The 72,089-nt window shown below is 35.1% G+C and overlaps 1 protein-coding gene across 1 annotated transcript; it reads right to left on the bottom strand.

Moving 5' to 3' along the window:
- Positions 1-30,562: 30,562 nt before the first annotated feature.
- LOC139492677 (mucin-16-like) lies at positions 30,563-66,307 on the bottom strand. The gene is made up of 3 exons (XM_071280860.1): positions 46,906-66,307; positions 38,678-46,854; positions 30,563-34,698 (listed from the first exon to the last, which is right to left on the bottom strand). The coding sequence occupies exons 1-3, from the start codon at positions 66,305-66,307 to the stop codon at positions 30,748-30,750; spliced, it is 31,530 nt and encodes a 10,509-aa protein (XP_071136961.1). The 3' UTR covers positions 30,563-30,747.
- Positions 66,308-72,089: the final 5,782 nt, after the last annotated feature.

Raw genomic sequence — 72,089 nt, 5'->3', positions numbered from 1 at the left:
ACGTCTTTTCGAGTGGTATTAAAAATATAATATTTGAAACGGTTATATCTGGTCAAAATTTAATTTAAGTTCAGTATTCAGTTGCTTGTACAAATATGAATACAAGTATGATATTAGGAAAATAGGAAATTAACAAACAAAACAGAAAGAACATGCACGTCGAGAGAGACTGACAGGAACCCCGGAACTGTGAGTAGGCTAAGGTTCCCCTAGGTGTGACGCTTGTCGACAGATTGTTGTAGGAATGCCATTAGTTGGTTATCATGGTATAACCCTCGGTGTACAAACAGTTGCTGGGAGAGATATTCTGCGGAATGAGTGGATAAATTGAGGTTAAAAGTAGGACCTTGGTATGGTGTCAGCTAGTGTTAACGTGGACCGTTCTGATTGTGTTTTGATTTACTCAGTACAAACTTGTAAACTCATGCGAGGACGCATGAAATCGGAGGCGTGGGTAGTGCTACGAATTTACTGTTAAGAATATAATAATAGTTCTACAGTTATATATTTTCCGATATCTCTATTAGTTTCCCATATCATCTTTTATCGTTGAAAACTGTATCTAAAATCATCCCTTTATCCTTGGTTGCTATCAGACGCTTTACCTGTACAGTTGTTGCTAGGGTGCTCTCTTCGAGGTCCGCGTTAGAAGTATAATAGTGGGTAGCTATTCAGTGTAAATTGTCATTCTTATCAGAGACGTTGATGGAAGAAGACTAAAAGGTAGGACCGTTAATATTTGAAGACGAGTAGCAGGATTTGTCAAACAAAGTGGAGTGTTTGAAACCTGTTGAGAAAATATAAATAGTTTCGGTTCCGTAGAAGTTGTATAAACAGGGTTAGTGCTAAGTTTTTGCGTTCCACATCTCTCACTATTGCAGTGAGTGTTTGCTGTTAAACCATACCATAGTGCTACCCTGTTCCAACAGTTATATAAATATATTTTAATAAAGTTTCATACGTCGAAAGTTTACAACAGTTTGAATAATTTCCATACATTCGTTTTATTCAGGTTTCAGCCCGTTTGATACATTTCGGTTTCAAACTAGTTCCAAACATTTCGGTTTCAGACCAGTTCCAAACATTTAGGTCTCAGACTAGTTCCAAACATTTAGGTTTCAAACTAGTTCCAAACATTTCGGTTTCAGACCAGTTCCAAACATTTAGGTCTCAGACTAGTTCCAAACATTTAGGTTTCAGACTAGTTCCAAACATTTAGGTTTCAGACCAGTTCCAAACATTTATGTTTCAGACCAGTTGCAAACATTCAGGTTTCAGACAATAGTTCCAAACCGTCAGACCAGTTTCATACATTTAGGTTTCAGACCCGTTCCATACATTTATGTTTCAGACCAGTTTCATACATTTATGTTTCAAACCAGTTCGATACATTTAGGTTTCAGACTATAGTTTCAAACAGTTGGTTTTCAACAGTATTAGACTGAAAGTGTTTTAAACTGTTTTCAATTCAACAAGTTCGGGTTAGGTTGATAGGTGTTGAAATTCGTTTTATGTAGTATAGTATTTGTTTCATATTTGATAGTGATAGTGTAAACTTTTTATTGACTTTAGAACTTTTGAATTGCTTTTCAAATCCCAGAAAACTGGTACGAACCCGAGGATAAAAATATCTAAACGTCTCCGCCCGGTTACACGTTACACTATGATTGCGTTGGATAAAAACCGCAATTTTTATACGTGTGCATGTAAAACAAATTTCGTTGTAGAAGGGTCTAAATACAGCACAAACAACATTTCCCAAAAGACCAAAAAATTGTATATTTAAACAAATCGCATTTGACTAACAGGTCGAACAACTGATGTTCTATAACCCTGCTGACTGCCATTGGCGATTGCCAAATAAAATTGATCACAAGATGTAACAAAATGGATCTTAAAATATATATATATATATATATATATATATATTTATACGTTTGTTCCGTTTCATTTGTCATTAAAAGTATGTACGCAATAGGCCTTTTGTAGTTTATGTTTCCCTTTTTAGCTCACCTGGTCCGAAGGGCCAAGTGTATGGAACGCCATGACTGCCTTATGTTAATGATCAGCATTATATGCAGTGCTCACACCATTATATTAAGTGCTCACAACATTATATTAAGTGCTCACAACATTATATGCAGTGCTCACACCATTATATTAAGTGCTCACAACATAATATTAAGTGCTCACACCATTATATGCAGTGCTCACACCATTATATTAAGTGCTCACAACATTATATTAAGTGCTCACAACATTATATGCAGTGCTCACACCATTATATCAAGTGCTCACAACATTATATTAAGGGCTCATAACATTATATTAAGTGCTCACACCATTATATGCAGTGCTCACATCATTATATTAAGTGCTCACAACATTATATTAAGTGCTCACAACATTATAGTATGTGCTCACAACATTATATTAAGTGCTCCCAACATTATATGCAGTGGTCAAAGCATTATATGAAGTGGTCAAAACATTATATGCAGTGGTCACAACATTATATGAAGTGATCACAACATTATATGAAGTGCTCACAACATTATACGTTTTTTGTTGTATGATGAGATTGTTGTATGATGAGATTGATGTATGATGAGATCATTCGGTAAACATCGTTTTTTAGCGGAAATTACCGAATCCATAATTTGTAAATTACGGTACTGCCCAGCAAACAAATTTAAACAGTTATTAAAGTCATGTGATCATAAGGCAGTATACGATATTTAAAACTGATTGAAATAAGTAAGGAAAAGATGAAACTAAGAAGTGAATGATTAAAGTAGTTCTGTTCGTCGTAAGAAATACGAATGGCAAAATGTAAGTGAAATAATAAAAAGCTTATTTAATGAAATATCGAAGGGAAATTTGTATGACATATTCCTCGAGCTCATTTCCTACTGAATAACTTTAGCAAGGTGCCACTTTATAGTCCGCACTCAGTTTAAAAAAAGCTTAATTACATTTTAAATAAAACAGTCAGCTTTCTATAACACATAAGCGTTATATTACGCTAGCTTATATATATGTCATGATTGAGTCATTTTTGGCATCCATTTTCAGAATTTGTTATTTCACATGAATAAGTATCTAACAGATATGGAAAATGCAGTTTAAAGCATTTCATTGTAGGTGTTTAACATAACTTTAGGCAGCAACCATTTAATTTTTTTTTGGGGGGGGGGGGGGGGGGTAGGGGGGCTATTGATTTTTATTTTTTTCGCGACAAGTCGAAAATATTTTTTTTCAATTTTAGCATTACATATATTAGCAGCTAGGGGTGAATCAACCAAATTTTTTTTCTCAGAATCAAAAACAAATTATTTTTTTCTCCAAAAACTGGAAACACACTTTTTTTCAAAAAAATCCATAAATTTTACCCTTTCAAGACCCAGTTTAACATTATTTTCATTTAAAGTTATCATCTCTTATGAAAATTGAGTTTGTGGGGATGAAAAACGTTTACTACGTTTGTTCGTCATTTTGCACGGTTAATATATATAAAAAAAAAGTGGTATGCTTGATAATGAAACAACTTTCCACAAGAGACAAAATGACATCACAGAAATTAACAACTAAACGGCCACAGTACGGCCTTCAACAATGAGCAAAGCCCATACTGCATAGGCCCCAAAATGATAAACGTAAAACATTCCTAATTTATGTACAAACAAACGATCGAAAAACTAACATGTATATAACACATTAACAAACGACAACCACTGAAATAAAGGCACCTCCTGACTTGGGACAGCCACATATACAGAATGTGCGGCGGGTTTTAACATGTTAGCGGGATACCAACCCTCCGTCTAACCTGGGACAGTGGCGTAACAGAACAACATAAGAACGAACTATGAAAATCAGTTGTAAAAGGCTTAACTCATCAGATGGGTACAAATATAAATCCATCTACCAGAAAATAGAGTAGACGTGGGCGGGTACTTCTATATCCCAACAACAAAAAGACACTATAAGTACTGATCTGAGAGTACTCGCAATTACTGACAGCTAGTTCAAAGCCACTAACAACTAATAAAAAAACATGCATCTAAGTTTTGCATTTAGGTAAAGATTGAAACAAACTGTGAGTAAAATAGAATGATTTACTATTATTGGATAGTAATGATTGTCCATGAAAAAGGAGTCATTTTCAATTTTCTTCAACTTTGTACTTGTTTGGATGTATAAATATTTTGATATGAGCGTCACTGGTGAGTCTTATGTAGACGAAACAAGCATTTGGCGTACTAAATTATAATCCTGGTACCTTTGATAACTACTTGACCTAAATTAATTCTGGTTAAGGTACATTAAGATACAAAATATAATCAACTACAAGTCATAGAAGAATAATATCTTTTAGATCGCACTTCTTTGATAACAATGGACCTCGAAAAAAGATTCAAATTTGTGTTTAGGTCCAGATGATAGCAACAACACAAAAAAGAGGAATGCTATTTGTTGCTGAGCACTTCTTTGATTTTATTTAAAGTCCACACAATTTGTTTTGTAACGGAAGCACAAAAAAAAGATACTTATTATTATGTCAATATATAATTGTAATATAATTATATTAATGGAGAACTTCTGGTATTGTTTTACTGTGAATTCTTCTCGTTGTTGTGATTGGCGTTCTAATTCTTCTCACATATAAGCTTGTCTATAGTCTGAGGATTTCTGTTATTTTTGCTACCAATTTTTTTCCATATCCCATGTTAGGATCAATCTCAAAGGTTGAAAATTTCATAACTGAATATTTTTTTCGTTATCTGGAAAGTTACTTTTGACGGCGGATCTTGATTGTTTCTGTGGGGCTTCTTTCTCATGGATAGGGATCACTCACGGGGAAAAAAATGGAAAATTGTCGAAACTAATTTGACTTTTATGTATAGCATAAAATCGAGAATGGAAATGGGGAATCTATTAAAGAGACCACAACCAGACTCCTTAGAAAAAACAACGGCAGAAGGTCACCAACAGTTCTTCAATGTAAAGAGAAATTCCCGAACCCGGAGGCGTCCTTCAGCTGGCCCATAAACGAATATATATTAGTTCAGTGATAATGAACGCCATACTAATTTCCAAATTGTACACAAGAAACTAAAATTATAATTATAATATTAAGAAAAACAAAGACCAGAGGCTCCTGACTTGGGACAGGCGCAAAAATGCGGCGTAGTCCGAATTATATTCTTAAAAGAATTTAAATTCACAAACTAGTTATTTTGCACCAAACATTAATAACTGTTTAAATTTGTTTGCTGGGAATTACCGTAATTTACAAATTATGGATTCGGTAATTTCCGCAAAAAAAACGATGTTTACCGAATGATCTCATCATACATCAATCTCATCATACAACAATCTCATCATACAACAAAAAACGTATAATGTTGTGAGCACTTCATATAATGGTGTGAGCACTTAATATAATGTTGTGAGCCCTTAATATAATGTTGTGAGCACTTAATATAATGGTGTGAGCACTGCATATAATGTTGTGAGCACTTAATATAATGTTGTGAGCACTTAATATAATGGTGTGAGCACTGCATATAATGGTGTGAGCACTTAATATAATGTTGTGAGCACTTAATATAATGTTGTGAGCACTTAATATAATGGTGTGAGCACTGCATATAATGCTGATCATTAACATAAGGCAGTCATGGCGTTCCATACAAGTAAGCTTTTCTCACCACTTGGTGTCCGTCGTCTGTCGTCCGTCGTCCGTCGTCCGTCGTCGTCGTTAACATTTTACATTTTGAACTTCTTCTAGAGAACCACTGAATGGAATGAAACCAAACATGACATGAATGTTCCTTATAAGGTGCTGACCAAGTGTTGTTACTTTGTAGCCGATCCATCATCCAAGATGGCCGCCAGCGGGGAACTTAGTTTAACATTGGACCCTACGAGAAATGCATACAAATGACTTCTTTTAGATAACCATTAAAGAAATGAAACCAAACATGGCATGAATGTTCCTTATGAGGCGCTGACCAAGTGTTGTTACTTTTTAGCCGATCAATCATCCAAGATGGCCGCCAGCGGTGGACTTAGTTTAACATAGGACCCTATGGAAAATGCATACAATGACTTCTTTTAGAGAACCGTTGAATAGAATGAAACCAAACATGGCATGAATATTCCTTATGAGGTGTTAACCAAGTGTTGTTACTTTGTATCCGATCCATCACCCAAGATGGCCGTCAGCGGGGACTTAGTTTAACATAGGACACTATGGGAAATGCATACAAATGACTTATTTTAGAGAACCAATGAATGGAATGAAACCAAACATGGCATGAATATTCCTTATGAGGTGCTGACCAAATGTTGTTACTTTGTAGCTCATCCATCATCCAAGATGGCCGTCAGCGGGGGACTTAGTTTAACATATGATCCTATGGGAAGTACATACAATTCACTTCTTTTAGTATACCATTGAATGGAATGAAACAAAACATAGCATGAATGTTCCTAATGAGTTGCTGACTAAGTGTTGTTACTTTGTCATCCATCAAACATCCAAGATGGCCGCCAGTGGGGGGGGGGGGGGGGCTTAGTTTAACATAGGACCCTATGGGATATACATTCAAATTTCTTCTTTTAAAGAACCACTGAATGGAATGAAATCAAACAATGCATTAATGTTTCTTATGAGATGCTGACCAAGTGTTGTTACTTTGTAGCCGATCCATCATCTAAGACGGCCACCAGCGGGGGGTTTAGTTTAACATAGGACCCTAGGGGAAATGCATACAAAAGTCTTGTTTTAGAGAACCACTGAATGGAATAAAACCCTACATAGCATAAATGTTCCTAATGAGGTGCTGACATGTTTTGTAACTATGTAGCCAAATCTTATCTTTTTTTTTATATGATTTCAAAAACCCAAGTAGAGTCAGGTGAGCGATACAGTCTCTTGAGAGCCTATAGTTTCAATTGTAGACTATTCTTTACTGAGTAGTAAGGACTGCCTCCTATGCGATGGGAATAAACACCAATTTATGATGAAAAATAACTAATGATACCAACAGAATTTAACTTATGGAAATAATAAATGTAATAAAAATATTTTAAACATAAATTTTGAAAATTCATGGTGTAGACTAAGATTTTGTATGTATCTACCTGTTCCCAAGTCAGGAACCTGTAATTCAGTGGTTGTCGTCTGGTGATGTGTTACTTATTTGTTTTCCGTCCTTTTTTCTACATACATTATGCCGTTAGTTTTCTCGTTTGAATTGATTAACATTTATCTCGTCATTTCGGGGCCTTTTTAGCTGACTATGCCACGGCCGACACTCGGCTAACCGAGAGATTGGTCGGTTAATCTATATTGAGTGTGCGGCTATATGGGCGATTGGTCTGTTAATCGGGTTGGTTATACGTCTGTTAAGAGTAAAACGCTTAATTTAATGTTAAACTCTATTAAATATACAGATTTTTGGCATGTTATCAGAACCAAATCAAAAAAAGAAAAGTGTCTGACAAAATGATATCTATCATAGAACATTTTTCACTTGTAAAAACATTTCTTAGTCTGCGCAGTTTTCAGTGAAACTAAAAGGCGTCACGCAAGTATGTAGTATTTATGCTTATACACATAGCAGTTTTTTTAATAAAAGGCGAAACAAACAAATTTAGATATCATTTAAAGGATAAAAAATAGTACTGTGGTTCTAAAAAATAAATTGACATTAGTAAATATTTCATAATTGTAAAATAACGTAAATAATATCACGTTTTAGTGAAAATTGTGGGAATAAAGTCTGTTAATGGGTTGGACAAATGAAATTGTGTCAGTTAAGAGTTATTTAGCCACGACAATAATTTTGCTATCTTTATATTTTTCCCTTGAAAAATTTAAGAATGAGATGTTCCTGAGTAAACAAAAATTACAATATGGTGCCACAGTATCCTAGAAAGAGCATTTTTATTTTGACTTTCTTTGCATTTTATTGAAGGGTGTGTCACTTTAATATAGCGTGATACGGATTGGCCTCTGGAATATGTATGACATTTTTATTGACGTTTTCAATCAGCCTTAATTTGTGTGTCTATCCGATTGAAAGTGTCTATCTAATACAACACAGGGTACATATAACTTGTTCTCGTTCACATATGAACATGATATTTGTCACTGGACGTTAAATCCTAATTCGTCAGCATCATCCAAATTGCTCTTTTCTTCTATTACTTAATCATATGTTGTTTACAAATCACTCTAAAGAAGTAAACGGAAAGGAGCTAATGCAGCTACATTTGGTTATTTTAAGTTTGAATTAATTTTATTCCGTTTAGTTCCTTTCTACAGAAGTGCAGAGGAGAACTACAGTTGTCTAAGGTGGCCGGTGAAGTCCATTTCGCGTTTTCCCCTTTCATATTCTATAGGACGAAATCTCGAAGTCGAAAACGCGAAAAAGCGAAGTCGAAAACGAGAAATCGGTTTCGCGTTTTCGCGTTTTCGCAATATAGAATATATAAGGCGAAAACGCTAAAGCGCTAAAACGCAAAATGGCATTAACCTGCCACCATAGTTGTCCGCATGTAAACGTCTAGAATTTGTCACCAATATAAGTACATCGCAATCTGTTACTGTTTTAACAGCCATCGGTGTTCCATGTGTGTATTCTTAAACAAGTATTATTTTTCTCTCGTTTTTAGCAATGTATCACTCTCTTCTGTTCTTATATATTATTCTATATTCTGCATTTCCATCCAGATTCTCGTGTATACCACGAGGGTCCGGATTGGGGGTATTGTTTATTTCTGTACTCTTTAAATTGTTATGTCATTTTTTTCTACATTTTATTTATCTTACTCATTATTCTTTCTTTATTTTTCATATTTTGTCATCCCAATATATTTTATTTATTTCTCCGAGAGTATCACAAGCCCAGTAGTCAGCACTTTTTGTGCTGACACGAATTGTCATTGATATGGTTATATTTATAACTTTACTGTTTACAAAATATTGATTTTTTTTAAATACTAAGGCTTTTCTACCTCAGGCATGGATTACCTTAGCTGTATTTGGCAAAAACTTTTAGGAATTTTGGTCCTCAATGCTCTTCAACGTCGTACTTTATTTGGCCTTTTAAACTTTTTTGGATTCGAGCGTCACTGATGAGTCTTTTGTAGACGAAACGCGCGTCTGGCGTATATATTAAATTTAGTCCTGGTATAGATTATAATGAGTTTATTTACTTACTGATGTTCAGTTACATTATGACGTATATCTCTGATTTATATACTGGTTACCAATGTAGATGACACATTTGTGTCATTTATAACAATTAAACAGAATCAACATGATATATGCGATCATTCTTGGATGAAATTAATATTACTTTAATATTACCCTTTTGAAACCATTTTTATCAATTTTCAATTTCATGTGTTGTTTCCTTATATGTTATGTTTCATTGCTCATGTGTTGTTTTCGTATATTTTAGCCGCTCGTCTTGAGCCTACTCATTTGATCCGATAACACCCGAAATAGCAATAAATTCATAACTCTTAACAGACCAATTAACTTTCGTGTAGATTTTTCACACAATGATATCAATATGGTTAACAAACATAATGCATTTCTTTTTTCGATGTTCAAAATATTGAATGCAAGTAAATTTAACCAATGTGTAATTTTGTGTACAACATGTTCTTGGATTAATTTGCACTTCTCATAAGTGCAAATTGGAACCACACTTTTTTTTGTCGTAGAATCATCAAATTTGGCAATAATGTACCTCTGGGGATAAATAACACAATACAAAAAAAATAATTGGTGTGGCTCGCCCGGTTCGGCAACTGGAGTGAAAATAGTGACAAAATCCTGTAGGATATTTTTTTCTCCCATAGGATTTTTAAAAATCCTACAGGATTTTGAGAAATCCTATAGGATAAAGTCATAATCCCATAGGATATTTTTTATATCCTACAGGATATTTAAATCCTAAGGGATTTATAATCCCTTAGGAGAATAAAAATATCCTATAGGATATAGTTTCGCCCTTAGGATTAAAAAAATCCCTTAGGAAAAATAAAAGCATTTCCTATAGGATATTTTTTATCCTACAGGATATTAGTCTAATAAAATAATCCCATGGGATTAAAAATATCCGATAGGATTAATAAATATCCTAAGGGATTTCATAACAGAAAAAATATCCTGTGGGATAAAAAAGAATCCTAAGGGTAATAAATAAATCCTAAGGGTAATAAATAAATCCTAAGGGAGATTAAAAATCCTATGGGAGATCAAAGCAACTCATAAGAGAGAAAAAAAATCCTATGGGAGAAAGAAATATCCTTTAGGAGAAATAAATATCCTATAGGAGAAACAAATATCCTATGGGAGAATGAAATATCTTAGAGAAAAATCTATTTGTGAACTCAACCAAAGAACAGAAAATAGTTTTATATGTTTTTGTAGTAGGTAAGGATATTATTTTATTGGAGCAGACCAAATATTCCCAGATATTATTGTTTAAGAATTGTTAATTTTTCTACCAATGACACAAATTACCGATAAGTGTACTTCAAACATGGAGCTTGCATTGAGTTACTGCTACTGGTCCGTTTGTTATTTTATGTTTATTATTGCCATTTGCGTAGTTTCTTCTATTACCTATTTCTACATTTGACTCTGGCTTCCTTTAAATCGAGTTTTCTCTTGTTTAATGCATTGTGGTTGTTTATTCCTCATTTGCTAAAGGAATAGGGGCCGGTTGAGATATCAAAAGTCATGAGTATACATCCATCGCCTGTCTCAAAGCAGAAACCTTTATCCTTTGGTAATCTCATGTGCTTTTTTTCAATTTAAGTTCAAAAGTGCATTTTAGCGTTTAGTGTAGCAACCATTTCTCTGAACTATTATTCATTATTGTTTAGTGACCAAAAGAGGCCCGCCTCTATGTGCGGAATTTTCTTTCTGCATAGAGGACTCATCATTTTGAACTCATCAGGGTTCCTGTACTCAACCGACTTGATGGGTACTGAGACATGACTGTGACACCATCTGAACAAAAACTGTGAAGAAAATCAGAAGCAATTTTAAAACAACACATGGTGTTGGGGCTAAGAATACCACCAGCTTTTCATTGAAAGTAATGACAAGACAGAAACATGCGTCCAACGGGTGTATCCAATACACTACAATTACTTAAACAACTTTGAAAATCGTACATAAGTGTTTTTTATTTTTTTTATTTAGTATAGCTTGCTTTCCGTGAAGATATTTTTATTGTGGAGATGCCTGGATAGATTTGCCAGTAACCATACTTCTTCTATTGTGTCCTCAATATGCATGTAGTATTTGCAACTGAACATTTACATTAACTTTCACCAATAAATTCTTCAACAAAATTTGATAATATCTGAAATTTTATGGAACTAAACACTAGATGTAACTAAAGACAGTATTGTTCACCTAGGTCTATGTGCATCTCTGACAACAGACACATCAACACGTTAGGCTAGAATATCACGGTACGTCTAAACACTGCTAAGGACTCCTTAGTGCACTAAGGACTATACAATGCCACTAAGGACTAGAAGGAGTGCTGTTGTGTGTATTATTTTTACATATTATGTTAGAGATTGATATTTCATGCATAAATTTCAAATTTTATAGAAAAATAATCATAAATAAACAAGATATTCAACATTATTTAGGCACGTGCCCGTTTTTCTTTGATATGCCGAAAATCAATGAACCGTTTGAAACGTGCCAAATGACAAAACAATTCATTAAACAATCATAATCTTTTTATTTAAGGTAATAAACAATTGTATCTAAAAAAATGTATGCTTAATATTTATAATTAAATGTGTTGTTCTTATGAAAAATGATTACAGAACAAATAATTTTGTTTTTGTTTCACTTCTTTCCCGACAGTTATTTGCCACAGGTGCACGACTAATAAGTTAGAGTGTGGTCAGCTTGTTATGTAAGAGATATGAAGACAAAATAAATATATATATTGATAAGTGTTTTGTTTTTATTTTAATTTCGACAAAGATGCGTGTATATATACAAATGGTTTCACTAAAACAATGCGATGGAATTGAGAGAGAGAAAATTATGTGTCGCTCTTGGGGTTTATCCAAACCACTAGTTTTCAACCAGCTTGATATTTGTTTACAAAGGCTTCATACGGTACTTATTTGTTTGTATATTTCGACATTTTATTATTCTTCTAAAAGTAAAAGAAGTTAAAAAAAAAATCATTTCCCGATTTTAAGTCTTCATTTTCAAATATATAAAAGAGACAAATGTTTTTAAAATGTTCCACAGTTTTTAGTACAGTATTCACGATTTTTTTTTCAATATGTGTAAATTTAGAGCTAAAGATATAATTCTGACAGAGAAAGAGAATGCTTCGTATGAATGCCTTGAAAATATGCCTTTACCACATGATGTGTAAATAATTATTTTTTGTAATGCAATATAATCAGAATATTTAAACCTAAATATATCACGCGAAAAAAAGAAAAAGCCGACAGAAATATTTTCAACTATAATTTCTTTAAATCTACTTTTCTTAAAGAAGAACAAGTATCACAGGCACTTGTCTCAGAAAAGGTATATAGGAATTTTTTTTCTGAGACAAATGCCTGTGGCAAGTATGTCAGAAGGAAATCAAATTTGTATTGTTTTTAACAAATTGTCTGCTTAACATATCGTACGAAATAATTTATGAAATAATGACTATGTGCTATGCGCTTTACTCACTGTTGAAGGCCCGAAATATATTACTCAAACGGGTCATATATGAACTTAGTGTGTTACATGTAGTAAAAATGCATTATCTTATTGGTTTCGTTTTGTCCAGTTATACATTTCTTAAAATGTCTTCATATATGAAAATAAATTTTGAACAGTGCACCATAAGAAACAAACTAAAGTGTTCCAGCTCAAAACCAGTCTATTGTTCAAACGCATGTCCGTCGTCGCCTGTCACCACATTAAAGCACGCTTGCAAGAAAAAAATAAACAGAATAGAGATACGGGTACAAAACACATTATAGATAATGGGTCCGACCACCTGAACAATAAAATTGGTTCAAGAGACAAAGAACGCTACGAAATATTAGATTAATTTTTCAGTACTACCGGGCTTATCACAGCCCAATAACAAGATGAATTTAATGAAAACGCAACAAGCATCTGCCGGTTATCCAAACTTCAACACGTACTTTAAAAAAAATATATATAAATGTGAATTAAATATCTATAAAAATTTGTATTTCAGTCACTTATTAATATGAACATCAAATAAAAATCCGACATTAGATATATTTCTCTGGTGACAAATTTATTATTTACAAGAAATATACACTTGAGAAAATACTTCTTCATTCAGATTTTTTTGTTAATAAAATTTCAACAACAATTCATTTATTAGTATCCAACTTTACCAAAAGGATTCCCGTGTAATCAATTAATATGTAATTTGACACGTGTCAAACGGTTCATGGATTTTCGGCATATCAAAGAAAAACAGGCACGTGTCTAAATAATGTTGAATATCTCCTTAATTTAATATTATTTTTCTATAAAATTTGAAAGAGGTAGGGCCAATATGCCGAGGATTTTTTTCACAGAAGGGCCAATTTCAAAAAGTGCCAACAGAGTAAAATTTCCTATAAAAACCAAAAATAAAAATGCTTTTTGATCAATATCTCGATTTACATATAGTATGATATGTGTGATAAATAGTTAATTTAACCCTAAAAAAGAATGAAAGTCCAATATCCGGATTTTCGGGTGTTTTTATGTGGAAAAAACAGGGAATCCACAAAGAAGGACATTTCAAACCAAAGAAAAGTTATGCTTTTTTATGACTGTTGTTATTCATACTACTTTTTACTTCAAAAATGAAATTGGTTTAGTGTGTCCTTATTACATAAAAAACAACTTTTTAAAGAAAAAATTGTAACATCGATAAATTGTACCAATATAGTTTCTAAATAAGAGTCATAATGATAAGAATCGCCGTAGTTCCACCAGTAGAGCACAGAACTACTAATAAATGACGGTTTTGAAGAAAGGGTTCGAACCTCGCTCAGAACTTTTGCATTTTTTTGTGTTGTTATATTAAATTTTAAAGTTTCTATCATATTTTTTCGGTTGTTTGCTTGATTCATAAAGTCATTTTGGTTCATTTTGACTATTCAGTTAGTGTACTAGTAAATAATTTTACGTGTATCAAAGAAAAAACAATGTATCGCTTATTGTGTGCAATCCTATGACTGTCCATACTCTTGAATTACTTTCTATTCATGTGTTTACGTTATGACATATATCCAAGGGACAACTGCCGTCAAACTGATGTAGGTGCCTGTACATAACCAATAACACGAGAATTAATTCTACAGAAATTAAGCCTACATGTTGCGGGTGTAATATACACATAACTTAAAATAAGGCCATTGTATACAATTTTCATAACAACAAAATCACAAACTGTAAAGATACTAGTACTGAAATTTTTACCACCGTCTATACACGGGTACATAACTCATCAGAAAAATAAAACAACATAACAGAACAAATCAATTACACTACAAATCGTGATTGTAGGTAAAACATGAAGAAGCTGTTGCATCTGTATCACAACAAAGGGCCGATTTGTTAAAATTACAGAAAAGGCAATACAACATGAAGTAGTAACACATGGTGATCTATGACCAACTGATGTAAGATGTTCTGCGGTTAAAATATATACATGCACATGTATTTTCTTGTCTAATCTTATAGACGATAAAACCTTAAAAGACCAGGACAAATACTTTGTAATAGATATACATATTCAGAATGAGAAAATCACGATTTGAATTAGTTCGATATCATTTGGCTCCTTGAGAAGTTACATGGTATGGCACCTTGCATAAAGGATTTTAATAAAAAAATAAAATCAATATTAAAAAATCAATAGTCATGGCCTTGTTTTTGTAGGAATACCTGTTCAAGGTATGAAAATAAATGATGTGACGTATTTTTATGTACTATAAATAGCATCTATCGGGCTATTTAAAACATAATTTGTCCCTACCTCTTTATGCATTAAATATCAATTTCTACCGTAATATGAAAAGAAATTGCATGTAACAGCTCTCCATCTAGTTCTTAGTGGCATGTTATCAATCCTTAGTGCACTAAGGACTCCTTAGCAGTGTTTAGACACACCCAGAATATCATTCGTAACTAAAACTTTAAAAAAAAATCATTATTGCTGATAATTTCAGAGATTAAAAGGACAAATCATTTTGCTTTTGTTTTATTTCTCTTCCTATAAATATTTTCGTGTGCATGGCTTTGATGGGCGCCAACTCTTAAATTAGAATATGGTGAGCTTGTTAAAATGTTTATACATGTATTAAAAAGTTTTATCAAGAAAATGTTATAGAAATGTCGACAATAACAAACTGAGATATTCTATGCTGAAAATAGATATAAATATAATTAGTGGTATGAGTGCTAATATTACAGTTGATCTCCATTTCCAAGTTGTGGTCCCTTACGCGGAATTTTGTTGAAATTTGAAGACTATTACAAATTTAATAGGTCAAAGAATAGCCTTCAACATTTGAGGCTTTTTATAGCCAAGGCTGCGTTTAGTTTAAACATATTTTATTTAAAAATTGAATAGGTCAAAGAACAGCCTTCAACACGGATCCTTGGAAATTAGAAAATTTGCAATTAGAGGCCGCAAGAATAGTAACAGGTCTACTAATATTTACAAAACCTGAAACTTTATATTCTGAGGTTGCCTGGGAATCTCTTTTTGAAAGAATAAGGATGTAGTCGTAATTGCGTGTCGATATCTTGTCAATCGTACTGTTGTTTTATTCGACTAACTAACTTTATACGGAAAATTTTAGCATTTTTTTTAAATTACCATGGTCTGTTGTTTTTAAACTGGTAATATTGGAATTAAGTAAAGAGTCAAAGTTGAAATCATGAATAAGTGTTCCGTGAAAATTGTTTTCGAAAATATAATTTGTTCATAATTCTTTAAAGTAATAAACTTTTTTCAAATAAATTCTGATCTTCCCTCATCTGATCACCAGCATGGCTTAAGGTATTACTTCCAAAGGTATTGTAAGGGGTGTGAGGTGACACTTCCAGGTATTCAAGCGATTTCCTGTCGGACTTGCAAGTTCATGCATCGTTTCACTTCTGCAGGTAATATTCAGTGTACACGGCCGATAACTTATAACTTTCCATTTTGAACTATCAGATGTATAATATACAACTCTGTCTTACTTGTCATAACTAAACTCATACGCTTGTTTATAAATAACATTTCTGGTGTAAAATAAAAATATAAATAATACCCAAAAAATAAGATTTGATGAAATTACAATCTATTTAAATATTTTTTCCAAGGTTGACTTTGGGAAAATGTAATATATACTCGATGTCAATAGTGAAGGACAGATTGGAACATACCAGAAATATTGATTTAAAAAAATGTACGCACTTGTCGATGATTCGTCTATACGACTGGGTAGAAAGTTACGGAACTATAGCGCAATTTAAAATATATACATGTATACATTAAACATAAGAAAAAAACATATATTTTGAATAAATTGGGGTAAAAGTTTGGTAAATAGACTAGTCCACGTATGCCAACAGTATGTAATCATCGAATGTCGATAGACTATTGTATACCAAAAGAAGAAGACGAAGAAGAAGAAGAGAACCAATTTGATTTAGATACAGGTTGATGTTTAACTTGCTTTGGTTCATCGAAGTTGTGGACATAGTAAAATCACAGATTTATATTGACGTTACGCACGGTATTGGTGCCACTTAGCGTTACACGACGTTCCTAATAAAACAACGATTTTGACGTTGTTCCAAAAAATGTACGCACTTGTCGACGATTCGTTTATACGACTGGGTAGAAAGTTACGGAACAAAACTGAAAAATACGGAACAAGACGGAACAAGACTGAAAGTTATGGAACAAGACGGAACAAGACTGAAAAAGTTTCAAACGTTGACCTTATATTTTACTCATGTGAAAATGCCGCTTAAAGTACAGAGAATTTCGATGTTGCTTCTTTATATGTTTTTATTTTTTTCAAGCGGGTGCAAATGCAAAATTCCATTTAATTAAAATAATTTTTAATATTTGAAAAGAATTGTCTGCAACAGTAACACAAAATAACAATTTGATGTCTTGAAAAATGATTTAAATATATAAAAAAAGATGTGGTATGATTGCCAATGAGACCACATTTCACAAGAGACCAAATTGTCACAAAAATAAACAACTATAGGTCACTGTACGGCCTTCAACAATGAGCAAAGTCCATACCGCATAGTCTGTTTTACAAGGCCCCGAAATGACACTGTAAAACAATTCAGTCGAGAAAACTAACTGCCTCATTCATGTTACAAAATGAACGAAAAAGTCTGTTTTGTATATTTTTTTTTTTTTTTTTTTATCTTCGAAATGTTTTAAAACTTTCAAATGTGAGGCTCTTATTTTATCAACACTTTAATTCTTGGACTATTATACTAACGTTAATATAATAGTCCCAGAATTTTTTTTTTTTTTTTTCTTAAACAGTGACTTATATATTGTAGGCAAATAATTAAGAAAATTCAGGTTATCAAGGAATTTTCACATTTTGTACATAAATCAGGCCGTTAGTTTTCTAGCTCGTTTGAATTGTTTTTACATTTATCATTTCGGGTCTTTTATAAATGACTACAAGGTTAGGGTTTTGCTCATTGTTGATTGCATATAGAAATAAGATTGTTATGTATGCCACTGGACGAACACTAATTGTGAATATTTTGATGGGAAACTATTGAGTATCAAAGTTCCAAATTAATTTCGGGATTTATTTTCTTTCTCGATATTCAATAACAGAAAAAAAAATTGCTTGTCCGCTAAAAAGGGATTTTCTTGTTAAACATCGTTAAAAAGATGTGTGTCTAAGGTGAACGCCACAAGAACCCCGTAATACTAGTACGAGAGTATAGCATGTAAACATTCCTTCTTAATGATATGGTTGTTTCGGAAATCTTTTCGTACAACTCATGTCGGCGCTAACATGTCCTTTAGTAGTTATTTTCTTTTCCAAAAGTCCAATTTCACGTTTCCGCATTTTCGTGCATTACTTTTCCGAAATAAGTAGCGGCGTTTTTACGTTTCCGCAAATTGGAATTACTTTTCCAGAAAAAGAAATTACTATTCCGGAAAAAATTTAATTAAGGTATACCTGTTGATTGAAATAATAAAAAATAAATATTTATTAAGTTAAAGGTCATCATAACAAAGTCTACAGTAGTACATATACATTCACCGTTTACTAGTTTTGTATTTTGGTCAAGAAAGAAGTCCATCTTTTCCTTTTCATATTTCTGAACGTTTTTTTTTTAAAGTTAGAGTTATCATCTTTATGCAAAATTGAATGATTTCGTATACTAGTAGTATTACGTTTTCTGTGTCTCTTAGATTTTTTAAGAATACATTTTCGCATGCTTAAACATGATAAAGAAAGCACGTCAACTGTTGGACTCGTGAAAATATTTTTCAACTTTTTAAAGCTTCATCTGTGTGATCGAAATTGTCGAAAGATTCATATGACAATTTTAATAAAAAGTGATGCAAGTACAAAGGACCAGACGATATGATATAATTGGCACTAGGGAATGAATTATAGAAGTAAACTATTTCAAAATAAATAATTCAATATTTTATAGATTCAGATTCAGATTCAATATTTTATTATAGTCTCACCACATACAAACATAAAATGAGATTCACATACATAGATTTAAAATATTAAAACATTTGCATTGCATGTACCAATCTTAAAAAGATAACATCTTTAAGAATTACAAAATTTAATGTTTTATCGACACATGCCACGTTCAATATTGATTGCAATCTGTGTAATCGATTGAAATTCATGATCATTCAACCATGGACCGCTAATCACGCACGTGTGTACAAACAGTTTGACTGTGAATATGTTTTTTCGGCGACTGTTTTTTCGTCATGTGTTTGGTATTTCAATTGGTTTATAAAACAAATTATGGATATCAATAGGTCAATCGGTGGAAAAAATATTCCATTTATCATAAAAAGCTTTACAAGTTCCAAGAAATGGTTTGACACGAAATAAAGATATGTATCTGCTTTTAAGCTATTCTATAAAATATATATATTATAACGTTACTTAAAACTGCGAGAAAAAAAACTGAACCATTTGTCGATAAAAAACGGACGAACTAAATTGTAAAAAATATATATTATCTTTAAAATTTTTTAGTATATTTATTCTAGTTTATAAATCAAAGGTTGATCACCAGCAGTATGTGTGCCCAGAGACATATATACACAGTCACAACTCTAAGGGACTAATTACCGAAAAATCGGACACACATAATTTCACTGTGTAATTAAGGAGCAAACTATTGCAAAGATATGCGGTAAAGAAAAGTTTCTTGTAATAACAATTGATCATTACCAGATTTGAATTTTTAAATTATATGAAATGCAGAAAAAAATATTTTTCTCAATAAATACATAAAAATGAATATAACGATTTCAAGTATTTAAAAAAAAAAAGAAATTATAAGATGATCTGAAATAATTTATTTTCCCTTTGCTTTTCTTGATTATCTATCGAGGTTTTTCATCCCTGACTTGATTACATGTTCTAATATTTATCGACGAGAATCTCATCCCGGGCCGCGATCTTTCACGGGATTTCACGGAGTTGCCAATCTCTGTGTATATATGTCTCTGGTGTGCCTTACTAGTTTATAATGTCGTGGACTGTGATGTATGCTGCCACCTTCGAGACGTATTTGCTACCGGTTCATTAAAAAAGAGGGTCAGGATGGGGTCGATGAATAGTGAATAATGGGTTAAAAGTGTCGAATAAAGGAAAATAAATAATGACTACAGAAACATAGAAAAAAAGATAAGGAATAGAGAATGACGAAGTGCTTATATATATAAAGAACACAGAAAAAGACTGAACAATTATAGAATTAAGGACCCCCGTACAGGTCCTCATACAATTGACACATCTTATTTTCACACCTAGCAGTTTCTTGGTATATACACATAGTGGTCAGTGTACATCTGCAATGTTCAATTAGGTGTGAAATTTTAATCTGGTAATTGAGATTAAATATAAAAGATGAATATAATGATTATTTCATTATAGTGTCGCACATTGGTCTTACAGTTAAAACAAAGATCGATAGCCAGCCTTCATAAAATTACGAGACACTAAATTTACAATAAAATTAATTAAAATATATACAATTATGAATTAGTTACAACAAGGATTTGTATAGTTACACACACATCTTTATCAATGAAATCCAGGATTTGTTTAGTAAATCTTTGATGAAATTAAAATAATATCCACATTTGATATAAGCAGAGACATATAATACATATGTATTATATGTCCCTGATATAAGTAACAAAATAAACGAATAAAATCTTTATTAAAATGCTAATATTCTGATGATGGATATTATAATAAAATTGACAATTGAAATTATCTTTGCAAAAGAAAATAAAGGTATATAAACTTGGGATTTTATTTGAAACACATCACAGTAACCTTTATGTAAGAAACAAATATGCACAAAGAAAGACAAAAATAATACTGAAGATATATTGTTTGTAAATCATAATTTCATAAAAACTTTTTTCTTCTAATAAAAAAACTATTTATTGTACGAGCTAAAAACTTTTGTTTGTATTTACAGTTCATATGAGCAATACATCTTTTCTCTGTGTTCATTCTGTCAAAGTTAATATGTTCACGTGATGTTTTAAAAAGTTCATATCGGAAGTCTGTATATAAAAGACAGACCATTAAAACATGTATTTCGTTTTCCACACAGTTCGAACTAAAAAATTTACAAAGTCTATCATTAAATGGTATCTGCGGTATGGAATATCGTTCCGTCTTAACGGCTAGAAAAGTTATGATTTCGCAGAAAAAAATATGAAGATGTTAAATAAAATTATTTAAACCTTTCTAACAGACTTTTTTCCCAACGTGTACACTTTGATTACATTTTTGTGACTTTCGTCCTACTTATAAAAACATGTGCGACTTTTCCCTCAGCATACATGTAAATCATGGGATTCGTAGAAATACTACAAAGGACCTCCTTAGTGCACTAAGAACAAAATTGTACACTAATGTCCTGATGGAAAGATACTATCACAACGGATATGGCATCTAGAAAAAGACTTTGTAAAAAATCATAAAATCAAATTTTATAATTATGTCATTTTTAATTAGAAAGTTATCTAATATTTTCTCGACACGTGCTTCAATCGGTTGATTGCCACCTTTAGTGTAATCAGTAGAAATTCATGTTCGCTCAACCCTGTCCCGTTTATAATCCGCTTGTATATACCGATTTTAACATGTATATGGTATTTCAAATTGTTCTCTTGGTTTGTTTCTGCCGTGTTTATTCTGTCTGGTAATTTTTTTACTTCTAAGGTAATAGCGTCTTCTCAAATATTTTCAGTTTTTGGAAACGTTTATCCTTTTTTTTTATTTTAAAAATACAAATAATTGTAAACACTTCACGGAAAGGTGAGGTTTAATACTTGGTTGCTTAACGTCCAGTGGCCTATACTTCACTTTTTTTTCTGATGTCAGAAACCATGCCTCACCGCAAGGTTTTTAAAAGGATAGAACACAGGCAAATGCAAAAAGATTCTAATGACTATCTTTGCTGCCTAGGTCTCTATATAATGATTTATGTTTTATGGGATACTAAACTCCTGTTCTACAAAAACAAATATATTCAGTTTAAGTGAGGTTTTAGTCTGATCTAAGTTCTGATGTGATTTACCGAGAATGTTTCACTTATTTATAAGAGGCAGTACCAAACATGTTTATCTTTAACATGTGGTCAGGTTAAATACATATAGGGTTAAACACTTTCCTCGAGATGTTTAGGAGAGGAACATATTTAGGGTACGAACTTGTTTACAAATGCATTACAAGTATAGATATGTGTAATTTGATGTTCAGGCCCCGGCTAAACACATTTTTAGACTGTAAATATGACTTATTTATTTCTTACAGCTACTTCAATTTCAACGTTTGTGGATAGGTGTTTCATTGACAGCCATACCACATCTCCTTTTGCTTAGTTTTGTTGTATATATATTTTTTTCATTTTCCTTGTCTTTTAAAAAATATTCCATTATAAATTTTATTTGATGCCGAAAATAAGAATACGAAGAGTTATTTGTTAAATGCTATAACTAAGCGAAGTAAAACAACTATTAATAATTGTGTATAAGAGCATCATATATATTTATAAAAAAAAATCAAATACAAGCAGACATACCATTTGTGACACCAATTTCATTTATTTCCAAATCTTAAAATCTTATATTTTCACAGTTGTCCAGTTCTTTAGCGTCTCTTAATAATGACAGAACGGGCTTTAGAGTCATATGATTAAGTTAACTAAATTATTTAGTTCTCCCATGCACATTGTGAATTATATTTCTTACATCACTGCTTATTACATTATACAATAAAATGGTATTCATCTTCAATTGTTGAATAAAGATGAATTGTTAAAAAAAAGCATTGACATCAGTTTTAAAGTTATCGTTCATAGAAGACAGTTATGATTTATATTCTCTTTTAAAAACGTAATATAGTATTTACCCCTTGGAGTTTTTCTATATTACTTCTGTAATCGAATTTGAAGAACCCCACGGACGCCACATACTCTCATATGTCTCTCAAGGTATAATGATAGTCTGTAAACTTTAGTGTTGTAAATAAGGAAATGAAATCGCAAAAGCTTTGTTTCTCACCTTGTATCTCAAAATTGGCTTCTTTAAATAAACAAAGAAGCTTACATAGCAATTTCCTTAGAAACAAAATAAAACAAAGGCAAAGTAAACACAAAAATTTTGAATTGTGGTTCCATTTTGCAGGCTTTCCCTGAATCGTTTATTCCTTCTATAGTTCCTGAGTGGAAATAATCTGATACAAAACATTGCAGTGTCAACTCTATATCTAAATTTGAGAAAGAATTGAAAACAAAAACCAATATCTTTTGGTAGGAAATTAAATATTAATTTTTAACACAATTGCGATGCTCCGCTTTATTCTAAAACTATGAAATTTTTCCAGCTTATATTACAAATGACCTGTTTTGCAAATGTGTGTCAGATATTGTGGATCGGTACGTCTAAATAACAACACAGGACTTCCTGTACGAATAGGGACATAAAAAGTATACCCATAGATATAGGAAGATGTGGTGTGAGTGTGAGATATAGGAAGATGTGGTATAGATATGCATTCGGCACTTTATTTATTTCAAAAAATATTCGTGTATTGAAAAATTTGTGTAAATTAATTAGAAATATCAATATAGACGTATGTTCTCCAGGTTGATCCCCAATCTCTCATTCTTGTTGCTCGTTTTGTGCAAACTTGTCATGCGCAAAATCTGTATGTTATTATATGTAAAAATATCGTTCCTTGTACCATTAAACTTGGTTTTATAAGAAATAAAGAATCTTGATAGAAAATTTAATTTTTGATCTTATACTTTTTGTTTTGATAAAATCAATTCAATATTTGAGAAGCTATTTACAAAAAACGTTAAATACACTTTTCGTTTTGTTTCAACTTTATAATGAAACTCGTCCTCAATTTCACCTAATTTTACATAAAGTATATATAATAAATAAAATGTTCTCTTTAACTATTTTGCCATCTACCAATTTCAATAGACATTTTTTTAATTGTGTTCAAAGTTCTAAATCTACAAAAGAATAACTATTTTTGTAACATTCAATACCAAAGAAAGCTTCGCAAGTTAAACTGTTTTTTGGCATAATTGTTTTTATTCCCCCTTTTCTGAAACTCCTGATAGAATAGAACATCACAAAACAGCTTACACATGCACATTTGTTTAAAAAAATATTTTTCGCCATTAAAACTCATTCTTGTCCCGCATGACATTTCCTGAACGAGTGAAAATCTGAAATAATTATTTTATTAAGCTTATATCTTTATTGCGGTAGCCTATTATTGAAAAAGGGTATAATTTTAAATTTCATGAAGTAAGATTCATACCACCAGAGACATTCAATATACTAGTAAACAAAAGAAACGACACAAGGCAATAAAATAAAATTAGACACAAAAGCTTTGCTCATTGTGGGAAGCCGTAAGGTGAACTACATGTATAGTTGTTAATTTCTATGTCATTCGTCTCTTTGGCAATCATACCACATCTTCTTTTTTTTTATATAAATTTGCGTTCATCAGCTTCATGTGGACCTTGGTGGAAAGCAATAGTTTGAAGTTGTCTCATTCACAATCGAACCACATCTACTTTTTATTCTGTCCAAAACCGGGAATGATAGCTGCAATAGGCAGCGATTAAAAAACAACAGCATAAAACATCGTAGTGGCCATCTTAGTCTGTTAACTAATTTTCACGTTGGTAGGAATAGGGGGGGGGGGGGGGCTTTACTTTTTCAGCAAGGTTAAGTCGAAAGTCGAGCTGATGAAGTCAAGAGTGGACAATATTTCTGTGCTCAAGTCTACCCTTTGGGTTCGAAAAAAGGGATTAAGAGTAAATATTGATGAGACAACAACCCAACAACACAGACAATCAACATATTGAAAGTTTTTTTACAGTCTTTTGTTTTTTTTTATTTATTATAGAGAGATCCCTATACACCTTATCAAGCCAAACAAAAACGTTCCATGTATAAATAAAGTAAGGAGCTAATTTCATATTACCTGCCATTTAAAATATCACAAAAGGCACATACATATTTTGTGAAAAGTTTAACCATACCATTTTTATAATATCAATTCGTGGAAATCAAACCAAGTACATGAAATAAAAAGCAGTACAAGGAAAATACTTCTCTATTTATTAACGATTTAGTAGATATATAATGAACGTTGAATATGCCTTATATCCAGACCTGTCCAGAGACAAATTCAAGTTCCAAATGTTATACTGAATATGAACCCTGTTCTAGACTGATAGTGTCGAGAAAGATTTTTAACGTGCTAGTTCACAAGGTAACACTCCGCATTTGGACATCATTTAGCCACTCGAGCATACCAGTCTTTTTTTACAGATATATCATGTAAGGGAGGAGAGGTGTAATTAAATTATTAATTCCACTTGCTTAGCGGAGGAACAGCAATTTTAAATGTTGACGTATTTGGATTGACCAGGCCGGGATTTGAACCCACGATTTCCCGCACTAAGTGCAAAAACATAACCAAGAGAAATCTGAAATATATTATCATACCAAACAAACTAAAGTGCTATAAATAATCCAATCTAAAAGAACTCTCCCTTTTATTTTTTTATTTAAGCCATCAAAATGCATTTAACCAGTTGATATTATTAAAAACTGTACTTGAAAAACGATGGTCGATTTAAGCATAGATTTCATGCACGGAAGACTTCTGCACATTTGGTACTCTTGCACAATTAATTGAGGCAGCTCTGTTTTTTATTCAATATATCCTCATTTTGCATTACCATTCCAAGTTCCATGTCCATTCTCTCAGTCGACCTTTTATATTTGCTATGAAAAGCCTACCTATTGTGTTCTCGTTATGAACATACATGTAATATTTGCCACAGGACGTAAAACAAACAACATTTATTAAACAGACTCATTAATAATTAATATCATGAAAACCATATACGAAGGCAAGATTTGCACAATCCTATAAAGTAATATTTCCATGTATCCGTTTCGATAATTATTGAAACTATAACGACCCTTTTCAGGGTTGCGTTCAATATCGTAGCAGCTACGTAGTGCGACGTAAATTTATGACTATTGAACGAGAAGCTAGCTTAGCTGCTATTAATATCTATGTAGCAGCTAGGCTAGCCACCCGTTCAAAAGTCATAAATCTACATAGCCCTATATAGCCGATAAGATATTGAACACAACCCAAGGACGTGTTCAATATCGTAGCAGCTACGAAGTGCTACGTAGATTTTGACTATTGAATGTGTAGCTATATACTAGTTGTTACATAAATATTGATAGCAGCTACGTAGCTGCTACGATATTGAACCCAACCCTGGGACGCGTTCAATATCGTAGCAGCTACGTAGTGCTACGTAGATATTGACTATTGAACGTGTAGCTATAGACTAGTTATTTCTTAGATTTTCATAGCAGCTACATAGTCGCTACGTAGCTGCTACGATATTGAACTGATCCCTGGTATCAATATCTATGAGGCAGCTAGGCTAAATACAAAGGTTGAGTTCAATATCGTAGTAGCTACGTAGTGATCAATATCTATGTAGCAACAATTGTTAACGTTTGTAAGATACCAACAAAACTGACGAATCCATCTTAGATGACAAAACGTATCAAAATTTAATCCTATGGGAGAAAAAATAATCCTATAGGACAAAGTTAATCCTAAGGGAAAACAAAATATCTTACAGGACAAAATTTATCCTAAGGGAGAGAAAAAAATCCGGTAGGAGAAAAAAAATCCCATAGGAGAAAAAACATCCCACAGGACAAAATAAATCCCTTAGGAGAAAAAAATATCCTAAGGGACATTAGTTTCTGTCAAAAAGTCTTTCATGATAATCCTATAGGATAAAAAAAATCCTATCGGATTTAACACTTTTTTTGAAAATCCTACAGGATTTTAAATCCCATAGGATATTAATTTAATCCCATAGGAGATAAATTTTCCTATAGGATAAATAAATCCGATAGGATTTATATATCCCATAGGATATTTAAAATATCCTACGGGATTATGACTTTATCCTATAGGATATCTCAAAATCCTGTAGGATTTTTAAAAATCCTATGGGAGAAAAAAATATCCTACAGGATTTTGTCACTGTTTTCGCTCCAGTTGCCGAACCGGGCGAGCCATATCAAATTTATTTTTGTATTGTGTTATTTATCCCCAGAGGTACATTATTGCCAAATTTGATGATTCTACGACAAAAAAAAGTGTGGTTCCAATTTGCACTTATGAGAAGTGCAAATTAATCCAAGAACATGTTGTACATTTTATGTGTGTAAAATGTGTATAAATTTATTGATGAGTAACCCGCCTTTTCATTTTATAGATCGTACATCGAAGCTAGAAAAACAATAATTACACCACTGAATTCAGTACATTGAATTGTTTTGTTAGACATGAATACTTTTTATGATGAAAATATATTTAGAAAGTTATACAATGAAACATGCTGAACTTTCAATGATTTTCTCGATAACACCTGATTAACAGACTTTAGCCAACCCGATTAACAGACCAACCGCCGATATAGCCGCATACTCAATATAGATTAACCGACCAATCTCTCGGTTAGCCGAGTGTCGGCCGTGTATGCGTTATGGGCTTTGTTTATTGTTGAAAGCCGTACGATGACCTGTTAATTTCTTTGTCATTTGGTCTCTTGTGGAGAGTTGTCCCATTACACATCATACCACAACTTTTTTTTGTAAGATGTTGACAATGAAATGAATGGACTTTCAACAGCAAAATTATGTTCCTTTTATACGTTTTCATAATGTAAAATATATTATGAGCAACTAGAAGATCAACTTTATGGTAAGCTTGTGCCAAGTTTGTAATATCTGATAGCTGTACATAAAAATATGACTACCACCACTACTGACATTGACTACAAATCACATAATAAATTAGAGCAACTGATCATGAAATGAATTTCTAATATGTTTGAAGTTCTATGAAACCTTGTTTGTCCATGTACAGAAATGAAATAAACTAAATTATTTCATAATACTTGTTTATTCAGTCAAATGTGCCCCACAGTTTGCGTTCTAGTTAGAAATAACATTTGTAATCATTTAAAAGAACATTTATGAAACAGCATTAGAAATTATAAAGTAAATAAAAGAAAGACTGCAGAAAGTTTCTCCGTGCTTGATATGTATGCTCTTCTGTATTTTTAAATTATGGTGGTTTGTTCTTGAGATAACGTCTTTTATGTACATGTGTGCCACATCATTCTTTCAATTTTAAGCCAGTGTATATGTTCCAGACCATATGAGTATTTGGACCGTACGCGTACGGTCCGGACCGTATACGTATACTCGTACGGTCCGACCATACGCGTACGGTCGGACCGTATGAGTATACGCGTATGGTCCAGTACGAGCTAACAAGCTAACTATATATGTTATTAGATCATATGGGTTAAATCTAAACAAATTAACATTAATCACAGTCTTTATTTTTAGGTTTACTAATTAATATTATTACAATTACACGGATAAAATGAAAAAATGAACAATTGAAATTAAATATTTGTTTAATTGTATATATCTTGATCCTTATTTTGGTACTCTCAACCAATGTTACACTTGCTACCACAAGTAACGTACTAATATTTTTTACATTTACATGTTTGCAGTTCGTGTATGTTCCTTAGCATTTGCATTTTTCGTAAAGTTGCTAAATATTCTAAAACAATTGTCCTCCCACATTATATTTACTTCCAATATTTTCAATTTTAGTGTTCATAATTCAAGTATTTTACTGAGTGATCGACATGCTAAATACAAGAGATTAACAGATTCAATTAGCGTGAATTTTTTAAATCAATAAAATATAAAAGTGTTTTTTTTCAATTACAGTTAAACTTTTTTTATATCAATTTGAGAATTAAGTAATATATTGATCTGTTATATGCATCTTATTAACTTTGCCAACTTCTTAATATAAGTCAGACCGTACGCGTACGGTCCGACCGTATGAGTATTTTGAAAAAGTACGCATACGGATCAGACCGTACGCGTACGGTCCAAATACTCATACGGTCTGGAACATATATACTAAACTGTTAATAAGACGTACACGACCTATTCTTGGTCCTCATTGCTATCCATGTTAAATGTTTCACTTCAAAACATTTTATGGAAGTAGAATCAATATACTTGTGTTTATACATCAAACCGTACAGCACTGATTACCGGAACTTTTGATACACCACACCAGGATCTTCATATCTGAGAAACAGGTTAAATATGACCTCTGTTTTAGAATTAATTTATACATTTTTTATGTTCAAAATTATCAGGCAATTGTGTGTTTGACAAGGAACACCAGTCCTTCGCCTTTCATCTTATACCTGTTTTAAAGATGTACTACTTTCCAGTATGTTCGTTTTTTTATCGATTACACAGGCAAAATTAGCTCACATGAATTTCACATCAATCTCACGTGAAATTCACATGAAAAATTTCACGTGAGATTCACCTCAATCGAGCTTATACATGAAACTCACGTGAAAATTTTCATGTGAATTTCACGTGAATTGAGATTCACATTATTCTGATGTGAAATTTTTCACATGAATTTCACGTGAAATTTACAACAAAAAAACTTGATATTTTTCATGATTTTAATTAAATTTGAAAATTTATATGTTATTTGAATTACTCTATTTTAAAAATTCATGTGAATTTCACCTGAAAATTTTTACGTGATTTTCATGTGAAATTCACATGAGTTTCACATGAGAATCACGTGAAACTCACAAAAATTGTTTTCACGTGAGTTTCACGTATAAGTTCGTTTGAGGTGAAATTGATGTGAATTTCACATGAATTTAAATTCACGTGAAATTGATGTGAGTGAAATTTGCCTGTGTAAGTGTTGTTACATCTTATTTTTTTGCAGAGAATTCCACTCAACCTAGTGCTAGGATCACCTTAAACTTGCAGTGAGATGAGAGTTTTTTGGCTCCATGTTGGAGGCATCACTATGACTTTGAGATGAAGAACAGCATAACAAGCGCTGTTCCTTTGTTTGCTGTTTGTTTTCTGTGCATATACTCATTTTTAGTCATATAATTTGTTTTTTCTAATAAAGTGTTCTTAAAAAACATATTAGAAAGCTAAAGATTCCCGGAGTATACTCTTATATCATTTTATCTCACATAAGTATATATATATACATATATATGCAAATGTAACTCTAAGGCAAATTTAAATGGTATGAAAAAGTCAGATTCATATATCTAGACCTATCATTTTCAGATCTTTGAACATTTTTACTATATCCATGTAACGAAATCAGAACGACCAATACTTGCAACTAAAATATCAATAATTTGTATGTTTACAAATTACACATTTTTAACCTTAAGATTACATTGATGGCGACTTCAGAAATTGAATCAACTTTTAAATACATCATTTAAGTGTTGTCGAGCAGGATCTGCATATCTTTCCAGAGCACAGGAAATTTCCTCGTGATTCAGTGGGGTTCGTTTTGCTCCATCTTTTTTTCTAGTTTGTGTTTTGTGTACTATTGTTTGTCGTTTCGTCGGTTTTTTTTTTGGTTTTTGTTTTGCCTTGGAATTGTTAGTTTCTTTTCAATTTATAATTTGGAATATCTCTTTGGTATCTTTCGCCTCTCTTAAAGAAAAGAATCTGTATTCTATCATTGGAATAATATATCGACTTATATTCCTGAGTCATTATCAAAATTATTTTTAATTAATTTTATAAAAATCGTATGTTTTGGAACAATCATAGGTAATCTTAATGAAATATCATTACAGATTTCAAAACAATCTACAATCAAGCGCATATAACTACGTAAATCAACATACGAAACAAATGTAACTAGTTTATTTGTACTGAAAGTACATAGCTTAATTTATAATATAATTAATTTCTTTTTCTTCTTCTTCTTCTTTAAAGTTTTCGTTGTTTTCTTCTTTGTTGTTTCTTTGTGTAAGTCCTCACGTTGTCTGCTGGTAATGTTCGACGGAATTTTAGGCAGGACTACAACTTCTATACCTCTACGCCTTTGTAGAAGGACCTTTTCGGTCGTTTTTCGTTTTTTTACCCTTACTTCCTTTTCCGGAATCTTACTTTTCTTTTCAGGTTTCGACAAGGATTTTGGTTTTTTTACAACTTTTATTATTTGGCTTATGTTTCCATTCATTTCTTGCACATTTTCTTTATTAATTTTTCTATCATTCTCCACACTTTTCATTAATTCTTGAAACTGTTCCTTTTGTTGGTAATAAAGTCTCCTGTCGATCTGCCGTTGTTCGTCCACATTTTTCCTTTCGTTATCTCTTTGTTTATCCTGGAAATTTCTGTCCCACTCAATGGTTTGTTTTAGTTCTTCAAATCTTGTTCTCATTTTATCAATATCCTCGCGCTGATTTTCTTGATATTTTCTGCCTTTTGCTAATTCTTCCTTTAATAACTGAAATTCTTCTCGTTGTTTTTCATGGATAGTTTTCTGATTATCTCTTTGCTCAACACGATACAATATATCTTCTTCTCTTTGTCTTTCATAAAGCTTTCGATCTCTTGTAAAAACTTCATTCAGTTCTTGAAACTGGGTTTTCACTACGTAGGTGTCATCACACAATTTTTCTATTAGTTTTCTATCATTTTGTTTACTTTCATCTTTACTCAGCCTCGTCTCCCGTCTATGTCTTTCTCGTAGCTGTCTTTCATCATCGATCACTTGTTTCAAATCCAAAACATCTTTGTTGTTTTTCTTTATCAACCTTGTGGTTTCTTCTTGCTGTTTACCTTGAATTCTTTTGTCATTTTCAACTGTTAATCTCAATATTTGCATCTCTTCAATTTGGTTTTCCCGTAGTTGGTTTCCCTGTTTCCGTAACTCCTCTTTTGATTTTCTATCTTCCTCTCTATGTTTTTCTTTAATTTTTTTCTTGTGCTCTCTTTGCTCTAATTTAAATAGTGATTTTTCATCATGCTGTTTTTCTTGTCGTTTTCTGTCTTTGTCCATTGTATGTTTCAATTCATAAAAATGGTTGTCTATTCTTTCGACGTAATCATATACAACTAGTCCGTTGTCTGCGGTTATCTCCCCTTGCTTAATAGCACCAAGTGGTCTCTTATCTAGTCTGTTTACCAATTCAGATGTTTCTTGACACACATCAAGTACTGCTGCTATTCTGCCTGTTAAACTTTTTCTTGTTTCGGTATGTAGTTCCATACTGACATTTTTCAGTTCTTGTTGCGAGCGACGATAATCTTCATACTGATTTTCAATAACTCTTTTTTCACTCTGTCGTAATTCTGTATAGTATTTTCGATCATTCTCTCTTTGTTCTTCGTGGAAATTTCTATCAACCAGCAACGCATTTTCTAGTTGATTGTTTCCTTTTTCCATTTGCCCTAGCATTTCTTGTATAGATTGTGCTTGTGTCTCTTGATATTTATTGCTAACATTCATTTTTTCTTTTATTTCTTTAAATTTATTTAGTTCTATTCCATGCAAGGTTTCTTGTCTGTCATTTAGATCTTTCAAATGTTGAATATTATCACCTATATTGACATTCAACTTTTGTAATGTGTTTTGTAGTTGCTCTTGAATTCTGTTACCATCATGAAGTTGTTGGTCTTTTATTCTGCGATCAATACTTTGATCCAGACCCTCAAATTGGCTACTCAAGCTACCAGGAATATTATTGGAAATATAAGCTTGTTGTTTCGAATCGTCTGGACCGGTTGTATTGACTTGTAATGCCGCATAACGTTCAAATGTTTTTTCTAACTCTTTCAAGTTATTATGATATGATTTCTGAACTTCCACTTGTTGTTCTTGAAATTTTGTATTTCTGTCAAGTTTTTCCTTCAGATTTAAGTAATCTTGACGTTGTTCTGCTCTTAACTCTCTGTCATTTTCTAATATTGTAACCAACCTTTGTGTTTCCATTTGCTGTTTTTCGTTATGTATTTTCTCAGCCTCTCTTCTATCATCTTGGAGAAGCATATCTTTTTCAATCATCTCTTTTAGTATATTAAAATGATGTCTTATGATCTGCCCTTGATTTCCATCGTCGCAGTCGACCTGCTTGTCAATACTATGTTCTGTGGTCGGTGCTACATTCTGTTTATCACAGGCTGTTAAGATAGATACAAGCTTGTGTTTTATACCATTCATATTTTCATTCAGTGCTTTTCTGTCATCCTCCCTTTGTTCTTCCCTTAGTTTCATATCAATTTCTATTGTATTTTTGAGAACTTCTAAGTCCTTTATTTGTTTGTTTTGTGATTCACTATTATTTGACAAAAATTCTTTCAACTGATCTACGTGACTAAGGGTATCGACAAATTCATCCGTATGTTCTCCTGGTTTGGCGTCCTTGAGAACTTTGTTTGCCTGATAGTTTACTACTGCTTTCTTAAGTTCGTGGAATTCTTGTTCCTGGCTTTTCTGGTATTGGTCGAACAATTTGCGATGTTCTTCATGCATTTTGATATCACTTTCAATAGCTGTCTTAATTGCTTTCATTTTGTCTTTCCATTCGCTGTTATCTTTTTCTTTTTCTTCACCCAACTCCTTATTTACACTTCTATCATTATCCATCAGTTGTCGTAATTCTCTAAATTCTTGAATTTGACATTCATGTGATAGTTTGTCATCTTTTATTAACTGTTCAAACTCGTTCATATGTTCCTTGATTTGATTAATGTATTTGAGAGGGTAATGATCATCTCCCGCTTCTGTGTGGTGATTTTGAATATCTTTCATTCTAATGTCTACTATATTCTTTAAATCCTGGAACTCCTTAAGCTGAATATCATGGGCTTTTCTGTTATTATCTCCCTCCGCTTCATGAATTTTAATGCTGCCCTCTACTGCTTGTCGCAGTTGTCGCAGTTCGTTTCGTTGTTGGTCATGATAATTTCTATCATCATCAACGGTTTTTGCATAAGAAACTCTTTCTTCTGCAAGACTACTTTTATTAAAGTTGTTAGTTTCTATGTATTGTTTGTGTCTTACACTCATGTCGTTTTCTATAACTTCTTTCAATTCATTAAATTGTGTTTTCATTTCATTAATAAGTATAGTCCTGTCTTCAGCGCTCTGATTGTTGTCTTGGTTATTTTGCTTTTGGTCTCGAAGTTTTTCATAGTGTTTTCCTTTATTCTGAAGGGTTTGCTTTAAATCAATTAAATGTTGATGACTTGTAGCGTGAAGTGTTTTATCAGATTCGTGATAAGTTTTGAACAATTCATTAGATTCTTTAATTCTGTTATCTAATTCTTCATATGCACTCCTTTGCTGTTCATCATATTTTCTAACATCTTCTTGTGAATTTTGACTTTTTTCTTTTTTTACCTTTTCTTTGTTTATCTCATGAATATCTTTACTCGTCTTTTCCATCATTCCATTGTCTAATGTCTGAGTATCATTAATAACCGCATTGTTATATGTGTTGTCCTGTGGCATTTTACTTTCATTCTCAATATGTACTCTTAATTCGTGAAACTGAACCAATACAAGATCTGTGTTTTCACTTACTTGAGATAAATTATTAGTCAAAACTATTATTTCTGTTTCTAGCCTTTTAACCTGATGTTTTATTTCTTTTTCTTCTTCTGTAATCTTTTTGTTGTCCAATTTCATTTCATTAAAATCTTTTTGTAACTGAATGATCTTTTCCTGTTTTCTTTCTATTTGTGTTCGTAACACTGCTTGCTCATCTCGCAAATCTTCAATTTGCGAAATGCATATATTTTTTTCGTCCTCTATAGCCCTCATAATATTGTTGGTAGTCGTTGTGGCATTTTCTTTTCCTTCTTCCTCGATCATCGTTAAGTTATTTAACTCCTGTAATATGAAAAACAAATATTTTGTTCAATTATCATCTGCATTGTTAACGAAAATCTTTATTCAATTGATAAATAGAACACTTGTGGGGACAGGTGCAGTGCAGAATATATTTATTTCTATTGTTTTTTTGCTTTTGTTTTCTTTTTATCTTTGGTTTTACATGGAGTGTGGTTAAAGAAAGGGTGTCTTTTGTTAAGCCAACGGATTTTGTTTGATGTTGTTAGAGCAGCCGGAACATCATTTTAGAGCCAATTGCTTTTAAAATTTATATTCAACGTCATTACATTTTGTATACTGTTATTTCCTGCCATATACACTTGCACGTTATGCTTTTTCACATAACACGACGGAATGTTTCCAAATGTCGTTACCTCAATCCCGCCTTCCCGTCCTCTTTTACTCGAATTAGACCTCCGCAGGATTGTTTTTACATGAGCAACGCGATGGATGTCAATTGCGGAGGAGGATTTACTAACTCTCCTTGATGACCTTATATAACCTACAGCTGTTCGTATTGTTCATTTTAACTCTTTGTAAGCTTCAGAATAAAATAAATTTCAAAGTGAAAAATGTGAGCTTTTTGTACATTAATGAAGAAATCACATACTCTATGTCCTTTCGTATGGACAAACAATTTCAAAGTTATCAACGAACTAACGAATAGCCTATGGAAATATCGGAATATCGTTTTATGATGGTGGACAAGCCAATCTAATTAACGCAGTTTTCGTATCACACTCCATGTAGTGTGAAACGAGAAATATCTCTACGGTTCACAACAAAAAGATACATATAAATTATCGATCGTTTCTTAAACGCGATAGTGCATCTTAGCTACAATCTTATCGAAGGACCACAGCCCTCAGATGAAATGAAACTGAGATCATCTTGTGATTTACACAATGTTTTCCAGTTCGCCCTTGATGTATTTTGTTACTCGAATGATCAAAATATCATTGATTTTTGCACTTGTGGACAAGTAACACCGCGACATATGACCAGCGTTGTTTAAACATGCATGTTTTATAACGCAACTGTATATTTTCTAATTAAATGAATGAAGGAAGTTTGTATTTGATTTAACTCTTTCTTTTTAAAGAGACATTCATAGAAAGGGCAGTCTTTGGTGTTAATTACGTATGTTTTACTTATGATGTCAAAGTTAACTGGACGAGTCTGATCAGACGAAATAAAGGCAACAGCAATATACCGCTGTTCGAAATTAATAAATCGATTGAGAAAATAACAAATCCGGGTTACAAACTAAAAAAAAATCACTTTCTTTTGTGACCAAGCCGAAAAAAGTCAACAAAATATGGATAGGAGGGAAGTTGGGAGTAATATTAAAAAAAAATCATATATATTATTCTTCAAGTATAAAATCATTTTATTTCGTATATGACAAGCAAAACAATAAAAAGTGTTATTACAGCATTCAAAAAATCGTCGCACAATTTATGATTGTTTGAAATATTTATTTCTGCCATAATAAAACAAAATCTATTTTATGCTGCAGACAAATATCACAATTAATATGTATATATACATCCTTCCTGTGTCAAAATTATACAATTACTATAAAACTTTCTTTGTCTTCAGTTAGTAAATATTGTTTAAATTATGTCCAATATTGTTCTTTTTATAAAATCCATTAAACTGTCACACTTGCCGGGTTATTTTCATGTCCGACATATTTGTTAAGTGTCTAATGAAATACAATCGTCATTTGTGATCATTTTTAACCGGATTTTTGTGACAAAAATATCGGTAATTGATTTGGGGATGTACGGCGGGCGGCCGGGCGGGCGGGAGGGCGGCAATCAAATGTTGTCCGTGCATTAACTCATGAACCGTTCAACCAAAGCTTTTAAAATTTTAATATGTTGTTACTGACAACTAAATGAAGGTCAAGTTTAATAATGGCGATTTTGACTTTTACCGTTCAGGAGTTATGGTTCTTGAAAGATTGAAAAATGGAGTTTCCAGTCGTGTCCGTGCATTTACGCATGAACTGTTCTACCAAAGCTTCACAAATTTTAATATACTGTTACTGATGACAAAATGGAGGTCAAGTTCAATAATGACGATTTTGACTTTTACCTTTCAGGAGTTATGGTTCTTGAAAGATTGAAAAATGGTGTTTCCAGTTGTGTCCGTGCATTTTCTCATAAACCATTCAATCAAAGCTTTTGAAATTTTTATATGTTGTTACTGATGACAAAATAGAGATAAGTTCAATAATGACGATTTTAACTTTTACCGTTCAGGAGTTATGGTTCTTGAAAGATCGTAAAATGGTGTTTCCATTCACGTTGTTGCATTTACTAATGAACCATTCAATCTAAGCTTTTCAAATTTTAATATGTTGATATTGACTACAAAATGGAGGTCAAATTTGATATTGACGATTTTCACTTTCAGCATTCATCAGTAATGGTTCTTGTGATATTGCCAGGACACAAATAAATGTTAATAAATCCGGTTTGCTGTCGTTGTGACAGGCTCTTGTTACAATCTCAATCTCAAAATGTATTTAAACATCATGTAGAAGTTTCAAGGGAAAATATTTGAAAGAAAATAAATGCGATCTTTTTGTTTGTGTCTAGTCAAAATGTCAAAAACGCCGTTTTTTATTTTTTTTATTTTTTAGTTATAAGTCATTTAAAACATTTTTGGATAGGGAGTTTTTTTTATTGTTTTTGTTGTAGTGTTTTGTGGATTGGTCAGTCTTTTGCTTCGTAAAATGTTTTGCCATGCAATTGTCAGTTTCTATTTGACTAATACGTTTTGAATGACCCCCTTGTTCTCATCTTTTTGATCGTCATCAGCAGCATTTTTTTGACATTATTATTATTTTTTTCTAATGCATATATAATTCCGTGTTCAGCGACATTGCATGAAAATCCACTCATAAAGTTTTTAATTAGATACCTTTTCTGTATACTTAGTAGCTGTTTAAATGTCCGTAACAACATGATTAAACATTTGACATGTTATAAATAAAGGCAACAGTAGTATACCGCTGTTCAAAACTCATAAATCCATGGACAAAAAACAAAATCGGGATAACAAACTAAAACCGAGGGAAACGCATTAAATATAAGAGGAGAACAACGACATAACACTAAAATGTAACACATATAGACAAAATCCCACGAGAAAAACAAATATAACATATATATATAACATCAAAACCAAATACATGAATTTGGGATAGACAAGTACCGTGACACGTCTTATCGCAATGTGAATTTACACTCAAAAATAAGAGAAAACAAACGACACAACGTTATAATGTAATACACACAGAAACGAACTATAATATAACAATGACCATATTCCTGACTTGGTACAGGGCATTTTTAAAGGAAAAAATGGTGGGTTGAACCTGGTTTTGTGGCATGCCAAACCTCGCACTTTTATGGCCATGTGAAATATAACATCAAAATGACAACACAGGACTACAATATAAATAAATTGGAGAACACAATAGACAAAGAATCACACGAACAACAGCCAACAAAAGGCAACAAGTTCACAATTTTAATACGCCAGAAGTGTATTTTGTCCACACAAGACCTATGTGTGACGCACAGATACAAAAGTTTGAAAGCCGAAACGAGTACAAAGTTGAACAGCATCGAGGACCAAAAGATCAAAAAGGTTGTGCCAAAAACGGCAAGGGTTTTCCGTTAAGTTACCAGAAAATCCCTATAATTTAGAGTAATTTATACTTTTGCAAACAGTAAATTTAATAAAATGAATATTCAAAAGATGTACATGATAAAGCTGAAGTATTAACTAATTACAGGAAACAACTGAAATACATTTACATAACCAGACATTTGAAACACAAAGTAGACACATCCGAATACGTATAAACCTCTACGCCAAGTGACGTCCTATTTGAAACTGAAAAATGACGAAAAAATGACGTCATTAGAATTAGTAAAACAGAGCATCAAAAAATGTTTACCTCTATCTGGTCATCTCCATTTGTTGTTTCGGTAATTGATGTTCTTATATTGGCTGCTGTCGGAGGTCTTCTATGTGTTTCTAAATGTTCAGGTTCGTCTACTACCTCTGTAACCATTTCTTTGTTTTCCATGATCGGCCTTTGAGTTTTATTCATTTTGGGTGGATCAGAAGATACTTCAGTTTCTTTCAATACTTCTTTATTGGTGAGCCCATTTAAAACTTTAGTGTTCTCAGCGCCATTTTGTAGGGTTGATGCGTTTCTAGGACTTTTACTTAATGTTTTGTCAGAAGATGATTGTCTTCTAGCTCCTTTAATTTCAAATTCGTAATTTAAATTACTAGTTTTAGTGTCGTCCGGACTAATTATCTTTGATATTTTATTGGTATCAGCTGTTAGACTTGATATATTAATGACAGGTGACAACTTCCCTGCAAATTTGAAATCTCCAGCATCAGTCTGTCCATTTATTTCTTTAGTAGTCTTACTCGCACTTGTTGGTCTAGATGCATTTCTTGACCCTGATGTTGGTCTTGATGTTGTAATTTTATCCGATGATGATTGTCTTTTAGTTCCCTTATCTTCCAATTCGTTATTTACGTCACTGGGTTTCGTGTCGGTTGGACTATTTGTCCTTGATATTGTATTGGATGCAGCTGTTGGTCTTGATACATTATTGACAGGTGACAATTTACCTTCAGATGAAAAATCTCCAGATATCTCAATCTTGGTTTCGATTGCTGTAGCTACCCTAGATGCTTCTGTTCCTGAAGAAGGTCTAGAATGTGAACCAATGGACGGCAATGTTGTCTCAGTCACATTTTCGTTAGCTGGATCAGATTGGTCTTTTGTCTTGTCTTCATTCATTTTATTCATAGTTTCAGATGCTTTTGATGTATCTGTTTCATCTGCTGTTTTGTCGTTGGTACTCGAAGGTCTTAATAATTCCTTTGATTTTGATGTTGGCCTAGATACGTTTTCGTTGTTCACTACTATTGGACCTTCTGCTTCACTAGTCATAATACCGTCCTCTATTTGTTTGGTTGTCTTGTTTGCACTAATGGTCCTTGATGTTTTATCTATCCCTGAAAAAGGTCTTGATTTGCAGTCAGGAGGTGTTTGACGACCTGTAAATACTTCATCATTAGCCTGTCCATTTATTTCGTTAGTGGTCTTACTCGCACTTGTTGGTCTGGATACGTTTCTTGACCCTGATGGTGGTCTAGATGCTGTAAGTTTATCCGATGATGACTGTCTTTTAGTTTCCTTATCTTCCAATTTGTTATTTAAGTCACTTGGTTTCGTGTCGGTTGGACTATTTGTCCTTGATATTGTATTGGCTTCAGCTGTTGGACTTGATACATTATTGACAGGTGACAATTTTCCTGCAGATGATGAACCTCCAGCTATCTCATCTTTGGTTTCGATTGCAGTAGCTACCCTAGATGCTTCTGTTCCTGAAGAAGGTCTGGAATGTGAACCAATGGACGGCAATGTTGTCTCAGTCACGTTTTCATTTGCTGGATCAGATTTGTCTTTTGTCTTGTCTTCATTCATTTTATTCATAGTTTCAGATGCTTTTGATGTATCTGTTTCGTCTGCAGGAAGAAGATCTGCTGTTTTGTCATTGGTACTCGAAGGTCTTGATGATTCCTTTGATTTTGATGTTGGCCTAGATACGTTTTCGTTGTTCACTACTATTGGACCTTCTACTTCACTACCCATAATATCGTCCTCTATTTGTTTGGTTATCTTGTTTGCACTAGTGGGCCTTGATGTTTTATCTATCCCTGACGAAGGTCTTGCATTGCAGTCAGGAGGTGTTTGAGTACCTGTAAATACTTCATCATCAGCCTGTCCATTTATTTCTTTAGTGGTATTACTCGCACTTGTTGATCTGGATGCGTTTCTTGACCCCGATGGTGGTCTAGATGTTGTAAGTTTATCCGATGATGATTGTCTTTTAGTTTCCTTATCTTCCGATTCGTTATTTAAGTCACTGGGTATTGTTTCGGTTGGACTTTTTGTCCTTGATATTGTATTGGCTTCAGCTGTCGGACTTGATACATTATTGACAGGTGACAATTTCCCTGCACTTGAGGAATCTCCAGGTATCTCATCTTTGGTTTCGATTGCAGTAGCTACCCTAGATGCTTCTGTTCCTGAAGAAGGTCTAGAATGTGACCCAAATGACGGCAATGTTGTGTTAGTCATATTTTCGTTTGCTGGATCAGATTGGTCTTTTGTCTTGTCTTCATTCATTTTATTCATAGTTTCAGATGCTTTTGATGTATCTGTTTCATCTGAAGGAAGAAGATCTGCTGTTTTGTCATTGGTACTCGAAGGTCTTGATGATTCCTTTGATTTTGATATTGGCCTAGATACGTTTTCGTTGTTCACTACTATTGGACCTTCTGCTTTACTAGTCATAATATCGTCCTCTATTTGTTTGGTTGTCTTGTTTGCACTAGTGGGCCTTGATGTTTTATCTATCCCTGACGAAGGTCTTGATTTGCGGTCAGGAGGCGTTCGAGTACCTGTAAATACTTCATCATCAGCCTGTCCATTTATTTCTTTAGTGGTCTTACTCGCACTTGTTGGTCTGGATGCGTTTCTTGACCCTGATGCTGGTCTAGATGTTGTAAGTTTATCCGATGATGATTGTCTTTTAGTTTCCTTATTTTCCAATTCGTTATTTGAGTCACTGGGTTTCGTGTCGGTTTGACTATTTGTCCTTGATATTGTATTGGCTTCAGCTGTTAGACTTGAAACATTATTGACAGGTGACAATTTCCCTGCAGATGAGGAATCTCCAGGTATCTCATCTTTGGTTTCGATTGCGGTAGCTAATCTAGATGCTTCTGTTCCTGAAGAAGGTCTAGAATTTGAACCAATAGACGGCAATGTTGTTTCAGTCACGTTTTCGGTTGCTGGATCAGATTGGTCTTTTGTCTTGTCTTCATTCATTTTATTCATAGTTTCAGATGCTTTTGATGTATCTGTTTCGTCTGCAGGAAGAAGATCTGCTGTTTTGTCATTGATACTCAAAGGTTTTGATGATACCTTTGATTTTGATGTTGGCCTAGATACGTTTTCGTTGTTCACTACTATTGATCCTTCTGCTTCACTAGTCATAATATCGTCTTCTATTTCTTTGGTTGTCTTGTTTGCACTAGTGGGCCTTGATGTTTTATCTATCCCTGACGAAGGTATTGATTTGCGGTCAGGAGGTGTTCGAGTACCTGTAAATACTTCATCATCAGCCTGTCCATTTATTTCTTTAGTGGTCTTACTCGCACTTGTTGGTCTGGATGCGTTTCCTGGCCCTGATGCTGGTCTAGATGTTGTAAGTTTATCCGATGATGATTGTCTTTTAGTTTCCTTATCTTCCAATTCGTAATTTGAGTCACTGGGTTTCGTGTCGGTTGGACTATTTGTCCTTGATATTGTATTGGCTTCAGCTGTTGGATTTGATACATTATTGACAGGTGACAATTTCCCTGCATATGAGAAATCTCCAGGTATCTCATCTTTGGTTTCGATTGCGGTAGCTATCGTAGATGCTTCTGTTCCTGAAGAAGGTCTAGAATTTGAACTAATGGACGGCAATGTTGTCTCTGTCACGTTTTTGTTTGCTTGATCAGATTGGTCTTTTGTCTTGTCTTCATTCATTTTATTCATAGTTTCAGATGCTTTTGATGTATCTGTTTCGTCTGCAGGAAGAAGATCTGCTGTTGTGTCATTGGTACTCGAAGGTCTTGATGATTCCTGTGATTTTGATGTTGGCCTAGATACGTTTTCGTTGTTCACCTCTATTGGACCTTCTGCTTCACTAGTCATAATATCGTCCTCTATTTGTTTGGTTGTCTTGTTTGCACTAGTGGGCCTTGATATTTTATCTATCTCTGACGAAGGTCTTGATTTGCGGTCAGGAGGTGTTCGAGTTCCTGTAAATACTTCATCATCAGCCTGTCCATTTATTTCTTTAGTGGTCTTACTCGCACTTGTTGGTCTGGATGCGTTTCTTGACCCTGATGCTGGTCTAGATGTTGTAAGTTTATCCGATGATGATTGTCTTTTAGTTTCCTTATTTTCCAATTCGTTATTTAAGTCACTGGGTTTCGTGTCGGTTGGACTATTTGTCCTTGATATTGTATTGGCTTCATCTGTTGGACTTGCTACATTATTGACAGGTGACAATTTCCCTGCAGATGAGGAATCTCCAGGTATCTCATCTTTGGTTTCGATTGCGGTAGCTACCCTAGATGCATCTGTTCCTGAAGAAGGTCTAGAATGGGAACCAATGGACGGCAATGTTGTCTCAGTCACGTTTTCGTTTTCTGGATCAGATTGGTCTTTTGTCTTGTCTTCATTCATTTTATTCATAGTTTCAGATGCTTTTGATGTATCTGTTTCATCTGCAGGAAGAAGATCTGCTGCTTTGTCATTGGTACTCGAAGGTCTTGATGATTCCTTTGATTTTGATGTTGGACTAGATACGTTTTCGTTGTTCACTACTATTGATCCTTCTGCTTCACTAGTCATAATATCGTCTTCTATTTCTTTGGTTGTCTTTATTGCACTAGTGGGCCTTGATGTTTTATCTTTCCCTGAGGAAGGTCTTGATTTGCGATCAGGAGGTGTTCGAGTACCTGTAAATACTTCATCATCAGCCTGTCCATTTATTTCTTTAGTGGTCTTACTCGCACTTGTTGGTCTGGATGCGTTTCTTGACCCTGATGCTGGTCTAGATGTTGTAAGTTTATCCGATGATGATTGTCTTTTAGTTTCCTTATCTTCCAATTCGTTATTTAAGTCACTGGGTATTGTGTCGGTTGGACTTTTTGTCATTGATATTGTATTGGCTTCAGCTGTTGGACTTGATACATTATTGACAGATGACAATTTCCCTGCAGATGAGGAATCTCCAGGTATCTCATCTTTGGTTTCGATTCCGGTAGCTACCATAGATGCTTCTGTTCCTGAAGAAGGTCTAGAATGTGAACCAATGGACGGCAATGTTGTCTCAGTCACGTTTTCGTTTGCTTGATCAGATTGGTCTTTTGTCTTGTCTTCATTCATTTTATTAATAATTTCAGATGCTTTTGATGTTTCTATTTCGTCTGCAGGAAGAAGATCTGCTGTTTTGTCATTGATACTCGAAGGTCTTGATGATACCTTTGATTTTGATGTTGGCCTAGATACGTTTTCGTTGTTCACTACTATTGGACCTTCTGCTTCACTAGTCATAATATCGTCCTCTATTTCTTTGGTTGTCTTGTTTGCACTAGTGGGCCTTGATGTTTTATCTTTCCCTGACGAAGGTCTTGATTTGCGGTCAGGAGGTGTTCGAGTACCTGTAAATACTTCATCATCAGCCTGTCCATTTATTTCTTTAGTGGTCTTACTCGCACTTGTTGGTCTGGATGCGTTTCTTGACCCTGATGGTGGTCTAGATGTTGTAAGTTTAACCGATGATGATTGTCTTTTAGTTTCCTTATCTTCCAATTCGTTATTTAAGTCACTGGGTATTGTGTCGGTTGGACTTTTTGTCCTTGATATTGTATTGGCTTCAGCTGTCGGACTTGATACATTATTGACAGGTGACAATTTCCCTGCACTTGAGGAATCTCCAGGTATCTCATCTTTCGTTTCGATTCCGGTAGCTACCAAAGATGCTTCTGTTCCTGAAGAAGGTCTAGAATGTGAACCAATGGACGGCAATGTTGTCTCAGTCACGTCTTCGTTTGCTGGATCAGATTGGTCTTTTGTCTTGTCTTCATTCATTTTATTCATAGTTTCAGATGCTTTTGATGTATCTGTTTCGTCTGCAGGAAGAAGATCTGCTGTTTTGTCATTGGTACTCGAAGGTCTTGATGATTCCTTTGATTTTGATGTTGGCCTAGATACGTTTTCGTTGTTCACTACTATTGGACCTTCTGCTTTACTAGTCATAATATTGTCCTCTATTTGTTTGGTTGTCTTGTTTGCACTAGTGGGCCTTGATGTTTTATCTATCCCTGAGGATGTTCTTGATTTGTTGTCAGGAGGTGTTCGAGTACCTGTAAATACTTCATCATCAGCCTGTCCATTTATTTCTTTAGTGGTCTTACTCGCATTTGTTGGTCTGGATGCGTTTCTTGACCCTGATGCTGGTCTAGATGTTGTAAGTTTAACCGATGATGATTGTCTTTTAGTTTCCTTATCTTCCAATTCGTTATTTAAGTCACTGGGTATTGTGTCGGTTGGACTTTTTGTCCTTGATATTGTATTGGCTTCAGCTGTCGGACTTGATACATTATTGACAGGTGACAATTTCCCTGCACTTGAGGAATCTCCAGGTATCTCATCTTTGGTTTCGATTCCGGTAGCTACCATAGATGCTTCTGTTCCTGAAGAAGGTCTAGAATGTGAACCAATGGACGGCAATGTTGTCTCAGTCACGTTTTCGTTTGCTTGATCAGATTGGTCTTTTGTCTTGTCTTCATTCATTTTATTAATAATTTCAGATGCTTTTGATGTTTCTGTGTCGTCTGCAGGAAGAAGATCTGCTGTTTTGTCATTGATACTCGAAGGTCTTGATGATACCTTTGATTTTGATGTTGGCCTAGATACGTTTTCGTTGTTCACTACTATTGGACCTTCTGTTTCACTAGTCATAATATCTTCCTCTATTTGTTTGGTTGTCTTGTTTGCACTAGTGGGCCTTGATGTTTTATCTTTCCCTGAGGAAGGTCTTGATTTGCGGTCAGGAGGTGTTCGAGTACCTGTTAATACTTCATCATCAGCCTGTCCATTTATTTCTTTAGTGGTCTTACTCGCACTTGTTGGTCTGGATGCGTTTCTTGACCCTGATGCTGGTCTAGATGTTGTAAGTTTATCCGATGATGATTGTCTTTTAGTTTCCTTATCTTCCAATTCGTTATTTAAGTCACTGGGTATTGTGTCGGTTGGACTTTTTGTCCTTGATATTGTATTGGTTTCAGCTGTTGGACTTAATACATTATTGACAGGTGACAATTTCCCTGTAGATGAGGAATCTCCAGGTATCTCATCTTTGGTTTCGATTCCGGTAGCTACCATAGATGCTTCTGTTCCTGAAGAAGGTCTAGAATGTGAATCAATGGACGGCAATGTTGTTTCAGTCACGTTTTCGTTTGCTGGATCAGATTGGTCTTTTGTCTTGTCTTCATTCATTTTATTCATAGTTTCAGATGCTTTTGATGTATCTGTTTCGTCTGCAGGAAGAAGATCTGCTGTTTTGTCATTGGTACTCGAAGGTCTTGATGATTCCTTTGATTTTAATGTTGGCTTAGAAACGTTTTCGTTGTTCACTACTATTGAACCTTCTGCTTTACTAGTCATAATATCGTCCTTTATTTGTTTGGTTGTCTTGTTTGCACTAGTGGGCCTTGATGTTTTATCTATCCCTGAGGAAGGTCTTGATTTGCTGTCAGAAGGTGTTCGAGTACCTGTAAATACTTCATCATCAGCCTGTCCATTTATTTCTTTAGTGGTCTTACTCGCACTTGTTGGTCTGGATGCGTTTCTTGACCCTGATAGTGGTCTAGATGTTGTAAGTTTATCCGATGATGATTGTCTTTTAGTTTCCTTATCTTCCAATTCGTTATTTGAGTCACTGGGTTTAGTGTCGGTTGGACTATTTGTCCTTGATATTGTATTGGCTTCAGCTGTTGGACTTGATACATTATTGACAGGTGACAATTTCCCTGCAGATGAGGAATCTTCAGGTATCTCATCTTTGGTTTCGATTGCGGTAGCTACCGTAGATGCTTCTGTTCCTGAAGAAGGTCTAGAATGTGAACTAATGGACGGCAATGTTGTCTTAGTCACGTTTTCGTTTGCTGGATCAGATTGGTCTTTTGTCTTGTCTTCATTCATTTTATTCATAGTTTCAGATGCTTTTGATGTATCTGTTTCGTTTGCAGGAAGAAGATCTGCTGTTTTGTCATTGGTACTCGAAGGTCTTGATGATTCCTTTGATTTTGATGTTGGCCTAAATACGTTTTCGTTGTTCACTACTATTGGACCTTCTGCTTCACTAGTCATAATATCTTCCTCTATTTGTTTGGTTGTCTTGTTTGCACTAGTGGGCCTTGATGTTTTATCTTTCCCTGACGAAGGTCTTGATTTGCGGTCAGGAGGTGTTCGAGTACCTGTAAATACTTCATCATCAGCCTGTCCATTTATTTTTTTAGTGGTCTTACTCGCACTTGTTGGTCTGGATGCGTTTCTTGACCCTGATGCTGGTCTAGATGTTGTAAGTTTATCCGATGATGATTGTCTTTTAGTTTCCTTATCTTCCAATTCGTTATTTAAGTCACTGGGTATTGTGTCGGTTGGACTTTTTGTCCTTGATATTGTATTGGTTTCAGCTGTTGGACTTGATACATTATTGACAGGTGACAATTTCCCTGCAGATGAGGAATCTCCAGGTATCTCATCTTTGGTTTCGATTCCGGTAGCTACAATAGATGCTTCTGTTCCTGAAGAAGGTCTAGAATGTGAATCAATGGACGGCAATGTTGTTTCAGTCACGTTTTCGTTTGCTGGATCAGATTGGTCTTTCGTCTTGTCTTCATTCATTTTATTCATAGTTTCAGATGCTTTTGATGTATCTGTTTCGTCTGCAGGAAGAAGATCTGCTGTTTTGTCATTGGTACTCGAAGGTCTTGATGATTCCTTTGATTTTGATGTTTGCCTAGATACGTTTTCGTTGTTCACTACTATTGGACCTTCTGCTTTACTAGTCATAATATCTTCCTCTATTTGTTTGGTTGTCTTGTTTGCCCTAGTGGGCCTTGATGTTTTATCTTTCCATGAGGAAGGTCTTGATTTGCGGTCAGGAGGTGTTCGAGTACCTGTAAATACTTCATCATCAGCCTGTCCATTTATTTCTTTAGTGGTCTTACTCGCACTTGTTGGTCTGGATGCGTTTCTTGACCCTGATGCTGGTCTAGATGTTGTAAGTTTATCCGATGATGATTGTCTTTTAGTTTCCTTATCTTCCAATTCGTTATTTGAGTCACTGGGTTTCGTGTCGGTTGGACTATTTGTCCTTGATATTGTATTGGCTTCAGCTGTTGGACTTGATACATTATTGACAGGTGACAATATTCCTGCAGATGAGGAATCTCCAGGTATCTCATCTTTGGTTTCGATTCCGGTAGCTACCATAGATGCTTCTGTTCCAGAAGAAGGTCTAGAATGTGAACCAATGGACGGCAATGTTGTCTCAGTCACGTTTTCGTTTGCTGGATGAGATTGGTCTTTTGTCTTGTCTTCATTCATTTTATAAATAATTTCAGATGCTTTTGATGTTTCTGTGTCGTCTGCAGGAAGAAGATCTGCTGTTTTGTCATTTATACTCGAAGGTCTTGATGATACCTTTGATTTTGATGTTGGCCTAGATACGTTTTCGTTGTTCACTACTATTGTACCTTCTGCTTCACTAGTCATAATATCGTCCTCTATTTGTTTGGTTGTCTTGTTTGCACTAGTGGGCCTTGATGTTTTATCTATCCCTGAGGAAGGTCTTGATTTGCTGTCAGGAGGTGTTCGAGTACCTGTAAATACTTCATCATCAACCTGTCCATTTATTTCTTTAGTGGTCTTACTCGCACTTGTTGGTCTGGATGCGTTTCTTGACCCTGATGGTGGTTTAGATGTTGTAAGTTTATCCGATGATGATTGTCTTTTAGTTTCCTTATCTTCCAATTCGTTATTTGAGTCACTGGGTTTCGTGTCGGTTGGACTATTTGTCCTTGATATTGTATTGGCTTCAGCTGTTGGACTTGATACATTATTGACAGGTGACAATTTCCCTGCAGATGAGGAATCTCCAGGTATCTCATCTTTGGTTTCGATTCCGGTAGCTACCGTAGATGCTTCTGTTCCTGAAGAAGGTCTAGAATGTGAACTAATGGACGGCAATGTTGTCTTAGTCACGTTTTCGTTTGCTGGATCAGATTGGTCTTTTGTCTTGTCTTCATTCATTTTATTCATAGTTTCAGATGCTTTTGATGTATCTGTTTCGTTTGCAGGAAGAAGATCTGCTGTTTTGTCATTGGTACTCGAAGGTCTTGATGATGCCTTTGATTTTGATGTTGGCCTAGATACGTTTTCGTTGTTCACTACTATTGGACCTTCTGTTTCACTAGTCATAATATCTTCCTCTATTTGTTTGGTTGTCTTGTTTGCACTAGTGGGCCTTGATGTTTTATCTTTCCCTGAGGAAGGTCTTGATTTGCGGTCAGGAGGTGTTCGAGTACCTGTAAATACTTCATCATCAGCCTGTCCATTTATTTCTTTAGTGGTCTTACTCGCACTTGTTGGTCTGGATGCGTTTCTTGACCCTGATGCTGGTCTAGATGTTGTAAGTTTATCCGATGATGATTGTCTTTTAGTTTCCTTATCTTCCAATTCGTTATTTAAGTCACTGGGTATTGTGTCGGTTGGACTTTTTGTCCTTGATATTGTATTGGTTTCAGCTGTTGGACTTGATACATTATTGACAGGTGACAATTTCCCTGCAGATGAGGAATCTCCTGGTATCTCATCTTTGGTTTCGATTCCGGTAGCTACCATAGATGCTTCTGTTCCTGAAGAAGGTCTAGAATGTGAATCAATGGACGGCAATGTTGTTTCAGTCACGTTTTCGTTTGCTGGATCAGATTGGTCTTTTGTCTTGTCTTCATTCATTTTATTCATAGTTTCAGATGCTTTTGATGTATCTGTTTCGTCTGCAGGAAGAAGATCTGCTGTTTTGTCATTGGTACTCGAAGGTCTTGATGATTCCTTTGATTTTAATGTTGGCTTAGATACGTTTTCGTTGTTCACTACTATTGAACCTTCTGCTTTACTAGTCATAATATCGTCCTTTATTTGTTTGGTTGTCTTGTTTGCACTAGTGGGCCTTGATGTTTTATCTATCCCTGAGGAAGGTCTTGATTTGCTGTCAGAAGGTGTTCGAGTACCTGTAAATACTTCATCATCAGCCTGTCCATTTATTTCTTTAGTGGTCTTACTCGCACTTGTTGGTCTGGATGCGTTTCTTGACCCTGATGCTGGTCTAGATGTTGTAAGTTTATCCGATGATGATTGTCTTTTAGTTTCCTTATCTTCCAATTCGTTATTTGAGTCACTGGGTTTCGTGTCGGTTGGACTATTTGTCCTTGATATTGTATTGGCTTCAGCTGTTGGACTTGATACATTATTGACAGGTGACAATTTCCCTGCAGATGAGGAATCTCCAGGTATCTCATCTTTGGTTTCGATTGCGGTAGCTACCGTAGATGCTTCTGTTCCTAAAGAAGGTCTAGAATGTGAACTAATGGACGGCAATGTTGTCTCAGTCACGTTTTCGTTTGCTGGATCAGATTGGTCTTTTGTCTTGTCTTCATTCATTTTATTCATAGTTTCAGATGCTTTTGATGTATCTGTTTCGTTTGCAGGAAGAAGATCTGCTGTTTTGTCATTGGTACTCGAAGGTCTTGATGATTCCTTTGATTTTGATGTTGGCCTAGATACGTTTTCGTTGTTCACTACTATTGGACCTTCTGCTTCACTAGTCATAATATCTTCCTCTATTTGTTTGGTTGTCTTGTTTGCACTAGTGGGCCTTGATGTTTTATCTTTCCCTGAGGAAGGTCTTGATTTGCGGTCAGGAGGTGTTCGAGTACCTGTAAATACTTCATCATCAGCCTGTCCATTTATTTTTTTAGTGGTCTTACTCGCACTTGTTGGTCTGGATGCGTTTCTTGACCCTGATGCTGGTCTAGATGTTGTAAGTTTATCCGATGATGATTGTCTTTTAGTTTCCTTATCTTCCGATTCGTTATTTAAGTAACTGGGTATTGTGTCGGTTGGACTTTTTGTCCTTGATATTGTATTGGTTTCAGCTGTTGGACTTGATACATTATTGACAGGTGACAATTTCCCTGCAGATGAGGAATCTCCAGGTATCTCATCTTTGGTTTCGATTCCGGTAGCTACCATAGATGCTTCTGTTCCTGAAGAAGGTCTAGAATGTGAATCAATGGACGGCAATGTTGTTTCAGTCACGTTTTCGTTTGCTGGATCAGATTGGTCTTTTGTCTTGTCTTCATTCATTTTATTCATAGTTTCAGATGCTTTTGATGTATCTGTTTCGTCTGCAAGAAGAAGATCTGCTGTTTTGTCATTGGTACTCGAAGGTCTTGATGATTCCTTTGATTTTGATGTTGGCCTAGATACGTTTTCGTTGTTCACTACTATTGGACCTTCTGCTTTACTAGTCATAATATCTTCCTCTATTTGTTTGGTTGTCTTGTTTGCACTAGTGGGCCTTGATGTTTTATCTTTCCCTGAGGAAGGTCTTGATTTGCGGTCAGGAGGTGTTCGAGTACCTGTAAATACTTCATCATCAGCCTGTCCATTTATTTCTTTAGTGGTCTTACTCGCACTTGTTGGTCTGGATGCGTTTCTTGACCCTGATGCTGGTCTAGATGTTGTAAGTTTATCCGATGATGATTGTCTTTTAGTTTCCTTATCTTCCAATTCGTTATTTGAGTCACTGGGTTTCGTGTCGGTTGGACTATTTGTCCTTGATATTGTATTGGCTTCAGCTGTTGGACTTGATACATTATTGACAGGTGACAATATTCCTGCAGATGAGGAATCTCCAGGTATCTCATCTTTGGTTTCGATTCCGGTAGCTACCATAGATGCTTCTGTTCCTGAAGAAGGTCTAGAATGTGAACCAATGGACGGCAATGTTGTCTCAGTCACGTTTTCGTTTGCTGGATCAGATTGGTCTTTTGTCTTGTCTTCATTCATTTTATAAATAATTTCAGATCCTTTTGATGTTTCTGTGTCGTCTGCAGGAAGAAGATCTGCTGTTTTGTCATTTATACTCGAAGGTCTTGATGATACCTTTGATTTTGATGTTGGCTTAGATACGTTTTCGTTGTTCACTACTATTGTACCTTCTGCTTCACTAGTCATAATATCGTCCTCTATTTGTTTGGTTGTCTTGTTTGCACTAGTGGGCCTTGATGTTTTATCTATCCCTGAGGAAGGTCTTGATTTGCTGTCAGGAGGTGTTCGAGTACCTGTAAATACTTCATCATCAACCTGTCCATTTATTTCTTTAGTGGTCTTACTCGCACTTGTTGGTCTGGATGCGTTTCTTGACCCTGATGCTTGTCTAGAGGTTGTAAGTTTATCCGATGATGATTGTCTTTTAGTTTCCTTATCTTCCAATTCGTTATTTGAGTCACTGGGTTTCGTGTCGGTTGGACTATTTGTCCTTGATATTGTATTAGCTTTAGCTGTTGGACTTGATACATTATTGACAGGTGACAATTTCAATGCAGATGAGGAATCTCCAGGTATCTCATCTTTGGTTTCGATTGCAGCAGCTACCGTAGATGCTTCTGTTCCTGAAGAAGGTCTAGAATGTGAATCAATGGACGGCAATGTTGTCTCAGTCACGTTTTCGGTTGCTGGATCAGATTGGTCTTTTGTCTTGTCTTCATTCATTTTATTCATAGTTTCAGATGCTTTTGATGTATCTGTTTCGTCTGCAGGAAGAAAATCTGCTGTTTTGTCATTGGTACTCGAAGGTCTTGATGATTCCTTTGATTTTGATGTTGGCCTAGATACGTTTTCGTTGTTCACTACTATTGGACCTTCTGCTTTACTAGTCATAATATCTTCCTCTATTTGTTTGGTTGTCTTGTTTGCACTAGTGGGCCTTGATGTTTTATCTTTCCCTGAGGAAGGTCTTGATTTACGGTCAGGAGGTGTTCGAGTACCTGTAAATACTTCATCATCAGCCTGTCCATTTATTTCTTTAGTGGTCTTACTCGCACTTGTTGGTCTGGATGCGTTTTTTGACCCTGATGCTGGTCTAGATGTTGTAAGTTTATCCGATGATGATTGTCTTTTAGTTTCCTTATCTTCCAATTCGTTATTTAAGTCACTGGGTATTGTGTCGGTTGGACTTTTTGTCCTTGATATTGTATTGGCTTCAGCTATTGGACTTGATACATTATTGACAGGTGACAATTTCCCTGCAGATGAGGAATCTCCAGGTATCTCATCTTTGGTTTCGATTGCGGTAGCTACCATAGATGCTTCTGTTCCTGAAGAAGGTCTAGAATGTGAATCAATGGACGGCAATGTTGTTTCAGTCACGTTTTCGTTTGCTGGATCAGATTGGTCTTTTGTCTTGTCTTCATTCATTTTATTCATAGTTTCAGAAGCTTTTGGTGTATCTGTTTCGTCTGCAGGAAGAAGATCTGCTGTTTTGTCATTGGTACTCGAAGGTCTTGATGATTCCTTTGATTTTGATGTTGGCCTAGATACGTTTTCGTTGTTCACTACTATTGGACCTTCTGCTTTACTAGTCATAATATCGCCCTCTATTTGTGTGGTTGTCTTGTTTGCACTAGTGGGCCTTGATGTTTTATCTATCCCTGAGGAAGGTCTTGATTTGCTGTCAGGAGTTGTTCGAGTACCTGTAAATACTTCATCATCAGCCTGTCCATTTATTTCTTTAGTGGTCTTACTAGCACTTGTTGGTCTGGATGCGTTTCTTGACCCTGATGCTGGTCTAGATGTTGTAAGTTTATCCGATGATGATTGTCCTTTAGTTTCCTTATCTTCCAATTCGTTATTTGAGTCACTGGGTTTCGTGTCGGTTGGACTATTTGTCCTTGATATTGTATTGGCTTCAGCTGTTGGACTTGATACATTATTGACAGGTGACAATTTCAATGCAGATGAGGAATCTCCATGTATCTCATCTTTGGTTTCGATTACGGTAGCTACCATAGATGCTTCTGTTCCTGAAGAAGGTCTAGAATGTGAATCTATGGACGGCAATGTTGTTTCAGTCACGTTTTCGTTTGCTGGATCAGATTGGTCTTTTGTCTTGTCTTCATTCATTTTATTCATAGTTTCAGATGCTTTTGATGTATCTGTTTCGTCTGCAGGAAGAAGATCTGCTGTTTTGTCATTGGTACTCGAAGGTCTTGATGATTCCTTTGATTTTGATGTTGGCCTAGATACGTTTTCGTTGTTCACTACTATTGGACCTTCTGCTTTACTAGTCATAATATCGTCCTGTATTAGTTTGGTTGTCTTGTTTACACTAATGGGCGTTGATGCTTTATCTATCCCTGAAGAAGGTCTTGATTTGCTGCCAGGAGGTGTTCGAGTACCTGTAAATACTTCATCATCATCAACCTGTCCATTTATTTCTTTAGTGATCTTACTCGCACTTGCTAGTCTGGATGCGTTTCTTGACCCTGATGCTGGTCTAGATGTTGTAAGTTTATCCGATGATGATTGTCTTTTAGTTTCCTTATCTTCCAATTCGTTCTTTAAGTCACTGGGTTTCGTTTCGGTTGGACTATATGTCCTTGATATTGTATTGGCTTCAGCTGTTGGACTTGCTACATTATTGACAGGTGACAATTTCCCTGCAGATGAGGAATCTCCAGGTATCTCATCTTTGGTTTCGATTGCGGTAGCTACCATAGATGCTTCTGTTCCTGAAGAAGGTCTAGAATGTGAATCAATGGACGGCAATGTTGTTTCAGTCACGTTTTTGTTTGCTGGATCAGATTGGTCTTTTGTCTTGTCTGCATTCATTTTATTCATAGTTTCAGATGCTTTTGATGTATCTGTTTCGTTTGCAGGAAGAAGATCTGCTGTTTTGTCATTGGTACTCGAAGGTCTTGATGATTCCTTTGATTTTGATGTTGGCCTAGATACGTTTTCGTTGTTCACTACTATTGGACCTTCTGCTTTACTAGTTATAATATCGTCCTCTATTTGTTTGGTTGTCTTGTTTGCACTAGTGGGCCTTGATGTTTTATCTATCCCTGAAGAAGGTCTTGATTTGCGGTCAGGAGGTGTTTGAGTACATGTAAATACTTCATCATCAGCCTGTCCATTTATTTCTTTAGTGGTCTTACTCGCACTTGTTGGTCTGGATGCGTTTCTTGACCCTGATGGTGATCTAGATGTTGTAAGTTTATCCGATGATGATTGTCTTTTAGTTTCCTTATTTTCGAATTCGTTATTTGAGTCACTGGGTTTCGTGTCGGTTGGACTATTTGTCCTTGATATTGTATTGGCTTCATCTGTTGGACTTGCTACATTATTGACAGGTGACAATTTCCCTGCAGATGAGGAATCTCCAGGTATCTCATCTTTGGTTTCGATTGCGGTAGCTACCCTAGATGCTTCTGTTCCTGAAGAAGGTCTAGAATGGGAACCAATGGACGGCAATGTTGTCTCAGTCACGTTTTCGTTTGCTGGATCAGATTGGTCTTTTGTCTTGTCTTCGTTCATTTTATTCATAGTTTCAGATGCTTTTGATGTATCTGTTTCGTCTGCAGGAAGACGATCTGCTGTTTTGTAATTGGTACTCGAAGGTCTTGATGATTCCTTTGATTTTGATGTTGGCCTAGATACGTTTTCGTTGTTCACTACTATTGTACCTTCTGCTTCACTAGTCATAATATCGTCCTCTATTTCTTTGGTAGTCTTGTTTGCACTAGTGGGCCTTGATGTTTTATCTATCCCTGACGAAGGTCTTGATTTGCGGTCAGGAGGTGTTCGAGTACCTGTAAATACTTCATCATCAGCCTGTCCATTTATTTCTTTAGTGGTCTTACTCGCACTTGTTAGTCTGGATGCGTTTCTTGACTCTGATGCTGGTCTAGATGTTGTAAGTTTATCCGATGATGATTGTCTTTTAGTTTCCTTATCTTCCAGTTCGTTATTTAAGTCACTAGGTTTCGTGTCGGTTGGACTATTTGTCCTTGATAATGAATTGGATTCAGCTGTTGGACTTGATACATTATTGACAGGTGACAATTTCCCTGCAGATGAGGAATCTCCAGGTCTCTCATCTTTGGTTTCGATTACGGTAGCTACCGTAGATGCTTCTGTTCCTGAAGAAGGTCTAGAATGTGAACTAATGGACGGCAATGTTGTCTCAGTCACGTTTTCGTTTGCTGGATCAGATTGGTCTTTTGTCTTGTCTTCATTCATTTTATTCATAGTTTCAGATGCTTTTGATGTATCTGTTTCGTCTGCAGGAAGAATATCTGCTGTTTTGTCATTGGTACTCGAAGGTCTTGATGATTCCTTTGATTTTGATGTTGGCCTAGATACGTTTTCGTTGTTCACTACTATTGGACCTTCTGCTTTACTAGTCATAATATCTTCCTCTATTTGTTTGGTTGTCTTGTTTGCACTAGTGGGCCTTGATGTTTTATCTTTCCCTGAGGAAGGTCTTGATTTGCGGTCAGGAGGTGTTCGAGTTCCTGTAAATACTTCATCATCAGCCTGTCCATTTATTTCTTTAGTGGTCTTACTCGCACTTGTTGGTCTGGATGCGTTTCTTGACCCTGATGCTGGTCTAGATGTTATAAGTTTATCCGATGATGATTGTCTTTTAGTTTTCTTATCTTCCAATTCGTTATTCAAGTCACTGGGTATTGTGTCGGTTGGACTTTTTGTCCTTGATATTGTATTGGCTTCAGCTGTTGGACTTGATACATTATTGACAGGTGACAATTTCCCTGCAGATGAGGAATCTCCAGGTATCTCATCTTTGGTTTCGATTCCGGTAGCTACCATAGATGCTTCTGTTCCTGAAGAAGGTCTAGAATGTGAATCAATGGACGGCAATGTTGTTTCAGTCACGTTTTCGTTTGCTGGATCAGATTGGTCTTTTGTCTTGTCTTCATTCATTTCATTCATAGTTTTAGATGCTTTTGATGTATCTGTTTCGTCTGCAGGAAGAAGATCTGCTGTTTTGTCATTGGTACTCGAAGGTCTTGATGATTCTTTTGATTTTGATGTTGGCCTAGATACGTTTTCGTTGTTCACTACTATTGGACCTTCTGCCTTACTAGTCATAATATCGTCCTCTATTTGTTTGGTTGTCTTGTTTGCACTAGTGGGCCTTGATGTTTTATCTATCCCTGCGGAAGGTCTTGATTTGCTGTCAGGAGGTGTTCGAGTACCTGTAAATACTTCATCATCAGCCTGTCCATTTATTTCTTTAGTGATCTTACTCGCACTTGCTGGTCTTGATGCGTTTCTTGACCCTGATGCTGGTCTAGATGTAAGTTTATCCGATGATGATTGTCTTTTAGTTTCCTTATCTTCCAATTCGTTCTTTAAGTCACTGGGTTTCGTTTCGGTTGGACTATTTGTCCTTGATATTGTATTGGATTCAGCTGTTGGACTTGATACATTATTGACAGGTGACAATTTCCCTGCAGATGTGGAATCTCCAGGTATCTCATCTTTGGTTTCGATTGCGGTAGCTACCATTGATGCTTCTGTTCCTGAAGAAGGCCTAGAATGTGAACCAATTAACGGCAATGTTGTCTCAGTCACGTTGTCGTTTGCTGGATCAGATTGGTCTTTTGTCTTGTCTTCGTTCATTTTATTCATAGTTTCAGATGCTTTTGATGTTTCTGTGTCGTCTGCAGGAAGAAGATCTGCTGTTTTGTCATTGATACTCGAAGGTCTTGATGATACCTTTGATTTTGATGTTGGCCTAGATACGTTTTCGTTGTTCACTACTATTGGACCTTCTGCTTCACTAGTCATAATATCGTCCTCTATTTGTTTGGTTGTCTTGTTTGCACTAGTGGGCCTTGATGTTTTATCTATCCCTGAAGAAGGTCTTGATTTGCGGTCAGGAGGTGTTCGAGTACCTGTAAATACTTCATCATCAGCCTGTCCATTTATTTCTTTAGTGGTCTTACTCGCACTTGTTGGTCTGGATGCGTTTCTTGACCCTGATGGTGGTCTAGATGTTGTAAGTTTATCCGATGATGATTGTATTTTAGTTTCCTTATCTTCCGATTCGTTATTTAAGTCACTGGGTTTCGTGTCGGTTTGACTATTTGTCCTTGATATTGTATTAGATTCAGGTGTTGGACGTGATATATTATTGACAGGTGACAATTTCCCTGCAGATGAGGAATCTCCAGATATCTCATCTTTGGTTTCGATTACGGTAGCTACCGTAGATGCTTCTGTTCCTGAAGAAGGTCTAGAATGTGAACTAATGGACGGCAATGTTGTCTCAGTCACGTTTTCGTTTGCTGGATCAGATTGGTCTTTTGTCTTGTTTTCATTCATTTTATTCATAGTTTCAGATGCTTTTGATGTATCTGTTTCGTCTGCAGGAAGAATATCTGCTGTTTTGTCATTGGTACTCGAAGGTCTTGATGATTCCTTTGATTTTGATGTTGGCCTAGATACGTTTTCGTTGTTCACTACTATTGGACCTTCTGCTTTACTAGTCATAATATCTTCCTCTATTTGTTTGGTTGTCTTGTTTGCACTAGTGGGCCTTGATGTTTTATCTTTCCCTGAGGAAGGTCTTGATTTGCGGTCAGGAGGTGTTCGAGTTCCTGTAAATACTTCATCATCAGCCTGTCCATTTATTTCTTTAGTGGTCTTACTCGCACTTGTTGGTCTGGATGCGTTTCTTGACCCTGATGCTGGTCTAGATGTTATAAGTTTATCCGATGATGATTGTCTTTTAGTTTTCTTATCTTCCAATTCGTTATTCAAGTCACTGGGTATTGTGTCGGTTGGACTTTTTGTCCTTGATATTGTATTGGCTTCAGCTGTTGGACTTGATACATTATTGACAGGTGACAATTTCCCTGCAGATGAGGAATCTCCAGGTATCTCATCTTTGGTTTCGATTCCGGTAGCTACCATAGATGCTTCTGTTCCTGAAGAAGGTCTAGAATGTGAATCAATGGACGGCAATGTTGTTTCAGTCACGTTTTCGTTTGCTGGATCAGATTGGTCTTTTGTCTTGTCTTCATTCATTTCATTCATAGTTTTAGATGCTTTTGATGTATCTCTTTCGTCTGCAGGAAGAAGATCTGCTGTTTTGTCATTGGTACTCGAAGGTCTTGATGATTCCTTTGATTTTGATGTTGGCCTAGATACGTTTTCGTTGTTCACTACTATTGGACCTTCTGCCTTACTAGTCATAATATCGTCCTCTATTTGTTTGGTTGTCTTGTTTGCACTAGTGGGCCTTGATGTTTTATCTATCCCTGCGGAAGGTCTTGATTTGCTGTCAGGAGGTGTTCGAGTACCTGTAAATACTTCATCATCAGCCTGTCCATTTATTTCTTTAGTGATCTTACTCGCACTTGCTGGTCTTGATGCGTTTCTTGACCCTGATGCTGGTCTAGATGTAAGTTTATCCGATGATGATTGTCTTTTAGTTTCCTTATCTTCCAATTCGTTCTTTAAGTCACTGGGTTTCGTTTCGGTTGGACTATTTGTCCTTGATATTGTATTGGATTCAGCTGTTGGACTTGATACATTATTGACAGGTGACAATTTCCCTGCAGATGTGGAATCTCCAGGTATCTCATCTTTGGTTTCGATTGCGGTAGCTACCATTGATGCTTCTGTTCCTGAAGAAGGCCTAGAATGTGAACCAATTAACGGCAATGTTGTCTCAGTCACGTTGTCGTTTGCTGGATCAGATTGGTCTTTTGTCTTGTCTTCGTTCATTTTATTCATAGTTTCAGATGCTTTTGATGTTTCTGTGTCGTCTGCAGGAAGAAGATCTGCTGTTTTGTCATTGATACTCGAAGGTCTTGATGATACCTTTGATTTTGATGTTGGCCTAGATACGTTTTCGTTGTTCACTACTATTGGACCTTCTGCTTCACTAGTCATAATATCGTCCTCTATTTGTTTGGTTGTCTTGTTTGCACTAGTGGGCCTTGATGTTTTATCTATCCCTGAAGAAGGTCTTGATTTGCGGTCAGGAGGTGTTCGAGTACCTGTAAATACTTCATCATCAGCCTGTCCATTTATTTCTTTAGTGGTCTTACTCGCACTTGTTGGTCTGGATGCGTTTCTTGACCCTGATGGTGGTCTAGATGTTGTAAGTTTATCCGATGATGATTGTATTTTAGTTTCCTTATCTTCCAATTCGTTATTTAAGTCACTGGGTTTCGTGTCGGTTTGACTATTTGTCCTTGATATTGTATTAGATTCAGGTGTTTGACTTGATATATTATTGACAGGTGACAATTTCCCTGCAGATGAAGAATCTCCAGGTATCTCATCTTTGGTTTCGATTCCGGTAGCTACCATAGATGCTTCTGTTCCTGAAGAAGGTCTAGAATGTGAATCAATGGACGGCAATGTTGTTTCAGTCACGTTTGTGTTTGCTGGATCAGATTGGTCTTTTGTCTTGTCTTCATTCATTGTATTCATAGTTTCAGATGCTTTTGATGTATCTGTTTCGTTTGCAGGAATAAGATCTGCTGTTTTGTCATTGGTACTCGAAGGTCTTGATGATTTCTTTGAATTTGATGTTGGCCTAGATACGTTTTCGTTGTTCACTACTATTGGACCTTCTGCTTTACTAGTCATAATATCGTCCTCTATTTGTTTGGTTGTCTTGTTTGCACTAGTGGGCCTTGATGTTTTATCTATCCCTGAAGAAGGTCTTGATTTGCGGTCAGGAGGTGTTCGAGTACCTGTAAATACTTCATCATCAGCCTGTCCATTTATTTCTTTAGTGGTCTTACTCGCACTTGTTGGTCTGGATGCGTTTCTTGACCCTGATGGTGATCTAGATGTTGTAAGTTTATCCGATGATGATTGTCTTTTAGTTTCCTTATTTTCGAATTCGTTATTTAAGTCACTGGGTTTCGTGTCGGTTGGACTATTTGTCCTTGATATTGTATTGGCTTCAGCTGTTGGACTTGCTACATTATTGACAGGTGACAATTTCCCTGCAGATGAGGAATCTCCAGGTATCTCATCTTTGGTTTCGATTCCGGTAGCTACCATAGATGCTTCTGTTCCTGAAGAAGGTATAGAATGTGAATCAATGGACGGCAATGTTGTTTCAGTCACGTTTTCGTTTTCTGGATCAGATTGGTCTTTTGTCTTGTCTTCGTTCATTTTATTCATAGTTTCAGATGCTTTTGATGTATCTGTTTCGTCTGCAGGAAGAAGATCTACTGTTTTGTCATTGGTACTCGAAGGTCTTGATGATTCCTTTGATTTTGATGTTGGCCTAGATACGTTTTCGTTGTTCACTACTATTGGACCTTCTGCTTTACTAGTCATAATATCGTCCTCTATTTGTTTGGTTGTCTTGTTTGCCCTAGTGGGCCTTGATGTTTTATCTATCCCTGACGAAGGTCTTGATTTGCGGTCAGGAGGTGTTCGAGTACCTGTAAATACTTCATCATCAGCCTGTCCATTTATTTCTTTAGTGGTCTTACTCGCACTTGTTGGTCTGGATGCGTTTCTTGACCCTGATGGTGGTCTAGATGTTGTAAGTTTATCCGATGATGATTGTCTTTTAGTTTCCTTATTTTCGAATTCGTTATTTAAGTCACTGGGTTTCGTGTCGGTTGGACTATTTGTCCTTGATATTGTATTGGCTTCATCTGTTGGACTTGCTACATTATTGACAGGTGACAATTTCCCTGCAGATGAGGAATCTCCAGGTATCTCATCTTTGGTTTCGATTCCGGTAGCTACCCTAGATGCTTCTGTTCCTGAAGAAGGTCTAGAATGGGAACCAATGGACGGCAATGTTGTCTCAGTCACGTTTTCGTTTGCTGGATCAGATTGGTCTTTTGTCTTGTCTTCGTTCATTTTATTCATAGTTTCAGATGCTTTTGATGTATCTGTTTCGTCTGCAGGAAGAAGATCTGCTGCTTTGTCATTGGTACTCGAAGGTCTTGATGATTCCTTTGATTTTGATGTTGGACTAGATACGTTTTCGTTGTTCACTACTATTGGACCTTCTGCTTTACTAGTCATAATATCTTCCTCTATTTGTTTGGTTGTCTTGTTTGCACTAGTGGGCCTTGATGTTTTATCTTTCCCTGAGGAAGGTCTTGATTTGCGGTCAGGAGGTGTTCGAGTACCTGTAAATACTTCATCATCAGCCTGTCCATTTATTTCTTTAGTGGTCTTACTCGCACTTGTTGGTCTAGATGCGTTTCTTGACCCTGATGCTGGTCTAGATGTTGTAAGTTTATCCGATGATGATTGTCTTTTAGTTTCCTTATTTTCCAATTCGTTATTTAAGTCACTGGGTTTCGTGTCGGTTGGACTATTTGTCCTTGATATTGTATTGGCTTCATCTGTTGGACTTGCTACATTATTGACAGGTGACAATTTCCCTGCAGATGAGGAATCTCCAGGTATCTCATCTTTGGTTTCGATTGCGGTAGCTACCCTAGATGCATCTGTTCCTGAAGAAGGTCTAGAATGGGAACCAATGGACGGCAATGTTGTCTCAGTCACGTTTTCGTTTTCTGGATCAGATTGGTCTTTTGTCTTGTCTTCATTCATTTTATTCATAGTTTCAGATGCTTTTGATGTATCTGTTTCATCTGCAGGAAGAAGATCTGCTGCTTTGTCATTGGTACTCGAAGGTCTTGATGATTCCTTTGATTTTGATGTTGGACTAGATACGTTTTCGTTGTTCACTACTATTGGACCTTCTGCTTTACTAGTCATAATATCTTCCTCTATTTGTTTGGTTGTCTTGTTTGCACTAGTGGGCCTTGATGTTTTATCTTTCCCTGAGGAAGGTCTTGATTTGCGGTCAGGAGGTGTTCGAGTACCTGTAAATACTTCTTCATCAGCCTGTCCATTTATTTCTTTAGTGGTCTTACTCGCACTTGTTGGTCTAGATGCGTTTCTTGACCCTGATGCTGGTCTAGATGTTGTAAGTTTATCCGATGATGATTGTCTTTTAGTTTCCTTATTTTCTAATTCGTTATTTAAGTCACTGGGTTTCGTGTCGGTTGGACTATTTGTCCTTGATATTGTATTGGCTTCATCTGTTGGACTTGATACATTATTGACAGGTGACAATTTCAATGCAGATGAGGAATCTCCAGGTATCTCATCTTTGGTTTCGATTGCGGTAGCTACCCTAGATGCTTCTGTTCCTGAAGAAGGTCTAGAATGGGAACCAATGGACGGCAATGTTGTCTCAGTCACGTTTTCGTTTGCTGGATCAGATTTTTCTTTTTTCTTGTCTTCATTCATTTTATTCATAGTTTCAGATGCTTTTGATGTATCTGTTTTATCTGCAGGAAGAAGATCTGCTGTTTTGTCATTGGTACTCGAAGGTCTTGATGATTCCTTTGATTTTGATGTTGGCCTAGATACGCTTTCGTTGTTCACTACTATTGGACCTTCTGCTTTACTAGTCATAATATCTTCCTCTATTTGTTTGGTTGTCTTGTTTGCACTAGTGGGCCTTGATGTTTTATCTTTCCCTGAGGAAGGTCTTGATTTGCGGTCAGGAGGTGTTCGAGTACCTGTAAATACTTCATCATCAGCCTGTCCATTTATTTCTTTAGTGGTCTTACTCGCACTTGTTGGTCTGGATGCGTTTCTTGACTCTGATGCTGGTCTAGATGTTGTAAGTTTATCCGATGATGATTGTCTTTTAGTTTCCTTATCTTCCAATTCGTTATTTAAGTCACTGGGTTTTGTGTCGGTTGGACTTTTTGTCCTTGATATTGTATTGACTTCAGCTGTTGAACTTGATACATTATTGACAGGTGACAATTTCCCTGCAGATGAGGAATCTCCAGGTATCTCATCTTTGGTTTCGATTACGGTAGCTACCATAGATGCTTCTTTTCCTGAAGAAGGTCTAGAATGTGAATCAATGGACGGCAATGTTGTTTTAGTCACGTTTTCGTTTGCTGGATCAGATTGGTCTTTTGTCTTGTCTTCATTCATTTTATTCATAGTTTCAGATGCTTTTGATGTATCTGATTCGTCTGCAGAAAGAAGATCTGCTGTTTTGTCCATGGTACTCGAAGGTCTTGATGATTCCTTTGATTTTGATGTTGGCCTAGATACGTTTTCGTTGTTCACTACTATTGGACCTTCTGCTTTACTAGTCATAATATCGTCCTCTATTTGTTTGGTTGTCTTGTTTGCACTAGTGGGCCTTGATATTTTATCTATCTCTGACGAAGGTCTTGATTTGCGGTCAGGAGGTGTTCGAGTACCTGTAAATACTTCATCATCAGCCTGTCCATTTATTTCTTTAGTGGTCTTACTCGCAATTGTTTGTCTGTATGCGTTTCTTGACCCTGATGGTGGTCTAGATGTTGTAAGTTTATCCGATGATGATTGTCTTTTAGTTTCCTTATCTTCCAATTCGTTATTTAAGTCACTGAGTTTCGTGTCGGTTGGACTTTTTGTCCTTGATATTGTATTCGCTTCAGCTGTTGGACTTGATACATTATTGACAGGTGACAATTTCAATGCAGATGAGGAATCTCCAGGTATCTGATCTTTGGTTTCGATTGCGGTAGCTACCTTAGATGCTTCTGTTCCTGAAGAAGGTCTAGAATGTGAACCAATGGACGGCAATGTTGTCTCAGTCACGTTTTCGTTTGCTGGATCAGATTGGTCTTTTTTCTTGTCTTCATTCATTTTAAGCATAGTTTCAGATGCTTTTGATGTATCTGTTTCATCTGCAGGAAGAAGATCTGCTATTTTGTCATTGGTACTCGAAGGTCTTGATGATTCCTTTGATTTTGATGTTTGCCTAGATACGTGTTCGTTGTTCACTACTATTAGATCTTCTGCTTTACTAGTCATAATATCGTTTTCTATTTGTTTGGTTGTCTTGTTTGCACTAGTGGGCCTTGATGTTTTATCTATCCCTGACGAAGGTCTTGATTTGCGGTCAGGAGGTGTTCGAGTACCTGTAAATACTTCATCATCAGCCTGTTCATTTATTTTTTTAGTGGTCTTACTCGCACTTGTTGGTCTGGATGCGATTATTAACCCTGATGATGGTCTAGATGTAAGTTTATCCGATGATGATTGTCTTTTAGTTTCCTTATCTTCCAACTTGTTATTTAAGTCACTGGGTTTCGTGTCGGTTGGACTATTTGTCCTTGACATTGTATCGGTTTCAGCTGTTGAACTTGATACATTATTGACAGGTGACAACTTCCCTGCAGATGAGCCACGTATATCATCTTTGGTTTCGATTGCGATAGCTACCAAAGATGCTTCTGATCCTGAAGAAGGTCTAGAATTTGAACCAATGGACGGCAATGTTGTCTCAGTCACATTTTCGTTAGCTGGATCAGATTGGTCTTTTGTCTTGTCTTTATTCATTTTATTCATAGTTTCGGATGCTTTTGATATCTCTGTTTCGTCTGTAGGAAGAAGATCTGCTGTTTTGTCATTGGTACTCGAAGTTCTTTGTGATTCCTTTGATTTTGATGTTGGCCTAGATACGTTTTCGTTGTTCACTACTATTGGACCTTCTGCTTCACTAGTCGTGATATCATCGTCTATTTGTTTGGTGGTCTTGTTTGCACTAGTGGGCCTTGATGTTTTATCTATCCCTGAAGAAGGTCTTGATTTGCGGTCAGGAGGTGTTCGAGTACCTGTAAATACTTCATCATCAGCCTGTCCATTTATTTCTTTAGTGGTCTTACTCGCAATTGTTGGTCTGGATGCGTTTCTTGACCCTGATGGTGGTCTAGATGTTGTAATTTTATCCGATGATGATTGTATTTTAGTTTCCTTATCTTCCAATTCGTTATTTAAGTCACTGGGTTTCGTGTCGGTTGGACTATTTGTCCTTGATATTTTATTGGTTTCAGCTGTTGGACTTGATACATTATTGACAGGTGACAACTTAACTGCAGATGAGGAATCTCCAGGTATCTCATCTTTGGTTTCGATTGCAGTAGCTACCCTAGATGCTTCTGATCCTGAAGAAGGTCGAGAATTTGATTCAATGGACGGCAATAATGTCTTAGTCACATTTTCGTTTGCTGGATCAGATTGGTCTTTTGTCTTGTCTTCATTCATTTTATTCAAAGTTTCAGATTCTTTTGATGTTTCTGTGTCGTCTGCAGGAAGAAGATCTGCTGTTTTGTCATTGGTACTCGAAGGTCTTGATGATTCCTTTGATTTTGATGTTGGCCTAGATACGTTTTCGGTGTTCCCTACTATTGGACCTTCTGCTTCACTAGTCATAATATCACCGTTTAATTGTTTGGTTGTCTCGTTGGCACTAGTGGGCCTTGATGTTTTATCTATCCCTGACGAAGGTTTTGATTTGCGGTCAGGAGGTGTTCGAGTACCTGTAAATACTTCATCATCAGCCTGTCCATTTATTTCTTTAGTGGTCTTACTCGCACTTGTTGGTCTGGATGCGTTTCTTGACCCTGATGCTGGTCTAGATGTTGTAAGTTTATCCGATGATGATTGTCTTTTAGTTTCCTTATCTTCCAATTCGTTATTTGAGTCACTGGGTTTCGTGTCGGTTGGACTATTTGTCCTTGATATTGTATTGGCTTCAGCTGTTGGACTTGATACATTATTGACAGGTGAGAACTTGCCTGCAGATGAGAAATCTCTATGTATCTCATCGTTGGTTTTGATTGCGGTAGCTACCCTAGATTCTTCTGTTCCTGAAGAAAGTCTAGAATGTGAACCAATGAACGGCAATGTTGTCCCAGTCACATTTTCGTTTGCTGGATTAGGTTGGTCTTTTGTCTTGTCTTCATTCATTTTATTCATAGTTTCAGATGTTCTTTATATTTTTGATCATCTGCAGGAAGAACATCTACTGTTTTATCATTGTTACTCGGCAGGTGTTGTTGTTGCGGTAAGATTATCCTGTTGAGTAGTCTTAATTTATTTTGGTTGTGGTTGGTGTGGCTGCTTTATAAACAGGGAGAACACCTCTGCCGTTGGCTGTTATTGATCTTATTCTAAAAAAACAAACAAAAACAGAATAACACAATTATGTGTTAAGAAAGAAAAAAGAAAAAGCATGTTTTACAACTTTTGTTTAAAAACTGGAATTTTAGCTAATCTAGTCAGACATTTTAACAATATTCACACTATGGAGAAAAATATAATATCTTGATTTGACAATACACCAATTGCAGTGTTTATAGAGTTGATAAATCAATTGACATATTTATATATATAGCGGTAATAAGATTGTCAAACCGTCTATACACAATTAAATATGCGTAGATTGAAACAGAAAAACTCGTTGTAAAGTTAAACTGTCGTGGAAGTTCCGGATTGATTACAAAATGTTTTCCTTTTTGTAAATTTATGTCAACGTATTTATAATAAAAAAAAAAAAAAGATGTTAATTAATAATTTGCTTGATTATCCAGATTTTACAAATAACTCTTTATTCGAAATAAAGGTAATATAATTATTTTAAAGATGATAGAATAATAATATGTTTGATGTGAATTATATGTTTCCTAACTAGTTTATTTAGTTATATCGTGCTATATCAATCATGCATTAAAATAGAAATAAATTGTTTACGGACTTATTAAGTCTTTTCAACTAAATATAAAAATGTGGTATATACGTATTTTATTCATAAAATATAAAGCAGACCAAACATTTTCCATGAAAATTTGTTTAGGCTTGCTTCAGTCTACATCAGTTAGAGTGCAAATACGAAGATAACAATTATTAAAATTGAGAATGGAAATGGGGAATGTGTCAAAGAGACAACAACCCGATCATAGAAAAAAACAACAGCAGAAGGTCACTAACAGGTCTTCAATGTAGCGAGACATTCCCGCACCCGGAGGCGTCCTTCAGCTGGCCCCTAAACAAATATATACTAGTTCAGTGATAATGAACGCCATACTAATTTCCGAATTGTACACAAGAAACTAAAATTTAAAAAATACAAGACTAACAAAGGCCAGAGGCTCCTGACTTGGGACAGGCGCAAAAATGCGGTGGGGTTAATAGATAAAGGCAGATGTGGTGTGAGTGCCAATGAGACAACTCTCCATCCAAATAACAATTTAAAAAAGTAAACCATTATAGGTTAAAGTACGGCCTTCAACACGGAGCCTTGGCTCACACCGAACAACAAGCTATAAAGGGCCCCAAAATTACTAGTATAAAACCATTCAAACGGGAAAACCAACGGTCTAATCTATATAAACAAAACGAGAAACGAGAAACACGTATATATTACATAAACAAACGACAACTACTGTACATCAGATTCCTGACTTAGGACAGGTGCAAACATTTGCAGCGGGATTAAACGTTTTAATGGATCCAAACCTTAAACATGTTTATGAGATCTCATTTGTTCATATAACCATGATACACCTAATTGAGCAGGCTATAAAGAGCCCCAAAATGACTAGTGTAAAACAACTCAAACAGGAAAACCAATTGTCAAATCAAAAACAAGACACTGAACAACATCAAAAAACGACAACAACAGAACAAGAGGTTCCTAACTTGTGACAAGTGCAAACAAATGCAGTTGGTTTTACTGTTTTAACATTCAACCTAACCTGAAATAAAAGTGTAACATCACAACATAGGATGACACACTAAAACAACCAATTGAAATATCTTCATTCAGTCAAAAGACACACTTACAAAAACATGTACACATACACTGAACGAATAAATTTTATATAAGACAATGTAAATACAAAATAGACTATTTACCCCAAGGAACTTACTTTAAATAAATCAAATTTCCTGGAGTTAGATATTTCGGTTTTAAACGGGAAACTCCACACTAAAATTTACGACAAAAGAGATGATTTTTCGTTCCCTATTGTTAATTTTCCATTTTTAAATGGTGATGTTCCTTTGGCACCATCTTACGGTGTTTATATTTCACAACTTGTTCGCTATGCCCGTGTCTGTTGTGACGTTTTTTTATTTTAACGAACGCAACCTATGTATTACTGGTATATTATTAAACCAGGGATATCGTTACCATAAATTACTTAAAACCTTTACTAAATTTTTCCATAGATATAAAGATTTGGTTTTGAAGTTTGGTTGTACCTGTAGAAAACTTATTTCAAACGGAATAGAACATCCTCATTTTTACGGAAATGTTGTTAACCGTGTCCGGAAATTTAGAAATGATTCATGTTAACTTGTCGCTCCTTTAAATAAACTTATTCTAAAAGTTTACTTATTCAACACTGTAATAAGATCATTGAATATTGTTTTATTGGTATAAATATTTATTTTGTTATCAGTAAATTAAAAGCTAACTAAATATTACTAGTATGTTATATGCATATACATATTCATTGATCTACAATCTGTCGATACCTGTAACTTGGCATTGCACAAGGTCATGTTTTTCTCTGGCTGTTTATGACGTCTTTACACTAAATCCATTGGATGTTGGATGTGTACGGATTGATAGTTTAGTCTTAGATGCATGATTTTTTTATTAGTTGTTAGTGGCTTTGAACTAGCTGTCAGATAACTGCGAGTACTCTCAGATCTGATCATTGTGTTTTTTGTGTCGGATATATAAGTACCGGGCCACGTCCACTTGTATTTTTGTCCATCTGATGAGTTAAGCCTTTTTCAACTGATTTTTATAGTTCGTTCTTATGTTGGACTGTTATACCACTTTCCCAGGTTAGCGGGAGGGTTTGGATCCCGCTAACATGTTTAACCCCGCCACATTATTTATGTATGTGCCTGTCCCAAGTCAGGTGTATGTAATTCAGTGGTTGTCGTTTATTTATGTGTTACATATTTGTTTTCGTTCATTATTTTTTTCTGTTTTTTTTACATAAATAAGGCGTTAGTTTTCTCGTTTGCATTGTTTACAGTGTCTTATCGGGGCCTTTTATAGCTGACTATGCGGTATGGGCTTTGCTCATTGTTGAAGGCCGTACGGCGACCTATAGCTGATTATGTCTGTGTCATTTAGGTCTTTTGTGGATAGTTGTCTCATTGGCAATCATACCACATCTTCTTTTTTATATTTCTATGTATTTTTTTTAATTTTTTTTTTTATTTTAGTTCATTGTTTCGGTTGTTCCGTTGTTTTCCTCTTATAGGTGATGTCTTTCCCTCGGTTTTAGTTTGATATCCGGATTTTTTTTTGCATAGTCGATGTATGACTAGTGAACAGCGGTATACTACTGATGCCTGTATTTGTAAATATAGTTTATATTCATGTTGTGGCTTATCAAAAATATAATTTACGTTCAGCTTATTGAATATTGTTGCTCCTTTAAAAGCCGAAAACTTAAGCATAACAATTGTTTCAGGATTTGAGCTGTCCAAAAGAATAACAAATCCAGTAAAACAACTGGGACGCATCAAACTGATACAGTGTTATTCTAGTTTTTATCAATGGAACGTTACCGCTACTTTAATTGTGTCAAAGGGTATCGGCCACTCAGTGCTTCAGGACTGACAAATATGTAACATATATGTAACATATCTTTCTTGAATTCTTGGTAGATAAATATAGGAAGTATATTTATGAGGAACTAGGGTTTCCCTTTCGTAGGTTCAAGTTGATCTTAGATGGATTTGACTATTTTTATTAATTCTCTTTTGGTCATATATATATAAGACTTTGCGTGTTTAGGTACTTATACATCCTTGGCTTTACAAGTTTTAAATGTATGCTGTCCTGTTGAAGGTTGGTTCAAAAAATCGCTTTGGACACACCAAATTTATAAAGTATTATTGTTATTTTTAGTTGGTTAAAGGGAAGGAGGTTTTATTTCTGAAATGTTTGACAGCGCCGATCTATTTAAAACGGTCACTTTTCGTCTTGACACACAATTTTAGATAATAGTTTACTTAATAACTTTTTTTACTTAAGTATTTGAGCAAATCATTATTTTCATTTCAACTGGGTAAAAGAACACGGGCCAGCTTTATTTAAATTATGATTAATTTCAAACTCTAAATCTCCGATGCTGGAGATGTAATAAACATGAACGGAATAGTAAGTAAAAGTAACTCATTGTCAATCAATATATATAATAGGAATAGAAAGGGACCGATAACTGATCCTGGTGTACTCCGGCAGAAAACAATGTAAATTAATGTATACGAATCTCTATTAAAAAAAAATTCCGGTTTACTTTGGAATAGTTTATCATACAAGTTACTTTCCATTCATTACATATTGAATAATTCCGTATAAGATTCTATTTTACATGCAAATTTATTTTGCCATAAAAATGACAGAATACGAATTAACTTCATCAGAAATAAAAGTTACCTTTATAGTTACGTACACTACTCAGTCAATTAGTGATGCATGTAGATAATTATACGTAGAAGGTAGGGTTGGGGCGTTCACTCGTATATTTTTTGTTCTATTGATTCCGAAATAATCAGATCTGTATTTCAATGGCATTTTATTATTAAAAATAAAAAAATTATTATTGTGGTAATAACATATTAATATTATTAATAAGGCTACAACTTTTTTTAGTATACTCGTCCTATCAACACGTAAACATTATTAAGTCAGGTACATCCGGTCAACTATTAAACATAATGAAAACATGCAAATCGGATGGTTTTAAAAAAACCATTTACTCATACATTCTAATGAAACTTATTAAAAACTATTACTCTAGTATATAACAAATCAGCAGTACGTAGAGTAAAAAAATTAAAATAAAATATGTATAGTGTATTTCCTTAATTAATCCTCCAATTCCTTCACGAGGTGGAATATTACTGTCCCAGCGGTGATGCTCCCTGTCTTGAACTTCTTAGTTCATTTTTTTATTATTATTATTTTATGGTTCGTGAGTCACTCATAAGTATTAATTATGTGTCTGGCGTACAAACTGTTGAGACTAGTACATGTATTTTATGGCACTAATGGTATCCATAAATAGTTGAATAACATTTTTACATGTTGAATATATTATGCATATATAAATATCTGTGGTTTTAATTTTGCTTTTGTGTTTATTTTCTTTATTCTATATTTTGTCATTTGTATATCATTAAGAATTAACAAAAATCACTGTAATAAATTGTTTATAATCAAACTGCTCTCTTAGTGCGTGCTTGATTGACAATAAAAATATTGTATGGTATTGTATTGTATCAATGATGAGTTTATTGACTCGTACTACTGATTGTCTTTATACAAGTTCATGGAGAAATTGAAATGCAAAGGGATACAGGGGAAAAGAAGTAAATTAAAGTAAAATTTGGCCGCCCGGCATACAGACCAATTCTAAGGGAGTGCATCCGCTGGATGGCGTTGGATAAACAAATACACACCCACGTCAGTCATGATCAGAATATGATCGTCAAATCCGAGACCAGAGTTTGAAAATATGCCAAGCTCATTTCACACTGAATAATTTCCAAAAGCTTTTACCGAAATAAGGTCTGTAAATTTATCATGTAAATCCGGCAAAATCATTTGTTTATTAACCATTCTTCATAAGTGATCCTGTTCATTATTTTCAGTCTTAGAAATTGTCTTTTCCTAAACATGTGTTTTCTCCTGAGATGCATATGGTCCGTTTTTAGG

This window comes from Mytilus edulis, chromosome 1 (genome assembly GCF_963676685.1).
Source record: "Mytilus edulis chromosome 1, xbMytEdul2.2, whole genome shotgun sequence".
Classification (NCBI taxonomy): Eukaryota; Metazoa; Mollusca; class Bivalvia; order Mytilida; family Mytilidae; genus Mytilus; species Mytilus edulis.
Note: the sequence above shows the minus strand (reverse complement) of the source record. Positions and strands in the feature narration are given on the sequence as shown.

Coding starts and splice junctions, on each gene's coding strand:
- LOC139492677 (XM_071280860.1), bottom strand. CDS start 66,307: ATGAATGAAGACAAGACAAAAGACCAACCTAATCCAGCAAACGAAAAT. Junction 46,855..46,905: donor ATCCAGACCAACAAGTGCGA/GTAAGACCACTA, acceptor AAGTATTTACAG/GTACTCGAACACCTCCTGAC. Junction 34,699..38,677: donor ATGGAGATGACCAGATAGAG/GTAAACATTTTT, acceptor TTCATATTACAG/GAGTTAAATAACTTAACGAT.